This window comes from Chlorocebus sabaeus, chromosome 1 (assembly GCF_047675955.1).
Source record: "Chlorocebus sabaeus isolate Y175 chromosome 1, mChlSab1.0.hap1, whole genome shotgun sequence".
Taxonomy (NCBI): domain Eukaryota; kingdom Metazoa; phylum Chordata; class Mammalia; order Primates; family Cercopithecidae; genus Chlorocebus; species Chlorocebus sabaeus.
Window position 1 is genome coordinate 11604091 of NC_132904.1, and position 70185 is coordinate 11674275.

Genomic DNA, 70185 nt, shown 5'->3' on the forward strand with positions numbered 1-70185 from the left:
AAGTGAAAACTTTTAGCATCTATTTGAGTATGGTTGCTCTGTTTTAGACAAAGTGAAGTGCGAACTCAGCTTTCAGTGTCTATAATGCTCCTTAGAGTTTATCAGAAACACATTTGATAATTATATAAAAATAATGACTACCAGTTGACACTGAGATAGCACCTACTCTGTGCCAAGCACTGTTCTCAGGACCTCACACTTGCTAACTCACTGATGAGTCACAACAATTCTATGACTGCTCCTGTTTTAAAGGGAACACAGAGCATCAAGACTCCTGTCCAATGTGGCACAGTCAGCAAAGGAAGAAGGTGGCATGAAAACACAGAGGGTCCAGCTCAGAGTCCCCACTCACCACCCATCTGCCATTGGACCATGAAAGGAAAAAGCTGCAGAACTTGCAGGGACTGGACCAGCAGCACAGCAGAGAGGTGCTCAGCAGAGCTGCAGCTTCCCAGGTCCTCTGTTCCCAAGTTCTCCCTTCCCACATGCTCTCTCCCCAGGTCCTTCCCAGGTGCCTTGGGAATGTCCTGCTGGGGTAGGACTGCTCATTGGAATAAGGGATTTTATTTCCTCCTGACCTTTCAATCATCTGACTCCTCTGGGCACATCCTCACCTCCCCCGTCTTCTGAATTTATCCACCTTTAACCTACTTGTTTACTACTCACAGCTTCCCCTGATTCTCTGAGCCAGAGGAAGTTTCTCCTACTTAAGGGAAAGCACCCTCTCCCTCCTCTGGCCTTCTAAAGCCCTTCGTCCATCTCTCTCTCTCTGCACCTCTCCTTTCTCATCGGGGCTTACAGTCTCCTGTGTGTGTCTCCTCAGGGCTCTCAGAGGTACAAGGGGGCACAGGTTTCTTCGGTCAATTGAGTATAAAAAATATACCACTATGACACCCATCTTCTTGTGTTTTTGTGTAAGGAGAGGGGGGTTCTTCCTTTGGTTGTTGTAGACTCCCCATGGAGGCTACGGCCTCTCCTTTTCTCAGCTCCATTCCAGAGAGGAGAGGCCACAGTGTGTTGCTGATGTTCGTGGTCTCTTTAGGGGAGTAACACACGGTTCTATTCACTCAATCCCGACCCATGTCACCATGAGCACACACACCCATTCAGGGGAATGTCAGTCTTTGCAGGTTTCTTCAGACACATTTTGGTGTACTGAGCTGAAATATGGCGGTGGTGGTAGGGTGTGGATTAAACACTGAGAGACATGGTCATGGAATCCCAGTCCCAGATTTGGACTAAGACAAGGGAGGCAATGGGTCTGGGGCAGGTGTTGGTGACTTAAACAAATAACATCTCAATGCCAAGCAAGGCAGCCCTGAGACCGCAGGCCTTTCCTAAAGTCTGTGTCCTGGGTGAGCAGCTCCTCACTCAACATCTACATCTCAAAAAGGTAGAGGTTCACCTCAAAAGACCTGTCCCACCAACCTAGTAGGTGAGAGGCTAAACTAGATGCATAGAATGAAGTACAAAAGTAAATATGTGTTATCCTTCCTCAAACACACAGAGGAGGTTCATACCTGCAATGTACAATTTAAAATATAAAAGTTCTTGATCATTTCACCTTCAGAAAAGCATTTTTATGCCATTTGTTCAAATGCATACATCACTAAGCTCTAGATGGCTCTCAAAAAAGTTGCTACTTAATATTAAGGATGGCAACGCCTTTCAAGTGTCAAAAAATATGAATACATCTTTATCTGAGTCTCCTAGAAGCCTGAGGACACATCAAACATCACTATTTCTTACCAAAGACTTTCATTCTTTCCAGAGACACCAGCCCACTCCAGAGAGAGCTCGTAAGTAATTTATCTTTGTAGTGTGCTTGTCACATCAGGTGATGAATAAATATTAGTGAAGCCAAGCACAATGCTGAAGGACACGAGAATTCTCAAGTTTGTGAACTTCATTAAGAGACCCAAGCAAAGACCCTTTGTGAAGAGAAAAAACTGCACCAGCAACAGGGGTATGCTGAACTCTGGGGCTCTCCTAGTTCTTCCTGGGAGGGCTGCTTTGCCAATGAGCCTTTTTAGGCTTGAGTTACTGTTATTTGACTCATGAGAGAATAATCACCTTCAGATGTCCTGATGGAGGTTAAAGAAAACACAGCCTTTTTAGTGTGGGCACCCGCACCTGTCACCTCTGGCCCAAGAGGTGACAGAGCAGGGCCATAGGGACTGTGGCACTAGGCAGAGACCCAATAAGTCTCGGCTAAAAAGGCAGTGCCCCATTTCCTGATCAAAGTCCTTCACCCCCCCCGGGAAGGAAGGATACTAGCCATGGCCAACTGTTTACACAGGTAAGTACACAACCCTTCTACTTTCTGTCCTCCCAAAATTAGGTTTGTTCTTGGCATCTGAGGCTGTGGCTGAATGATGGCAAAAATACGTCACAAGTAATCCAGACAACAAATAATGCATTCACGAGTAATTAAGAAGGGACGCATCATTCTGGCTGTCTCATTTGTTTCTGTTCAACTTGAGCCAGCTTTGTGTTTCTAGTACCTTTTGCCTTTGTGTTATTCCTAAATAAACTAGGGTTGGTTTCTATCAGGTTAAACCATCTTGCCCACAAAGAGTACATGTTCCCTACTTTCCTTGACCTTACCAAGTCCTTTCTGCCCTCAGGTCTCTGTACTTGCTGTTCCCATCCCGGAACACTCTTCCTCAGATGTGTTTCTGTATATCACTGTCCATTCATTCAAGTCTCACTGGAAGAACACCTGCTTCTCCAGGGTGCCTGGGGCTGCTTACAGGACACTGCCCCTCACCCTCCAGGCCACAACCACATTCTGCCATTAAGGATATTCTGCTGTTCTTTGCAGCAATTCTCACTTCCTGATATCTCTGATTCATTTTTAGGGTTATTTTTGGCCTTTCTTCTGGGAAAGAAAAGTACATGAAAGTAAGGACTTGATTGAATTTTTGTCTACAATGAAATTTGTCTGGCTCAGCTCATCGGAGAAGCCCATGGGTTATGTGGTCAACAATAGACATGTACATAGATGAAAATTGCCATTTATTCAGAATTATCTTATACTACACCATGTTATAAAAACTTGGCATAGAGTATCCATCATCACTCCAAATTGTAGCATGGTATCACTTACACCCATTTCACAAAAGAGAGAAAAAAATCCTAGAGAAACCAGCATTGTAACTTGCCCAAAGACATGGCATGACTACATATGGCCTCCAGGATCTAAGCCCACATCTGCATGAGCCTAAATCCCATCACTGCCCACTGCCCAGCACTGCCTGCCCGGGAAGTCAGTTACTCCATTAACTCACAGCATCTTTTCAATCAGTGTGAGGGAAACCTTAAAAAGCTACCAAATAGGCTGGGCGCAGTGGCTCATGCCTATAATCCCAGCACTTTGGGAGGCTGAGGTAGGTGGACCACGAGATGAGGAGTTCAAGACCAGCCTGGCCAGGATGGTGAAACCCCGCCTCTACTAAAAATACAAAACTAGTCGGGCACGGTGGTGGGTGCCTGTAATCCCAGCTACTTGGGAGACTGAGGCAGGAGAATCTCTTGAACCCGGGAGGTGGAGGCTGCAGTGAGCCGAGACCATGCCACTGCACCCTAGCCTGGGTGACAGAGCAAGACTACGTCTCAAAAAAAAAAAAAAAAAAAAATAGCTACCAAAGAGATAAACAAACATTAATTCACAGATTTCTACTACAGTGAATTTGTAAACTTGGGTTAATTTCTTATTTTTAAAACACTGAAACTTTCAGTGGCCAACAAATACATGAAAGGTAGCTCAACATCACTGATCATTAGAGAAATGCAAATAAAAACCACAATGAGTCCGGGCACGGTGGCTCAAGCCTGTAATCCCAGCACTTTGGGAGGCCGAGACAGGCGGATCACGAGGTCAGGAGATCGAGACCATCCTGGCTAACCCGGTGAAACCCCGTCTCTACTAAAAAAAAAAATCCAAAAAAAACTAGCCGGGCGAGGTGGGGAGCGCCTGTAGTCACAGCCACTCGGGAGGCTGAGGCAGGAGAATGGCGTAAACCTGGGAGGCGGAGCTTGCAGTGAGCTGAGATCCAGCCATTGCACTCCAGCCTGGGCGACAGAGCAAGACTCCGTCTCCAAAAAAAAAAAAAAAAACCCACAATGAAACATCATCTCACACCAGAAAGAATGACGATTATTAAAAAGTTAAGAAACAACAGATGCTGGCGAGGGTGCAGAGAAGTAGGAATGCTTTTACACTGTTGGTAGGAATGTAAATTAGTTCAACCATTGGGAAAGACGGTGTGGTGAGTTCTCAGACATATGGAACTGGAGATACCATTTGCCCCAGCAAACTCATTACTAGGTATATACCCAAAGGAATATAAATCATTCTGTTACAAAGATACATGCATGTGTATGTTCATTGCAACACTATTTACAATAGCAAAGACATGGAATCAATTCAAATTCCCAGCAATGATGACTGGATAAAGAAAATGTGGTATGTATACATCATGGAATCCTATGCAGTTATAAAATGGTAGGAGATTATGTCTTTTGCAGGAACATGGATGAAGCTGGAAGACATTATCCTGAGTAACTAACACAGACACAGAAAAGCAAGTATCACATGTTCTCACTTGTAAGTGGAAGCTTAACAATGAGAATACATGGACACATGGAGGGAAACAGCATTTGCTGGGGCCTGCTGTGGGAGGGCAGGAAGGGAGAGTATTAAGGAAAAGAGCTGATGCATGCTTGGGTTAATACCTAGGTGATGGGTTGATAGGTGCAGCAGATGACCATGACACACGTTTATCTATGTAACAAACTGGCACATAGTGCCCATGTGCTCTGGAACTTAAAAAAAAGGCAATAAAAAACCCAGAGATTAGATATTAATATATTTCCCTTTGAACTTGAAATACCTTTAACAAAAAAGGAATTACTATGGGTGAGGAAGGACTACTTCCCAGGGGCAGATACAGGTATTGCACCTACTCCAACTATAATAGTTCCAGGACAGACAGACATACAGGATACAAAGCTGTCTGCACCTTGAAGAATAGGAGGAGAAGAAAAAGAGGTGAAGAGAAGCAGAAGAAGACAGAGTTAAGGTGGCAGGAAGCACAAGGCAGGAAGGAAAAGAGAAGACACAATTATAATTACAACAGTGATGAGAGTACAAGGTCACACTGCTGGGCTTTGCTTTCTATTTTGGAAAACACTGTCATGTCCAATTTACCTGGAGCCATATGTCATTATTGCAGTCCCCAAATTGTCAGGGGTCCAAAAATCACTGCCTTCTTGGTTTCTACAAACAGAGCACAGGCTGGCTGGGTTGGTGTACACTATTGTGCCCTGGTCCCACGCCAGGTTGACACATTGCTTCATTCCTGGAAGGGACTAAGGTGCCTACCTGGGGAATAAATAGAGCAGGGCTGGGTGCTCACCTCCACAGCAGCTTCCTTGATCCCTGCCACGCACGACTGAACACCGACAGCAGCTGCCTCGCCATGAAGCTGTTGATGGTCCTCATGCTGGCGGCCCTCCCACTGCTCTGCTATGCAGGTGAGTTCTGGGCAGAGAGGGCTGCCTCAAAGTTAGGGGTTGTCACCTGGGCCCCTGTGAAAGAACTCCCAGACTCCAGTTCCCAGCATAGGTCAGCTTCAGTACAAAGGGTCTGGGTGTGACAGGCCTTAGGATTTCCTTTAGTTCCTGACAGTCAAGCAGGCAGTGCCTTCGCGAGCTGTCCCCTGCATTGGAGCCGCACGCTGTGTGTCATGGCACTCAGCGTCCCACCGTGACCACAGTGACCATAGAAACCAGGATGAGTCTCAAGATTGAATATTGGAATTAGCTATTTCAGTGTTGCAAGAGACAGACATGAATGAAGGCCCCATGACATATGCGCCCTCAATCAATGGAACAATCATGGGTGTCCTTGAATGTGGAAAAGAACAGCAAACCTCTTAAAACCGAAGTCGCAGGCTGCGGAGTGTAATCCAGCATCTTGCATTCTGTGGGCCTCACTCTGTGTTCTCAGAGTTTATCCGAGTCTTTCTGGGATGCCCTTTCCATCCCAGTTCCTTCAGGCTCAAGGCAGACTGGGGAGGAGAATTCACACCCCCGAAGTCTTCTTCCAGCACTGAAGGTCCAGTGGGAGGAAAAAGCCCAGACAGCTGGAATCAGTACTGATAGGTCCCCTCAGTGGCTTGCCTTGTGCAATTCCCAAAGCTTACCCTGCACACTCTGCCTCATTTGTTGCCAAAGTAGGTGCAAATGGGTTAATAGCTGACAAGCACACAGTCAACTAAATAGAAAACAGCAAGAAGCTCACAAGAATCTGAGTCCTGAGCACTTTCCACTCACCCAAAGTGGTGGCCACCTCAGATTCTATCATGAGCAAGAAGTTCTGTTTCAGGCTCCTTTTTATTGCAGTAGAGTTAACGGAACTAATGGGCAATAGCCTAGACCCATTCATCTGAAATCATTGAACCCCTACTTGATCCTGGGAATGATAAAAGGGAGGCATTGTGTGATTCTGAACCAAAGAAGCTCAAGCAGTGTTTGGTGTGTGTCCCCAGTCAGAGCACCTCATTTCCCAAGGGCCCTCTTCACCAAAGATGCACAGGGTTGGGCTGACCTGAGCTACAGAGGTTGGGAGAATTTGCACAGACCGAGTTTATGCTCCTAGAATTGAGAACCTGGCACCCTGCACCATAATCTTTCTGAAACTTGGGCTCTCCTGGGGGGTAAGAAGATGACCAGCCTCACAGCTCATCCCCAAAATGAGTTCATCCCTCTGGGGATGGCCCATGTTCTGGTGCCTTTTTCTCAGGTTCTGGCTGCCAACTGCTGGAGGATGTGGTTGCAAAGACCCTCGATCCCGAAGTGTCTGTACCAGAATTCCAGGAATATGTGCAAGAGTTCATAGACAGTGATGCTGCTAAAAATGCTGTAGGCGAATTCAAACAGTGTTTCCTCAACCAGTCAAATGAAACTCTGCAGAATTTTGATTTAATGATGGTAATTAATTTCATTTCATTTTTTTTCTCATGTGCCCTTTAAAATCACTGTCCAGAAACAAACAGGCTCTAAATGTGCCATGAGGAGTGTTAAGCACCTGGTGAACAAGCTTTGTTTATACATCATTTAATTTAATTTTTTCCTTAGGGTGCTTTGACACTTCACTTTGAGAGTCTTCAGGGAGTGATAAATGGAAAAGGAAAAAAAAAAAAAAAAAAAAAGCAAGCTCCGGAAAAGGCAGAACAAATCATTAGCTCCCCAGTCCATTCTCTCTCTCTCTCACACACATAGAAACACACACACACACACAGACACACACACATAGAAACACACAGACACACACACATATAGAATCAGAGACACAGATGCACACGTACATAGAATCACACAGATGCATGCACATAGACACACAAAAAGAAACACATAGACTAACAGGGACATACACACACACACACACACACACACACATTTTCCTTCTTTAATTTTTGTGAGACAGGGTCTCACTCTGTCACCTAGGCTGGAGTGCAGTGGTTCCATCTTGGCTCACTGCAACCTCTGCCTCCCAACTTCAAGGGATTCTCCCACCTCAGTCTCCTGAGTAGCTGGAATTACAGGTGCTCGCCACCACACCGGGCAAGTTTTGTATTTTTGGGTAGAGATGGAGTTTCTCCATGTTGGCGAGGCTGGACATTTTCTACGAAAGGGAAGGATCTGATTCTCAAAGAACCACTCATTACTAGGAGCAACCAACAATGCAATTTTTCCCTTTCACAACAATAAATAATAAAAATGATCTCAAAATTATTTTACACAGTCCAGAAAATACCTTTTGTGCAAATTCTACAGATTCTAATATAAAGAATTTAAAACTCATGCCCAGATTTGCTAGCATACATGACTGGGAATCACGCACCATTTAATTAAGCACCTCAGGAAACGGGAAGTGCAGGTCATGGGTGCAAAACAGCATGAGTGCCGGAATTCTTTAAAATAAAACTCAGTTATTATAACAACAAGGATTTCTGCCTATTTAAAAAAACATGCTACCTACAGATTCTATTTTTAACTTTTATGTAATATTTCAAAATTCCATTTGAAACATTTTATGGTAGAAAATTTAAAGATCTACCAAACTTTTGTAGAATAATGTCTTCTTTAAAAATCTGGAGTAGACTAATCACTACCTAGCTCCAATATTTTTAAATCTGTATCAAGGTAGTGGTGGAGAGACTCAGACTGTTACAATATTTCTCACTTATAAGGCCACACAGCAACTCCAAACTATCACATTCCTATATTTGAGCTGAGGTTTTAATAATTCTATGTTAAAAGAGCAGTCTCAGAATCAGTTTAAACTGGCAGGTCTTCATCAAATAGTGCATGTCACATATTTATTGGATAAACTATTTCAAGGAATAGGATTTTTGGAGAAGAATATTAAGGGGATCCTGGCAGGGAAAAGATCCTAAAACCCTGACCCTGTAGGAGTAAGTGTCTCCTGGGCTTTGTGCAGTGCTTCATGCCTGTAATCCCAGCACTCTGGGAGGCTGAGGTGGGTGGATCACCTGAGGTCAGAGTTGAAGACCAGCCTGGCCAATATGGTGAAAACCCATCTCTACTAAAAATACAAAAATTATCTGGGCATGGTGGCAGGCACCTGTAATCTCAGCTACTTGGGAGACTGAGGCAGGAGAATGGCTTGAACCTGGAGGCAGAGGTTGCAGTAAGCCGATCTCGTGCCACTGCACTCCAGCCTTGGAAGCAGAGGAAAACTTTGTCTTAAACAAACAAACAAATAAAAAACCAACAACAAAAAACAAACAAACAAAATATAAAGGTGTCTCTTGGATGACAAAATAAATGAAAAGAGAATTCTTGTTTTGCTTCCAGTGCAAATTTTTTCTGAGTGTTAGATGTTTGCGGACAAATGCAGGAAAACGACATGAAGAAAAGTTTCTGTATTTTAATATTTCACTTTCTAAGAGTGATTTACAAATCTAAGTTGTCTGTTTGCTTTTGTTTCCCAGCATACGGTATACGACAGCTTTTGGTGTAAGCTCTTCTAACTTTATACAAGACCTTTGGCTCAGAAACGACAAGACAGAAGATGGCCAGAAAGCTACTGCCTACCGCTGGAAACTGCAATTTTTCTTATTTTCTTTCTCCTTTGGACCTTTTTTGTGGAAACTGCAAGGAAACTGTTGAAACCTCAAATTCATTCTCATTTCAGTAAACTAACTGCAAATCATAAAGTTCCTTTTATTGTGTCAGGAAAGGGAGGCTTTCCAGGCCTCATAATTAGGCTGCCTGAGGGAGGCAAACACAGACAGGCCATAGACAGACCTTGCAAGTGTCGGGCGAGGGACTGAGGCTTCTGTGAAGCACTTGCTTTCTCAAAGCCTCTTGCCCAAGCATTGGGCCTCTCTCTGAAGACTGTTTCCCACCTCCATCCCACCACCTCCCCACGTGACTCTCTCTGGGGTCCTAGGGCTCTAGGTTCCAAGGTGGGGTCCTGCTCAGAGGCCCTGCTTTCATTCCAGTCCTCTTCTGTGTGCTGAGCCCTGCTGGCCATGCCAGGGTCCTCTGCACTGTCTCTGGGCCTCCCTAAGGTGTGCAGGGTCCAGACAAGAGCCAGCCAGGGAGGGAGACCTACAAAGCAGGGTGGATGGTGTCTGGCTTCTAAATTTTGATTTTTGTTCATTATGGATGTTGGATCTGAGGATTCAATTTCTTTAAATGTTGCATTAAAATATCATTTATAATATTATATTATTTTAGACATATAAAAATATAATTACTGAGTTTCATAGCACCCTCCTTAAATTATTGAGTTTCCCTGAGTCCTGTCTCTGCAGCAGGAATGGGGTCCATCCTCCCCTGTCCCACAGTGAGCTGCAAAGGCCATGAGGGTTGAGGGGAGTGAGTGTGCCTGCAGGGACCCAGAACAGCAGGGGATGTTTAAATAAAACCTGGGGTCTCCTTCATGTCCTTCCCCAGCATTCCTGTCACCAGGGGTAGGCTATTGCCACCTCTTCTGCTCTTGCTTCAGCCTGTCCCTCTTCTTTCTGGGGCCGTCCACTCACCCAAGAAGACCCTGTCTATTTCTCAGGACAACTCAGCTCCACTATGACTGACTCTTTTCTCAGGCAAGGCAGGTGCAGGGATCCAGGCTCACAATATCTGTAAGGGGCCATAAAAATGAAATAATTTTAAAGAATCATTTCCTAAATTGAATATAACTGTATGAATATATATCAATGAATCTAGCCAGGAATATAGATTCTATTTTACCAATGCAGTTGTAAAATACAAAGTTTAATTTTTTTTTTTTTTTGTAGGTAAATGGCCTATGAAGGCAATAAAATACCAGTAACCTGCAAAAGTCACAATGAAGCCTTACGCCCAATAACTTCCAAAAACCACAGGCCACCCTCTTTGGTTTAAGGTCCTAAAAGAGAGGAGAAGGGAAAAGAGATTCAGAGCTAAGAACTAGAAGATGGGCACATGGTAGCAGAAAATATAAATCTGTATAGAGAAGGGCCTGACCCATTTGGTGAGGGGGCTGTATACATTCTTGAGAGGCAACAGGCTGTAAGGGAAGGGGCCACTCCAGGATACTCATGCCACTTGGGGAACATCCTACATCCAAAACCAGGTTTGCACTGGTGGATGAGCCTATGTACGAGCATGCCAGACCCATGCAGTGGAAAGGGGACCCTGTGCATGGTAGGTGACAGACATAAGAGCTTCTGAAATTGCCGAGAAAATGAACATTCTTGACAAGAGGTTTTTATTTCCCCTTTGGTTTTGTGTTTTTAAAGCATAACGAGTTCATTTAATCAGTTTTACCTGACATGGAAAGCTTCAGAAATGAAGTCGCAAAGAACCAAGGGAAAACTGTTTATTTTAAAGCTTAGATTTAATACACAGTAACAGTCGTGTAGAAATGTGATTGGACAAAAAGGGAGTAATCTCATGTGAACAGACAGAGTGGGAAAATCCAGCAAGGCCTGCTGTTCAGATTCTTCTTGGCTTCTCTGTGTGCCATTCCCAGAGAAGGGCCTTAAGCAAACTTGCGGGTGGTGACAAACTCTACCTCAGATCTTTCAGGCATAAGGTAACCCACACTCAGAACTTCCTGAAGAGCCCTGAGAAACCCATCACTGTTGCCCCCAAAATCCTGGTCTACTATAGGCAAGGGACTCCAAGTGGCTAGACTGGGAACCAGATGAGACTCCAGATTGTTTAGAGGAACGATCCTGGGTGACTACGACAACCACTGCTCTTTCGGGAACTGATCCACCGAAGCAGAAAAGCCCTCACACTGCACCTAGCCTTGCTGGGCTGCTGGGTTCTCCAGGCTCTGCTGCCACAATTACTGCAAGAGGCCATGTCAGAAGGAGAGAAACATGACTCCTGCCTCGCCCCAGCTTCCAGTCTCCCAGCAATACCTTCCACTGGAGATTCGCAAGGAGCCAGCTGCCATGACGTTGTGGGATGGGAAATACAGAGGCCTCCATTTTAGCAATGGGGGGATACATAGGAAAAAGTAAATCTGGAGCTAAGGAAAAATAAGCCTTATCTGGCTTCCCATGATGATAATCTAGAGTCTTAGTCTTTTCAGCCAGTTGGAGGCCATTTATCTGACCTATTGAAGAGTTAATAGCTGGAAAATTTGTTGCCTACAATGTAATAAATGAGGCTTAATTAGCTCAATAAATACATCTAAGAAAAACCACAGGAGGCTTAACAGGCAATAACCAGGTATTAAATCATCCTGGAATAGGAAAAATTTCTACAAGTTTATGCCTTAGTACCAAAGGGCGGCTGACCTACAGCCAGAGACTGTTCAGGGAAGATGCTGCGTATGGCTCGGGGAGCATAAAGTATCAGAACTAATGGGATTAATGGGGGCCAATGACAAATAGTACAAAAGGTTTTATTATCCACGTCATTGCAATGCACTTTATAGGAAGAAAGGTCTTTCTACTGAGTAAAGAAAAGTATCAAGTTCAGTAAACTGTCTCTAGAAACCCACAGTGAGGATCAGCCCATCAGTTTCCTGCTCTATCTCATGTATCCTGAGATTATTCATTCTGCTTCTCCACGAAGCTCTTCCAGAATTCATACAACACTGCATTCAACCTATTGTGGATGTCACAGGGTAACTGCTTTCCTCTCCAGAAAAAGATGGAGAGAATCTATTTATTTTATCTCCTAAATGGCAACTGTTTTGGCAAAGGACTCAAATACCCACCTTTTCATTTGGTCCTTCAATGTGGTTGTGGTTTGCTGTTCTCATGTGTGTAGTTTACATGTGGGGCCAACTTACAAAGACATACAGGTACCTCATAGGAGGGTGAGCACATTTTATACACTGTGGGGATGGACAAGAGGAGGTGTGAGGACCTGGCCCCACTGCTAGGGCAATTCTCTCTCTGGGATTTCTTATGTGAAAGCAAGGAGGTAAAAATTGAGAACGAGGGTGTGATGGTGAATACTGTCAACTTGATTGGATTGAAGGATACAAAGTATTGGTCATGGGCGTGTCTGTGAGGGTGTTGCCAAAGGAGATTGACGTTTGAGTCAGTGAACTGGGAAAGGCAGACCCACTCTTAATTGGGACACCATTGAATCAGCTGCCAGCGAATATAAAGCAGGCAGAAAAACTTGAAAAGAAGAGACTGGCCCAGCCTCCCAGCCTACATCTTTCTCCCATGCTGGACGCTTCCTGCTCTCAAACACCAGACTCTAGAGTCTTCAGTTTTGAGACTCGGACTGGCTCTCCTTGCTCCTCAAGCTTGCAGACAGCAGACAGCCTATTGCAGGACCCTGCAATAAGTTAATACTTAATAAACTCATATAAATATATTATAATTGTATTGTATATAATATGTAATAACAAACTCATATATATATATATATGTGTGTGTGTGTGTGTGTATATCCTATTAGGTTTTACTCTCTAGAGAACCCTAATACAGATTTTGGTACCAGGAGTGTTTCTAGAGGAACAGAATATTAAGGATGAAGTTCTTTCGTTGTTTTAGGGGTTTCTGGAGTTAGCTGTTTAATATGATTTGACCCCAAAATACTAAGGACTGTACCTCTAATAGTATGGAGAACACTGATAGTCTTTGGTGTAAACTGTTTAGAGAGTTATACAAAATAAATGCATTTGATACTCCTGATTCACTGCTCGTAAGAGGCAAGGAGTTGAGTGACTCTACACATAATACCTTTGACCATATGTAGAGAACCAAGGAACATAAAGCTGGTTGGTTACTCCTAAATTCAGTGGACAAAGAGATGAAAGAAAATGATGAACTCAGGGATTCTGTCTCCTGGCTTCAGAAGCAGATACTGAGCCTCAAATCTGCTAAGATTGCCCTGAGTGAGAGTCTTATCTCCTGTAGAGAAAGAGCTGAAATTGTGGAAGAACAGACCCAAACTCTTATCACGCAAGTGGCTGACCTGCAATGAAAGGTGCATGCACAGCTTCGCCAGATGTCTACTGTTAATATGAGGGCATTGATTGGAAAAGGATGAGACCCTGTAACTTGGAATAAAAATGTGTGGAGGAGGACCCTGATGAAGCTAAGGACATTGAGTTTGTAAACTCTGAGGAAGCTTTTTTTGCCAGAAGGAACAGCTTCCCCATCCCCAGTAATGACAACCTTCCCTCCCAGACCTGTACTGCCATCGGTCTTTCCACATTTGTCTGAGGAGATACACCCTGTGCTGCCTGAGGCAGCAGTGATGGCCTCCTCTGAGGCAGTTGCCAGGCAAAATAATATTCTCCTCAGGAATCACACTCAACACCCCTGTTTACTTCTGGACCTATAACTAGACTAAAGTCCTGGAGGGCCCCTGGAGTTGAGGTTGAGAGTGTGACCTACGGGGAGGTGCACTACACACAAAAAGAACTGTTTGGGTTCTCTAATTTATGTAAATAGAAATCTTGAGAACAGGCATGGGAATGGATATTAAGGGTATGGGATAATGGTGGAAGGAACACAGAGGTGGATCAGGCTGAATTTATTGATTTGGGCCCACTAAGTAGGGATTCTGCATTTAATGTTGCAGCCTGGGGAATTAAAAAGGGTTCTAATAGTTTACATGCTTGGTCAGCTGAAATATGGATTAAAAGATGGGCCACTGTGAGCAAGCTGGAAATGCCTAATCTCCCTTGGTTTAATGTAGTGGAGGGGATCCAAAGGCTTAGGGAGATTGGCATGGTGGAGTGGATTAGTCACTTTAGACCTACTCATCCCAGCTGGAAGGGTCCAGAAGATATTCCCCTGACCAATGCCTTGAGAAATAGATTTGTGAGGGCAGCACCTGCATTTTTGAAGAGCCCTGTAATAGTTCTTCTCTGTATGTCAGATCTAACAGTGGGAACTCCAGTCACTCAACTACAAAATTTAAATACTATGGGAGCAATTGGATCCAAGGTGGCAGCAGCCAAGTGGTGACACTCAACCGTCAAAGGCAAGGTGGGCATAGCTACCATATTTGACAACAGAGGCAAAGCAGCAATCAGAATAGTGTGACTTGTGTAGAGCTCTGGCATTGACTAATTAATCATGGTGGTCCCAGAAATGAAATAGATAGGAAGCCTACTGCATTCCTACTTAATTTTTTTTTTCATTTTTTTCTGAATATTTTCTTTTTATAAAATTTATTTTATTTTATTTTACTTTAAGTTCTGGGATACATGTGCAGAACCTGCAGGTTTGTTACTTAGGTATACACATGCCATGGTGGTTTGCTGCACCTATCAACCTATTATCTAGGTTTTATTTTGTTTATTTTATTTTTATTTTTTATTACACTTTAAGTTCTGGGATACACGTGCAGTATGTGCAGGTTTGTTACATAGGTATACACGTGTCATGGTGGTTTGCTACACGCATCAAACTGTCATCTACATTAGGTATGTCTCCTAAAGCTATCCCTCCCCTAGACTCCCATTCCCAACAGACCCCGGTGTGTGACATTCCCCTCCTTGTGTCCGTGTTTCCTGGTGATACTGGGAGTCTTGTGAGTATCATGGGGGGCTCCTGTCTCAGCCACTGCCTCCCCAGGTCACTGGATGCCCATGCGTATAGGAGCGGGAGGTGTGAGGTGTGAGGATGGGGACTGCAAGGACTCTACCTGCACAGGGATAGATCCGCATGGGGCCAGGGCATCACTTGCTTTTGACAGCTTCCCAGTGGATTCTAAAACAGAGACACATTTGAGGACCCCAAGGCAGAACATTTGTCATTCTTGTATTCTTTAGTGGGAATAACCTCAGATCTTCCTGGGCACTAGTGAGGTCTAAGTTAGACAGAACTTGGAAGCCTTCCAGCAAAATGCATATCAAGATGCTCAATACATAGAAACTTCTATTCATTGTAAGCATTATAGTAATGGTTGCTCCAGTTTGCAGAGTGCTAAGATTTTCTTGAGTATTAATTAATTTAGTGTGTTCTTACAACAATACTGTGATATGCATCCTATAACACAGAAAGGCACACTAATGATAAAAGGGATGTCTATGCATGTGGGTGCATGTGTGTATGAGGATTTAATGTAAGGCATGGGTATTTGAGAGGGCTTTGCAGAGGAAGAGATAAGCGAAGTGAATTCTATAGATGAGGTTGCCAGATGTCTCAGGCAGGGAAGGCTACAGAGGCAAAGGAAAGCACATTAGCACCGGTGGAAGGATATGAGTTATGTGACACGTAAGAAATGAAATATAAACAACTGTGACTGATTACAGAGTACCTGGGGGGAAAAGGGAGATGAGAAGGCAGGGGCTGGCAAAAACAGGTGTTGGAAGCCCTTGTGTGCAATGCAAGTGTGTGAACTTGCTCCTCCAGCAAGTGTGCCTCTGTGGTTTTCTCCCAGTGTTTCGAGAGCTCCGTGAATCCTGGTTTGCTATGCACAGTGTGTAGACTGAACTGGTAATGGGTTTCACAAACTTAGGTTCTGTTTTTAAGTGCACCTATTTTCTGGTGTGATTTTTAAAATACATATTTTACAAGAAATGTTCAATTAATAATAACTTATCTCCTATTGTTCCAAGTGCATAAACATTATCATATGAAGGTAGGTTTAGGGTAAAAATAAGTGCCCTTACTTAAAACCCTTGAGAACAAAGAGCTCTCTGGTCATGTACACTTGTGGAAAAGAAGACAGAATCACATTTTAATTTTAGGAGGTTCACTTTGGCGTGGATAAGGAGAACGTATTGCAGGAGGGCTTCAGAGGCTAGGAGACAATTTAGGAGATTTCAGTCTAAGTTGTGAAGGACGCAGACCAGACTGTGGTAGTCACTACATGACAGGAAAAAAGAGATTTGCAGAGGTGATGCTGTAGCCATGGAGGGAATAAAACGTAGTGCACGGCTAGAAGGCAGTAGGAAGGGGAGATGTTTTTGGCTGATTCATGTTCCCCCCAAAAAACATCTACATCCTAATCCCTGAAATCTGTTCCATTACATGACAAAAAAGCACTTTGCATATGTGATTAAGTTAAAGATGATGAGATAGGGACATTATTCTAAATAATCTGGTGGTCCCTAAACCCAACCTCTGTACTTTGTAATTAAAAGGCAGAGAAGGATTTGACATGGAAATAACAATAGAAAAAAAATTATCATGGAGAAAGAGGTTGCAGTGATGTGGCCACAGGACCAGGACAGTCAACAGCCCAGAAGCCATTAGCAGCTCTTAGTGATCTCTCCCTGAGAGCCCCCAGAGGGAGCTGAGTCCTGCTGCTCCCTAGCCTCCCAGTAGTGATACTAATGTTGGGCTTCTGATCCCCAGTGGTGTCAGAAAATCAGTTGTTTTAAGCCACCAAGCTTGCAGAGGTTTGTTCCAGCAGCCACAGGACACCGAGACAAGAACCTGTTGGGTCTCCCTGTGTCCTGGTTAGGAGACTTGCCGGGTGGGTGCATTACCCTGGATGGGCTCATGGAAGGGAGAGCAGGCTGTGGGAGGATGCAGTGCTCAGTTTCACATCCTGCTCCTGGAGTGACTGTAGAGTGCACGCTTGGAGCTGTCCAGTTGGCAGGGGGTGCTGGTCTCTGGAGCTCTTGGGAGAGCTGGAGAGAGATAGAATTTGCCTCAGGTGCTGGTGAGGGTGCAGATACTGAGGAGTGCTCTGAGTGTGGGGAGTGAAAAAATGTGAACTCCATGTTGAAACCTGGAGATGCCCTCAAATTGTGATAAATTAGGAAATAAACATGACGGGGCAGAGAAACCATAGTGCAGAGGTGGCACCAAGCAGGCTGACTTTCGGTCCTAAAGGACATCACACTAGGGCCACTGCTGGGTGGGAACTCCAGGTAATTCCTGTGTCCTCGTTAACATGGTTTTCATTTAGGGCCACAGGATAGGGAATGTCTAAGGAATGCAGGACGATTCCTACCAAATATTTCCCTCTGGGATGCCTGGACTCCAGCCCCATTGGTAACAGGACCTAGTTCTCTGGAGCTGATTATCACCCACAGCAAAAGGCCATTCCCCTATAAAAGCCACCCTTGACTCAAGGCCTGAGACTTGAGTAACAAGATCATAACAAGACCAGTGGAGACGTGCAGGGCAAGTGATTTATTAGAGAAAGACGTTGAAACCTTTACATTCTGCAGTGACGATCAGAGTATCATTGAAAGATAGTGGAAACTAGCATTAAAAAGTATTTACATCTCAGCGATCACATTTCTCTGCTATTTTTTCCTGAAATAGAAAAGGAAAGAAAGGAAGGTGAGGTTGGTCATGCGGCTCCTGGAGACAACATCTTAACATCCAAGTGGTCGATGGAATTCTGCTCCCAAAGACGATTGGAAGGGCAGAGGCAGGAACCCAGTGTGTGGGGGAAACCAGAGCCTAGACCTGGGGCTTCACAGCATGCACGCCAGTGAGGGAGCAGCCTTTCCTTGCCAGGCCAATAGCCCTGGGGGCACCCAAGTGTGAGGCCCAGGGTCTTCACAGAGGGGGAAAGAAGGGGTGGACAGAGCAGCCAGAGGTTATTGTCTGGGCTGTCCCAGGACTTGGAGTCTCCTGTTTCCTGCAATGAGGGACCCAGGGCTGAGAGGCTGGTAGGGCTGAGAGGGCTTCTGGAAAGCTTGGCTTCCAGGAAACTCCAGCCTCCCCATGTGGGAATTCTGCCTCAGGATCCGAGCACCCCTCAGTCCTGAGCCTGCACCTTCCATGAGCATTTGCGGCTAAACCTCAGGACAGCAACCCAGAGGCAGCCAGGCTGAGAGTCCCCTGGAAAACCTCTGATTTCTTGAGAAAGACAGAGTGAGAACATCCCGCTTCCATGGCACTGCAGGAGGTGGAGTAGTGAGGGTCTTGGCCCACTGGCCGTGGTCAGGAGAGCATCCTGAGTGAGGAGGGGAGCATGGAGTCTGAGGAGCTGGGAGGAGCTCCTTCCTGGCTCTGCAGAAGCTGCAGAGAAGCCCAGCCCTCCAGCGCTGCCTCTGCAGGAGGCCTGGCTTTGGGTCCCTCCCTGCCTTCCTCTCCCTGTTCAAGGCTCCCACACCCCCCAGTACATTCCACAGTGACAGTGTGAGGGCCGCTTGGCCTCAGGAAAGTCCCCGGGTGGAGAGGTAGTCATGTTTAGCCCTTCACCACCCCTGCCTGGGCCCGGGCTCACTCCCCATGTCCTCAGCACACTCTGGGGACACGGCATCCAGGCAGGTGACCTGAGGAGGGGGAACATGCAGGAGGCTGTGCGCAGCTAAGCTGAGTTCCGCAGGCGAAATGGAAGCACCCACCCTGTGGCCCTGAGTGACTCTCTCAAGCAGTGAACAGCAAGGCAGGTGCCCCACCACCTGTGTCCCCCGCAGAGCAGCAAGCTGACCTCACTTCACACTGTGCCGCTGACCAGAAGCCTCGACATGAAAAAAGAAATAAATTGACCTAGGTGGGTGGATCGCCTGAGGTCAGGAGTTTGAAACCAGCCGGGCCAACATGGTGAAAGCCCGTCTCTACTAAAAATACAAAAATTAGCCAGGCGTGGTGGCAGGTGCCTGTAGTCCCAGCTACTTGGGAGGCTGAGGCACAAGAATCACTTGCACCTGGGAGGTGGAGGTTGCAGTGAGTCAAAAAAAAGAAAAGAAAGAAATTACCTGGACTTTTTCAATTAAAAGATGTTTCTCAAGCGATATCTGATCTGTGCATTTCTTCACTTCCAAAATGGCTGCTACAGCTTTTGGAGGTGCATCATATTTGGCAAGTTTTAACTTGAACACAGGTTCATTAATGAATGAGAAGCCTGAGATCTCAGAAAAAAGAGCTGGGCAGACCACAGCGTTGGCTGCAACACAAGAATAAAAATACTCTTTATGTTAGAAAAAGTCAATTTTTTTTTCATGGCTGCCTAATGGCTACCAGACATCACCCCCTGGGATCCGTGTTTCCACACTGTTATTGTGCAATGACACTGCCAGACTTTCCCGGTGTGATTTCCTCAAGGTCATACTAACAAAGGGAAGAGGTTCATACCTACAGCTAGACTCTCTTTTATTTTTATTTTTTTCTTTTTTTTGAGATAGAGTTTCGGTTTTGTTGCCCAGGCCAGAGTGCAATGGCATGATCTTGGCTCACCGCAACCTCTACCTCCCAGGTTCAAGCAATTCTCTTGCCTCAGCCTCCTGAGTAGCTGGGATTACAGGTGTGAGCCACCATGCCTGGCTAATTTTGTATTTTTAGTAAAGATGGGGTTTCTTCATGTTGGTCAGGCTGGTCTCGAACTCCTGACCTCAGGTGATCCACCTGCCTCGGCCTCCCAAAGCACTGGGATTACAGGTGTGAGCCACCGCACTCAGCCTTTTTTTTTCTGAGACAGAGTATCACTTTCTCAGGCTGGAATGCAGTGGCACAATCTTGGTTCAGTGCAACCTCAGCCTCCTGGGCTCAAGCGATCCTCCCACCTCAGCCCCCCAAGTAGCTACAGGTGAATGCCACCATGCCCAGCTAATTTTTTTGTGTGTAGGCTATTTATTTATTTATCTATTTATTGTAAATACTGGGTATCGCCATGTTGCCTGGTCTTAAACTTCTGAGCTCAAGCGATCCGCCCGCCTCGGCTTCCTGAAGTGTTAAAATTACATGGCTCACACATAGTGTTAAAATCTAGGTGTGAGCCATGATGCCTGGCCCACAGCTAGACTTTTGACAGCCTTAATCTTACTCTATTCCCATAGCCACTCCTGGCAGAAGCTCTAACCACCAGTGACTGGAGGAGGCTGGTCAGGGAGGGTGAGCATTGTGCCAAAGGTCAAATGGCTGGGAAGTGGCAAAGCCCACATTCACCCCAGACCTCACATTACGTCCTCTGACACGGATCCCATCCAGGAGCGAAGCTTGGGCAGAAGAATTCCTAACATTTTCCTGCATTTATATTTTATAAAACTTCCTAGGTGCTGGGGAGAAGAAATAGCCCTGAGCTTTCTGAGAGGCTCATTCAACAAGCACAGAAAAAGGTGTGGTGTTTTGGTTTAGTGAAGACTCCTACTCCAGCCCGAATGATCGGCCTCGGCTCAGAGGAGGGTGTGTCCCAGGGGCTGGTGCTGGACTCATGACTGATGTACTCACCCAGGGAGCAGCAAAGGGCCAGTGCGACCAGCAGGAGACACACCGACAGCCTCATGGTGGCTTATTCTGCTGTGAGCTCAGCTTTCACAAACGATGAGAAATTTGGACTCGACCCCAGAAGCCTGTGAAGCCGTGGAGCCCAGGGCTATTTGTATCTAGGGAGTCTGGCTGGTCCTGCCCACGGGGGCACCTGATAGGTCACCGGGCCTGGCTGTCAGCTCAACCTTCCTAGCCAGGGCTGCTGCCATCCATCAGTGTCATGTCCCCACACCTCCCTCCATCCCGAGTTGGGCGGAGCTCAGGAGAGCAGCCCACGTGTGGGCAGCAGAGCTGAGAACCACCCGAAACTCAGCTCTGTGCTCCAGGTGGGTGTCCCGAGACCTCTGGAAATATTCCCGGGATTCTCAGTTTCCTCCTGAGCTTTTGCTAATTATTATTTTTTATTTGTATCAGTGCAGAAGCCTAGGTGGATTCTGACTTCAGCAGGCACAGGAAGCTGGAAGGCTGTGTTCTGGTTATGGGAGAGCAGGGACATAAGGAGACCCTGCTTTGATCCCCCTGCATGTCTGACAACCAGCCAGGCTTGCTTCAGTTGCACGTTGAGCAAGTCTAAACAAGACCTATTTTTTCCCTGAGCCCCTTCCATCGTCACCATGGTCACTGCATAGGCACCTAAAACTGAGTTGAATACGTCCTACCTTTGGAGGATTTCCTGGGGGAAAAGCAACCACTACACCTGTTCTCTATCCTGCCTTACTCCCAGACTGAGTCTTGTTTATGGGTGCAGTTATAAATATGACCAAGATTCACATTTTCTACCTATTAAGAGCAAGCTTTCTGTGATGTGTAGCCACTTACATCTTATCTTAGGGCTGGTCTGATGAATAAATATCCCAACTTTTTCCAAATTAGCCGGGCATGGTGGTGGGCACTTGTAGTCCCAGCTACTCGGGAGGCTGAGGCAGGAGAATCGCTTGAGAGGCGGAGGTTGCAGTGAGTCAAGATCATGCCACTGCACTCCAGCCTGGGCAACAGAGCGAGACTCTGTCTCAAAAAAAAAATAAAGAGAAAAAGAAAGAAAGAAAGAAAGAAAGAAAGAAAGAAAGAAAGAAAGAAAGAAAGAAAGAAAGAAAGAAAGAAAGAAAGAAAGAAAGAAAGAAAGAAAGAAAGAAAGAAAGAAAGAAAGAAAGAAAGAAAGAAAGAAAGAAAGAAAGAAAGAATTTGTTTAAAAAAAAATGTGTGGAAGGAGCCCAGACAACAGCATGAGAGAAGTCGACACAGTATAAACAAAGTGGCTTGTGAAGATCGTCAGGTAGCCTGGTGAACCTGAAACAGACAGGTGAACATGGTATAATAAAGAAGGGTTTGTGGCTGGAGAACAGGATGGGTCAGATTCAGTGGAGCTTGCTTGCACTTTCCTCTGTGGAAAGTAGAATGGGTGGGAGAGATGAGACACTTTCAGATTTTGTTACCCCACTGCATCTTTTTTTTTTTTTTTTTTTTTTTTTTTTTGGTGATTTTAAATCTCAGGTCAAAATAACAGACTTTCATATCCTTTAGGATAGCTGCTATAAAACAGACACACAAGCTAACTAACAAATTTGAAAATAACACTGTGACAAGGAAGTGCAGAGGTAGCAACCTTAGTGCTCTCTTAGTGGGAATGTAAAATAGTTCAGCCATCATTGAAGAGTATAGGGACCTCTCAAATACAGAAAATATCATAGGATCAAGGAATTTCTCCTCTGATGATATAGCCACAAGTACTGAAATCAGGATATTGTAGATGTATCGCATGGGCATGTCCTTAAGGACACTATTCACATAGGTGAAGAAGGGGAACCAACCCAGTGTGCATCCCCAGATGAATGGATGAAGCAAATCTGGGTATTCATGGAATGGAATCTTATTCAGACTCTAAAGGAAGGAAAATCCAGACACAGGCTGTAGAATTCAATATAGATGGACTACAGTACATTATGCCATATAAAGCAATCCAGTCACAAACACAAATATAGTATGATTCCACTTATGTGTGGTATCTACAGTATCCAAATCCATAGAAACAGAAGTTTGAAGAGTGGTTTTCAGAGGCTTTTGGGGAAAAGATATTGGGAGGTATTGTTTAATGGTAGAGGATTTTGGGTTTCCAAAAAAAGTTTTTGGAGATTGGTTGCACAATAAAGTGAATGTACTGAATGCTGCTGAGGTGCATGCCAAGTTGTAAGATGGTGCATTTGTAATATACCAAATGTAACATGGCACGTTTTACATTTTCGTATCACAATGAAAAAAAATTTAAATCACCTGGGCTTGAAGTAAAAGTCACACCTTCCAAGCACCTGAATTTTGAGCTACCTGCTTCTGTAAAGCCAAGCATTTACAGAAGGCCAAGAGGGCCTTGAGCACATTCTCTTTCCTAAGCCCTTACTTTCTGTTGACTCATTCATTCAACCAACAAACCATTTTTATCCTTGATCACACAAACAATGCCTTGGCTTTATAGAACGGAACGTCCCATGAAAATCCAGTCACCAAACTAGCCGTGAGCTGATTCTTCTTGGAAACATGCAGGCCCAGAGTGTTGCAAAAACTTCTGTAGTTAATGAGAACAGTGGTAATAAAGAGAGTAGTAATAGTTTTCAGTTTGTATATCTGTACCTGCAAAACACAATTGATCATATTCACATTCTTGTTACAAAAGTGCAATATATAAACTATTACATTTCCAATAATATAGTTGAGGCAACTGACTTGCAGAGATAAGAAACCCATCCAGAGTTGCACAGTTTAAAAGCCAGAAGGTCTGACTCAGGCATTGATGGTGTATGAGTTGTGAAGTAGCAAGGTGGTTCTCTCAGTCCAAAATCTGGCACTGTTTACATGTGAGGTGGGCTGGAGGCAGATGCAGATTAATCTCTGTCTAAGCAGCTCCTTGCATTTTACTTTTTCACTCAAGTGAATTCTTCTAATCAATGATGCCTCACATTAGCTTCTTCATCTAGTTCATTTCACTTTTTCTTCTTTTCCTTTTGAAGTAAGATCCTATACTGAGAACATCAAATGCTGGTGAGATGAGGAACAACAGGAACTCTCATTCATTGACTGGTGGGAATGCAAAATGGTACAACCATTTGGAAGACAGTGTGGCAGTTTCTTACTAAACTGAACACATTCTCACCACAAATTCCAGTAAGTGTGCTCCTTGATATTAACCTAAATTAGTTGAAGTTTAGTTTCCATACAAAAATGTGGACACGGATATTCAAAGAAGTTTGATTGAAAATCATCAAAACAGGGAGCAACTGAGAAGTCCTTTAATACATGACGAGTTTATTAACCTTTGGTACCTACAGGCAGAAGAATATGATTCACCACCAAGAAGTAATGAGCTATTATGCCATGAAAAGAAAAAAAGGAATCTCAAATGCTTATAACTAAGTGAAAGAAGCCACTCTGAAAGGGTTACCTACTGTAGGATTCCAACCATATGACATTCTGAAAAGCACATATGGAAACAAAGGTCTGTTACTGACAAACGTTAATGGGGAGGGAATCATGAAAAGGGAGAGCACAGGGGATTTTTAGGGCAGAGAAACAATTCTGAATTTTTGAAAATTTTTTATGTCCATAGATTTTTGGGAAACAGGTAGTATTTAGTTATACGAGTAAGTTCTTTAGCAGTGATTTCTGAGATTTGGGTGCACCCATCATCCAAGTAGCATACACTGAACCCAATTTGTAGTCTTTTATCGCTCACCCACCTCCCACCATTTCCCCCAAGTCCCCAAAGTTCTTTGTATTATTCTTATGCTTCTGCATCCTAATAGTTGAGCTCCCACTTATGAGTGAGTACATGTCATGTTTGGTTTTTCATTCCTAAGTTACTTCTCTTAGAATAGTGGTTTCCAGTTCTATCCAGGTTGCTGCTAATGCCATTCTTTCCTTTTTATGGCTGCGTAGTATCCCATTGTATATGCATACTACAATTTCTTGAATCACTTGTTGATTGATGGGCATTTTGGCTGGTTCTACGTTTTTGCAGTCCTGAATTGTGCTGCTATAAAAATGCCTGTGCAAGGATCTTTTTCATATAATGACTTCTTTTCCTCTGGGTAGATACCCAGTAGTAGGATTGCAGGATCAAATGGTAGTTCTACTTCTGGTTATTTAAGGAATATCTACACTGTTTTCCATAGTGGTTGTATTTGTTCACATTCCCATCAGCAGTGTAGAAGTGATCCCTTTTCACTGCATCTCTGAACAACATCTTTTGTTTTTTTGATTTTTTGAATCATTATGGTCTTAATATATTATGGCCCTTCTTGCAGTAGTAAGGTGGTATTGCATTGTGGTTTTGATGTGCATTTCCCTGATCATTAGTGACGTTGAGCATTTTTTCACGTTTGTTGGCCCTTTGTATATGTTCTTTCTAGAATTGTCTATTCCTGTCCTTAGCCCCTTTTTTGATGGGATTGTCTGTTTTTTCCTTGCTAATTTGTTTGAGTTCCTTATAGATTCTGGATATTAGTTTTTTGTTGGATATATAGATTGTGAAGATTTTCTCCTCTGTGGGTTGTCTGTTTACTCTGCTGACTGTTTCCTTTGCTATGCGGAAGCTCTTTAGTTCAATTAAATCCCACCTATTTATCTTTGTTTTTATTGCATTTGCCTTTAGGTTCTCGGTCCTGAAATCTTTGCCTAAGCAAATGTCTGGAAGGGTTTTTCCGATGTTATCTTATAGAATGTTTACAGTTTCAGGTCCTAGATTTGAGTCCTTGATCCATCTTGAGTTGCTTTTCATATAAGATGAGAGATGACGATCCAGTTTCAGTCTCCTACATGTGGCTTGCCAATTATCCCAGCACCATTTGTTGAATAGAGTGCCCTGTGATGGTATATACAGGTCATTACACATTTCTCAGAAATTATAGAATGTAGGACAGCAAGAGTGAACTTTAACATAAGCTATGCACTTTGGATGAAAATAATTTGTCCAGGTGAGTTCATCAATTATGTATGTCACTCTGGGTTAGGCTTTGAATAATGAGGGAGGCTGTACCTGTGCAGGGGCAGGAGTTATATGTGAACTCTGTATTTTCTACTCAATCTTTTCTATAAACTTGAATGTACTCTAAAGGAATAGTGTGTTAAAAAAAAAAAAAGAATAATGCAAATTGCAAAAAAAGTGATTTTCACACGAGAAGAAAAATCCTTATTGAAAAAAGCCAAATCAATGAATTGTACAATAATATAGATAGCTGATCAATTTTGGTGAAAATCTAACACAACCAACTAAAAACTATTAAAAGAAATAAGAATACATGAAGTTAGCTAAATACAAGTTAAGAAAATGAAAAAGGGAATTGCTTTCCTGCAAGCTAGCTACGCCACTACATACCGTAATGAAGAAACGGTACCATTGACAATAATATAAACAGCAGCCACAAAAATATATTAATAGCTGCCTGAGTGGAGATAACAAGCCTCCAGAAACAGATTCATGAAACTTTGGTCACGATATCAAAAGGAAATCTAGATAAATGGATGCCCACACCTGGTTTCTAGAGGAAACAGTAGAAAATTTAAAGATGTCAACTATGCTCTGTTCTATAAATTCGAAGTTGCTTCTAACAGAATTTTGTTTTAACTTTTATTCTAGGTTTGGGGTTCATGTCAGTTGGTCAAGTGGTATTATGGAGGTTTGTTGTGCATATTATTTTATCACTCTGGTATTAAGCCTAGTACCCAATATTATTTTTTCTGATCCTATCCCTCCATCCACCCTCCATGCTCAAGTCAGCCCCACTGTCTATTGTTGCCCTCTATGTGTCTATGTGCTCACATCATTTAGCTCCCACTTATAAGTAAGAGCATGTAGTGTTTGTTTTCTTTCCCTTCATTAGTTTGCTAAGGATAATGGCCTCCAGCTCCATCCATGTTCCTGGAAAAGACATGACCTCATTCTTTTTAATGGCTTCATAGTATTTCATGGTGTACATGTACCACATTTTCTTTGTCCAGTCTGCCATTGATAGACATTTAGGTTGGTTCCATGTCTTCGCTATTGTGAATAGTGCTGCAATGAACATAAGCATGCTTTATATTCCTTTAGGTTTATACCCAGTGATGGGATTGCTAGGTCAAGTGGTAGTTCTGTTTTTAGCTCTTTGAGGAATTGCCACACTGATTTCTATAATGGCTAAACTCATTTACACTCCTACCAACAGTGCATAAGCATTGCCTTTTCTCTACAGCCTTGCTAGCCTCTGTCTAACAGAATCTTACTAGGGCAGTTTGATGTTTTGTTTAATTCTGGAGTGCTGTTTGAATCTTTCAGAATTAGAATATATCCATTGATTGAGGAATGAGGAGAGGCCCAGTTTTGGGACCAGACTTGCTGGGCTTAAGCTAAGCTCTGGTATTTTCTACTTGTGAGCTTTGCAGCAAGTGGCTTAGCTTTGCAGAAATAGTTTCCTTAATTTTAAACTCAGGTGGTAAAGCAGTGTCTACCTCACAGGACTTACATGAGGAATAAATGAATTAATGGAGGAAAACACACATCACAACATCTGAGCACTAAATGTCAATTCCCACAGTTATGTAACCAAAGGGGAAAATATAGATGATTAAGGAGAAAATAATTACCTCTTTCTCAACACAAAATATCAAACAGAATCTAACCCCTTCTGCTAACAAGGAATGTTTATGCACCCTAAGGGTTAACAAAGAGTGCTACAGAACCTGATTCTGGCTCTGTTGGGATCTTCCACAGTTAAGATCATTACTTTTCAAATTTATTGTTTTATGATTACATCAGAGTGACTATTATTATGACATTGTTAATATTCTTGATGATGTGTCTTGGACCTAAGTCTCCATGTGGGTGTGGGTGTGGGTGGAGTAAATATTGGACTACTGTCCTCACCAGGATGTGTTGGTCCCAGTGTGCTTCTGCCTGAGGTTACTACCCAGCAGTTCTCTAGGGATTGGTCTTCAAACTGGTGATCAGCTTCCTAGAAGATGAAAAAATTTAGAGGATCAGTCAAGATCCTAGTGTCCAAGTACTTTGGCCATACATTTATCAGGTGATCACCATAGTTCTCAATTTGTACTTCCTCTTCCACATAAAGGAATCCCAGATGGAGAACTGGGTGGCAGAGAACTGGACCAGGTCCTCACACCTCTTCTTGACCATCCCCACAGTCCATAAGATGTGCTGGTCCACCCTTGAGGTACCTGTGTGTCTTTGTTATTCAGCCCTTCATGTGAATAAAACACACGAGGACAGCAAACCAGAATCACGTCTGAGGTACCATGTCAAAAGAGGATGTTTGAGTCCCCTGCAAAAACAGGTGCCACTTCGGATGAAGAAATTAAGTAGATTTTCTTGATCTTGTTCTAGAGAGAAAAGCAGTTGCCCTGTGGTGTCTGCAACAGGTGTAATGAAGTGTTTTATAAATTTTGGAAGGACTGCATAGAGAAGCAGAACAAATAACCTCAGGATATGTGAGGTAAACCAGGAAACTGATGGCCTGATCTTCACTGTGGGTTTCTGGGGACAGTTTGCTTTGGTGAACTTGACAGTTTGCTCACTAGACAGACCTTTCTTCGCCAACAGTCCATTGCACTGAAACAGACAACAAAAATTTTTTGTAGCATGTATTGTTGATCCCCTTAATGTCATTAGCTCTGTTACTTTGTGCACACCTAGCTTTAGCTTTCTTGAAATCTCTCTGACTGTAGGTCAGCCATTCTTTGGCTCTAACACATAAATTTGCAGAAATTTTTCCTACCCCAGGATGACCTAGTACTGGCTATTGCCCAATAAATCTTGTGTGGTCGTTATTCTACATATTTATTGAACTAATTAAGTCTTGTTTATTATAATCTAGGGAACAAACTTACCAGCTATTAACACTTTGATAAGTCAGACAAATGGCCTCCAAATGGCTGAAAAATGAAGACCGAGATGCTAGATTACAATCATGGGATGCCACATAGGGCACACGATTTCTTAATTCTGGATTTACTTTTTATTTGTATCCCTCATTGGTAAAATAAAAGCCGTTGTGTTTCACATCTCAGAACCTCAGGGAAGCTGGCTCCTTGTTCTCCAGTGGAAGGCGTTGCTGGGTCACTGAAAGGTGAGAGGAGGCAGAAGTCATGTTTCTTTGTTTCTCACATTGCTCCTTGTACTGATTGTGGCGGCAGAGCGTGCAGCACCCAGCAGCCCAGAAAAGCAGAGTGCAGTGCGATGGCTGTTATTCCTGCCGAGGTGGCTCAGTTTCAGCAGCAGCCTCGCCTTCACCTGCAGTCATGAGATCTGGGCAATAGCATTTTATCTTTTTCTCTTCCAGCTTCAGGGTTGGTGTGGTTTTCCTGCAATTCGCAATCAGAGGGCATCTTTCATAACCCCTTTTTGGTTCTGGAGTCTGTCAAAATTCCTAACACCAATTTCTACATGGAATGTCATTCTGATTAATTTACATATAGTGTTTATTTTCTTGACTGTACACTTTCTGATAACTGGAAATATGTATATATTATATATCTCTCTCACCTGATATACACACACACACACACACACACACACACACACACACACATCCCTCTCTCAAATGAGTACGTACATGAAAATGTGTGGTTTGTAGACTATCAAAGGGAAGAGAGAAGTCCCATGACGGGCAGAACTAAGTTTCACACTGACTACCAGTTAGAGAAAAGTTAATGAATCACAGAACTATAAGACCTTAAGGTTTTACATTCTCTGGATAAATACACTGACAGCTTCAAAAGCATGAGGTCAGCACTATTTACCAATACATCAGGTATTTTGCTAACATATGTTTCCTTTCATAGTTGACACTACATAATTACTGAGGTTACTACCCAGTAATTCTCTAGGGATTGGTCTTCAAACTGATGATCAGCTTCCTAGAAGATGAAAAAATTTAGAGGATCAATCAAGATCCTAGTGTCCAAGTACTTTGGCCATACATTTATCAGGTGGTCACCGTGGTCCTCAATTTGTACCTCCTCTTCCACATAAAGGAATCCCAGATGGAGAACTTGGTGGCAGAGACCTGGACCAGGTCCTCACACCTCTTCTTGACCATCCCCACAGTCTATGTTTCACACTGACTATTTTTCACACTGAATGCCAGTTAGAGAAAAGTTAATGAATCACAGAACTGTAAGACCTTAAGGTTTTACATTCTCTGGATAAATACCCTGACAGCTTCAAAAGCATGCGGTCAGCACTATTTACCAATACATCAGGTATTTTGCTAACATGTTTCCTTTCGTAGTTGACACTACATAATAGATTGTGATGCTGTCTCATTCAGCCTGATCACCTGACCTTCTGACTTCATGCACCTAAAGAAATCCAGTGATCCAATTTTACCCATCCTTTGTGGTGAAAAATCCCAAGTTGAGGAAGGACAGAAGAAACTGGAATGAGGTCGCTGTCTTTATCTGAGATTTCTGCTCTCATCCTTTCCTGTGGTAAGTCTCAATAATTATCCATGTTCTATCCTAAACCTCATTTTCTCTTTACCAGAAATAGCTCCTCTATCTAAGGTTTTATCCTCCAGCGCATGTCCGTACTTCAGTTTCCCCTAGTCTTATTTCTATGTAGATTTCATATAGAAATTCTATATAGATTTCATATAATGGAGGTGTCTAAAATAAGACAATAATGACAGAAGAGATCATAACTTGTAGAGCAGTATTAAAATAATCAGTACTTGTTGTCAAGATTTTCTAAAAGAGAAAATAAAAATGTTACATCAAAATGTGGGCAGCAAGTCACCCAGGTGTGGAGGCAAGAGATCGAGGGCATGCGTTGTTCCAGTATAATAAAATATATCAAATAAGAAGACTTATACTAGATCTAGATAATAGATATGATTATATATGAATATCATTAATCATTAGTTTGTAGCAATTACTCTTTATTCCAACATTATTATAATCCTCGCTCTATAATCATAACCTAGGAAAAGTCAGGCCATACAGAGATGGGAATTGAAGGGACATAGGAGTGACCAGAAGACAAGAGGGCGAGTCCTCTGTCACGCCCCGACAGGGCCACTAGAGGGCTCCTTGGTCTAGCAGTAACACAAACGTCTGGGAAGACGCCTGTTGCCAAGTGGACCGTGGTCTAGCGGAGCAGTAGCGTCAGTGTCAAGGGAAAACTCTCGCTACTTAGCAGACCAGGAAAGGGAGTCTCCCTCTCCCTGGGAGAGTTTAGAGAAGACTCTACTCCTCCACCTCTTGTGGAAGGCCTGACATCAGTAAGGCCCACCGGCAGTTATCCGGAGGCCTAACCATCTCTCTGTGAGGCTGTGCTTCAGTGGTCACTCTCCTAGTCCGCCTTCATGTTCCCTCCTGTACACCTGGCTCAGCCTTTTAGATAGCGGTAGCAAATTAGTGAAAGTACTAAAAGTCTCTGATATGCAGAAACAATGGCTTAGGCTGTTTCTCTCTTTCTCCTCCCTTTCTCTCTGCCTCGGCTGCCAGGCAGGGAAGAACTCCCTGTCCAGTGGACACGTGACCCACGTGATTGACACATGTGACCTTACCTATCATTGGAGATGGCTCATACTCCTTACCCTGCCCCTTTGTCTTGTATCCAATAAATATCAGCGCAGCCTGGCATTCGGGGCCACTACCTGTCTCTGCGTCTTGGTGATAGTGGTCCCCCCGGGCCCAGCTGTCTTTTCTTTTATCTCTTTGTCTTGTGTCTTTATTTCTACAATCTCTCATCTCCGCACACAGGAAGAAAAACCCACCAACCCTGTGGGGCTGGACCCTACATCAAAATATCAAGAGCATGTGTAACTTTCAGACTGGCAAAGGGAAATGAAATTAAATACAACTCAGTCAGTGCAAAAGAAGAAAGTAAGGCAGACAGAAAACACAGAAAAAGCATCATCAATGCCACATTGGGCCCCTGTTAGTTGCAGGCTGGAAAATTTGACAAGCATCTGGCTGAAGGTAAGAGATATCTGGAGAAAATATGGGGGAGCTGCCAAGAGCATAAAAAATATCTTGGCCTAGATCTAGCCAGGACACAGGCATAGGGAGAGGACCACACATTTTGGGCTTGCTGTCCTCAGATAGCAGTTGCAATCCTGCAGATAGGATTGACAGCCAACATGTTTATGTTTTAGGGCAACTGAGGTTGCAGTCCAAGTCTGCCTATGAATCCTTCAATTCTAAACCCTTCACTTTGTAAGGAGACAAACCTAGGATAAAAATGAAATAGCAGACAGACCCTTGTAAGGAACTATAGCCGAGTGCAAATGGGATGGAGGTGGTCACAGAGTGCAGTGATCCCAGGCATCCTGATGCGTCCCTAGTTGTCTGTAAGAAAAAAATGTAAATAGAGGAAGATGATGTCATCCCAGACGTCCTCCTAATCTAAGAGATTAATGCTGTGCTACACAGACCCTAATGCTCTCAACAAATCAGAGGCCATCTAGGAAGTGAAAGAGCATTGTGCCCCAACTGTCCCAGCAAGAGGCCAGAGTAGAGAAGGGTTCATCCATTGTCCCTGCCTAAACCTCGCAGCCCAGGGCTGGACACACACTTTCACAAAATTTTCGAAAAGTATTTAATCACCCATTGATCATTTAGTAGTAGAGTGTTGAATTTCCAAGTGATTGGAGAATTTCTTGTAATTCTGTTTTTTATTTTAATTGGACTCAATTATGGTCGCAGAACATAGTTTCTATGACCTCAGTTATTATAAACCTCTAAAGGCTGGTGGTGCAACCCCAGCCAGTTGCAGTCCTGGGCCCCCGTAGTGTCATTCAGTGATCAATAGACCACCACATCCAGGCCCCGAAGCTGTGGTCAGGCCCTGGCTGGTCACCACGTCTGTGTCCCTGCTTCCCCTGGAACTCTCCACACAGTCAGCGCTGGGGCTGGAGCCGTTACAGTCAGTGTCTCTTTCGATGGGCACAGCAGTAGTCCTCAGTCTTCATACCTCTTTATCCACTTCCACCTCGAGGCCACAGCATCCATCCCTGCCTGAAGCAGGTAAATTCCATCCCGCTGAGGAATTCTTCAGTGGGCTCTGTGCTCCCCTGAACTGATATACAGAGATGATCTTCTCCATCAGGCATGACCGTGAGCATTACTCTGAATGTGTGTTTTTTCATTGTTTGAGTCTTGACCAAAATGAGCTTTCCTGTCATTGTCATAAGACACCCTGGATGCTTGATCTAAGCTATCTGTAGACGTCTTTTTCCCCAGTGTAGCCACCTTGGAGACCTATATCCCCCACTGAGCTAGGACACTGGGGCAAAAAGTAACGAGCTTCACAGGGGTCTTCAGGAAGTGCTGGGTGTGAGCACCCTATGCCTCAAGGACCCGACTCATACTTTCTCATCACTCTTATGCTACCTCAAGGTGTTTCTTATAAACATTCTCTTCCTGGGCCATTTCAGAAGCTTTTAGTTCTACGTCCTTCCCTAGGGTAGTTTCCTCTGTCAGTTATATGGGTCTGAGACGCTGAGTCACAGGCTTGGCCACCAGAGCAAACCTGTTTTTCATTGTGCGATGCTCCCCATGTGGCATGGGCATTCTGGAGTGGTCCCTTCCATTGGAGCTTGTTTCCTTTCTAGAATGTATTTCACCACTTCATCAAATGGGCCAGGGCCTTCACTGAACAGATTTGCAGTTTCTAAGTGAGTGCCCATGTGCACATCTTCCAGTTCCTAGCTCTGAATCTCTTTTCCCTTTTCCGGACTTTTAGGGTGTGAAGCAAAACAAGTTGGGCTGTGGTTTGGGAACAGTCCTGGGTGCAAGGCCTCACTATGACTTTTGTAGGTCACAGGTGTTATTGCCTTCATAGGCCACTTCTGCATAGAAACATATTAGACTTTGTACTTTACAACTGCATTGCTAAGATGGTGAATATATCCTTGGCTAGATTCATTGATATGTACTCACTTTAAGAAATGTTTTTTTTTTTTTTTTTTAATTATAACATTATTATGGACCCCTGTTGTGGGCCTGGATCCCTGCACCTGCCTTGCTGAAGGGAAGAGTCATCCCTGGTGGAACTGAGTTGTCCTGAGAAACAGACAGGGTCTTCCTGGGTGAGGGGATGGCCCCACTAAGAAGAGGGACAGGCTGAAGTGACAGCAGAAGAGGTAGTAATAACCTAACCCTGATGACAGGAATACAGGGGACAGAACATGAACGAGACCCTAGTTTCCATTTAAAAACCCTCTGCTGTGCTGGGTCCCTGCACATCACACTCACTCCCCTCAACCCTCATGGCCTTTGCAGCTCACTGTGGGGCAGGGGAGGATGAACCCACTGGCAGAGACTGGACGGGGGAACATTGCATTATTTAAGGTGTTGTTATGCTAGAAAACTCAGTCATGAGGGTAAGTAATATTTTCATGCAATACTTTAAAAGTTGAACATTAACGCCAACATCCATGCATGACAAATCAAAATCAAAATTTAAAATTCAGACAGGATCCACCTTGCTTTGCACTCCTCCCCCCCCGACTGGCTCTGGTCTGGGCCCTGCACACCTGGGGGAGGCCCAGAGACAACCCAGAGGAGCCTGGCATAACCAGCAGGGCTCAGCATGGATGGGACTGGGGTAAAATCAGGGCTTCTGAGCACGACCCCAAGAGTGTGAGGTTTCCCGAGAAAGTGGCTGAGGGAGGTAGTGGGATGTGGAGCGTGAAACACTCTTCAGAGAAAAATTAGGCAACAAGAGCTAATGCTTTTTTTCTTCGGAGAGAGAGAAGTCCAACTCTTGGGCTGGAGATGATGAGAACTCAAGCATTTCCCAGAAACCTCGGACCCTCACCCAGCTCCTTCGAGGCTTGTTTCTGTCTGCAACCTACAGCCTGCCTGTGCAGCCTGGAAAGCCTCTTTTTTTTTTTTTTTTTAATAGAAGAACAAGAAATAATTTTAGTGATTTGCAGTTAGTTTATTGAAATGGAAATGAATTTGAGGTTTCAACAATTGTCCAGCAGTTTCCACATATAAAAAGACAACACAAGAAAGAAAAGTGGCTTCTAGCAATCAACAGATGAGTTCTGGCCATAGTCTGTAGTCCTCTGAGCCAAACGCCTTGTGTAAAGTTAATTACTCTTAATTACACCAAATACTGTCGTACATTGTATGCTGGAAAACAAAAACAGATCACTTAGGTTTGCAAATTTCACTTACTAAGTCAAATATGATAACTTGCCTTTTTGTTTTCTTGCGTTTGTCCACAAACAGCTAACTCCCAGGAAAATTTGCAGTGGAAGAAAAGCCAGCATCCCCTCTCCATTTATTCTGTCCTCTAGGAGACATTTCATAACACCAAACAGGGGCCGGGGTTGTAGGACCTCTTCCCTACCAGGGATCCATGTAATACTCTTTTTCTCCAAAAATTATATTCCTTGAAATAACTTTTCCAATAAATATGCTGCACATACTATTTGTTGAAGACCTGATCATTTGGACTGTTTCTGATACCACTTTTACCACATAGAATTGTTAAAAAAAAATCTCAGCTCAAATACAAGAATGTGATGGTTTTGAGTTACTGTACAGGCATAAAAGGTGGAAATGTTGTAACAGTCTGAGACTCTTCACCACTACCTTTGAGGTCTATGAAATATTGGAGCTGGGCTGGGTGCGATGGCTCATGCCTGTAATCCCAGCACTTTGGGAAGCCAAGGTGGGCAGATTGCTTGACCCCAGGAGTTTAAACCAGCCTGAGCAATATGACAAAATCCCATCCCTCCAAAATACATATATATATATATGCATGCCAGGTGTGCTAGTGTGCACCTGTAGTTGCAGCTACTCAAGAGGCTGATGTGGGAGGATCACTTGAGCCCAGGAGATGGAGGCTGCAGTGAGCTGTAATTGTACCATTGCACTCCAGCCTGGGCAAAAGAGCAAGACTCTGTCTCAATAAACAAAACAAAACAAAACAAAAAAATGGAAACAAGAAACATTGGAGTTTTACAATATAAATGATTAATCTGAGGGGTTTTTTGGTTTGTTTGGGTTTTTTGTTTGTTTGTTTGTTTGTTTGTTTTTTGAGATGGAGTCTCTCTCTGCTGCCCAGGCTGGAGTGCAGTGGCACTATCTTTGCCCACAGCAACCTCTGCCTCCCAGGTTCAAGCAATTCTCCTGCCTCAGCCACCCAAGTAGCTGGAATTACAGGTGTGCGCAACCACGCCTGGCTAATTTTTGTATTTGTAGTAGAGACAGGGTTTCAACATGTTGGCCAGGCTGGTCTTGAACTCCTGACCTCAAGTGATCCGCCCACCTTGGCCTCCCAAAGTGCTGGGATTACAGGTATGAGGGACCGCACCTGGCTAATCTGAGTTTTTAAAGAAAAAAATGATTCAACCATCCCAAATTGCAGTTAATATTTACTTTTATCCTTGAGCATTTGATATATCTCTAAATTTTCTATTATGGAATGTTTAATAAAATTTTGGGGTATTAAATAAATTCTTTAAAGAAAAAAAAAAAAAAAAACCTAATCCCAGCACTTTGGGAGGCTGAAGCGGGCAGATCACCTGAGGTCAGGAGTTTGAGACCAGCCTAGCCAACATGGTGAAACTCCATCTCTACTTAAAATCAGCTGGGTGTGGTGGCGTGTGCCAGTAATCCCGGCTACTCTGAAGGCTGAGGCTGGAGAATCACTTGAACCCAGGAGGCGGAGGTTGCAGTGAGCCGAGATTGTGCCATTACACTCTAGCCTGAGCAACAAGAGCTAAACTCTGTCTCAAAAAAAAAAAAAAAACCTCATAGCCAACACATCTTTATAAACAGAAACACTCAATGTTATAACCATTGACTTTGTTGTAAAGAATTCTAGCATTCGTGCTGTTTCACACCCGTGATCTGCACTTCCCACTTCATGAGGCACTTAATTAAGTGGTGCATGATTTCCAGTCACGTATGCTAACAAATCTTGGTTGCTTGGACTTGCATTTTAAATTCTTTATTTTAGGCCAGGAGGGATGGCTCACACCTGTAATCCCAGCACTTTGGGAGGCCGACGCGGGCAGATCACCTGAGGCCAGGAGTTCAAGACCAGCCTGGTCAACATGGTGAAACCCCATCTCTACTAAAAATACAAAAATTAGCTGGGCATGGGGATGGTACGTGCCTGTAGTCCCAGCTACTCAAGAGTCTGAGGTACAAGAATTGCTTGATCCCAGGAGGCAGAGTTTGCAGTGAACGAAGATCATGCCACTACACTCCAGCCTGGGCAACGGAGTGAAACTCCATCTCAAAAAAATTCTTTTTCTTTATTTTAGAAAACGCAGAATTTGCACAAATTGTATTTTCTGAGCTAGATAAAAAATAATAAGAATGTTTTTAATATTTGTTTTGTGAAACTAGGAAATGTCTTAGTAGGTTGCTCCTACAAGTGTGTGACTCCTTGAGAACCAAATTTTTTCTCTTAATAAAAATGTGCATGTGTCTGGCTGGGCGCGGTGGCTCACACCTGTAATTCCAGAATTTTGGAAGGCCAAGGGAGGTAGATCACTTGAAGTCAGGAGTTTGAGACCAGCCTTGCCAACATGGCAAAACTCCGTCTCTAGTAAAAATACAAAAATTAGCCGGGCATGGTGGTGTACACCTGTAATCCCAAATACTTGGGAGGCGGAGGCAGGCAACTCACTTGAATCCGGGAGGTGGAGGTTGCAGTGAGCTGAGATTCGTGCCACTACACTCCACCCTGGGTGACAGAGCGAAACTCCGTCTCAAAAAAAAAAAAAAAAAAAAAATGCAGATGCCTGTCGCTGTGTGTCTGTGTGTCTATACTTGTGTGCTTATGTGCGTCTGTGTCTGTGTGAGAATGGACTGGTGAGGTCAGAGGTAGATGGGTGATCTCTAGGTCTTGCTTTTCTCCCTTTTGCCTTTTCCATTTATCACTCCCTAAAGATTCTCAGTGTGAAGTGGCAAAGCAGCCTGGAGACACAGTTTAATGAATTGATATATAAAGTTTAGAGCCCGCTGGTTCTGATCGGTGATTTTCAAAGGGTACCTAAGAAGAAGCCAAAATTACCATCATCAGTCCGAAGTTTTTCAGAGTTCTGTGTGACTGGCTGAGGAAGCACTGCTTGAACTTCCCCATAGCCTCTGCGGCAGCCTCGCTGTCTGTGAATTCTTGAAGAAGCTCTTTGTACTCAGGTATAGATATGTCGGAATTGATGGTCTTTTCAACCACATCCTCCAGGAGTTTGCAGCCAGAATCTGAAAAAAAAAAAAAAAAAAAATACCCAAGAACATGGGCCATTACCAGAGGTGTGAGCTCATTTTACGGATGAATTGGGAAAGCCGGCTGTCTTCGTACCTCCAGGGACAGACCGAGGTTCAGAAAGATTTTGGTGCAGGATGTAGAGTTCTCAATTCTGAGAGCATAAACTCAGGCTCTGCAAATTCTCTCCAACCTCCCAAACCCAGAGAAGCCCAACCCCGTGTGTCCTTGGTGAAGAGGACCTTTGAGAAATGAGGTGCTCTGACTGGGGGCACACAGCAAACATCACTTGGGCTTTCTTGGTTCAAAGTCATGCAATGCTTCCCTGTTATCATGCCCAGCATCAGCGAGGGTTTCCAAGGATTTCAGATTAATGGGTCTAGGACATTGTCCATTCGTTCTATTGACTCTACTGCAATAAAAGGGAATGTGTGACCAGGCACAGTGGCTCACGCCTGTAATCTCAGCACTTAGGGAGGCCAAGGTAGGCAAATTGCTTGAGCTCAGGAGTTCAAGACCAGCCTGGACAACATAGGGAGACCTCATCTCTACAAAAACATTAAAAATTAGCCAGGCATTGTGGTGCCCACCTGTAGTCCCAGCTACTTGGGAGGCTGACAGGAGCATTACTTGTGCCTGGGAAGAAGAGGTTGCAGTGAGCTGAGACCGTGCCATTGCACACCAGTCCCAGTCCCAGCCTGGGTGACACAGCAAGACCCTGTCTCAAACACACACACACACATGAATGGGAAATAGAACTTGTCTATGAAGGGATCTGAGGTCACCCCCCACTGTAAGGGAGAGGAAAGAGCTCAGGACTTGGCTTCATGTGAGCTGGTTGTGCTCTGGACTTTGTGATTTTCTAGTTTGTTGACTGTGAGCTTGTCACCCTTCTACGCGTCTGCATCTACCTTGGACACCAATACGGTAGGGTTTGGAATCCGCCTTTGTGAATTGCACAAGGCAGGCTACCTATGGAACTACTAGTGCTGATTCCAGCCGCCGGGGCTTTTGCCTCCCACTGGATCTTCAGTGCTGGAAGGAGACTCCATGGGGGGTGAGTTCTCCTCACCGGTCTGCCTTGAGCCTGAAGCAACTGGGAGGGAAAGGGCATCCCAGAAGGACCCAGATCAACTCTGAGAACATAGAGTGAGCCACACAGGGTGAGAGAAACTGGGTCACACTCTGCAGCCTGGCCCTTCTGTCCTGGGAGGTTTCCTATTTCGTTCCACATTCAAGGAGACCCACGATTATTTCGTGGTTTCTAAGTGCAGACGCCATCTCTCCCTTGCCCCACTGAAATTGTTAATTTCAATATTCAATCCTGAGACTCATCCTGGTTTCTATGGTCGCCGTGATCATGGTGAGACCCCGAGTGCCATGATACGCCACGTGCAGCTCCAATGCAGGGGACAGCCCACGAGGGCACTGCCCGCTTGATAATCAGGAACTCACAGGGATCCTAAGGCCTACCACACCCAGGCCCTTCACACTGGGGTTCATCTGTGCTGGGGATTAAGGGCTGCGAGTTCTTCTACAGGGGCCCAGAATGACAACTCCTAGCCCAGAAGCAGCCGTCTCTGCCCAGAACTCACCTGCATAGCAGTGCAGAGCGAGAGTCGCCAGCATGAGGATCATTAGCAGCTTCATGGCGAGGCGGCTGCTGTCTGTGTTCAGTCGTGCGTGGCAGGGATCAAGGAAGCTGCTGTGGAGGTGAGCGCCCAGCCCTGCTCTATTTATTCCCCAGGGAGACACCTTAGTCCCTCCCAGGAATGAAGCAAAGTGTCAGCCTGGCGTAGGACCAGGACACAATAGTGTGCCCCAAGGGGAGCCCAGCCAGCCTGTGCCCTGTTTGTAGAAACCAAGAAGGCGGTAATATTTGGATCCCTGACAATTTGGGGACTACAATAATGACACACGGCTTTTAGTAAAATGGATGCAACAGTGTTCTCCACAATATAAAGCAAAACCCAATGGTGTGATCTTGTGCTCTCAACACTGTTGTTTTTATTGTAGTTTTCTTCTAGTCCTCTTTCCCTTCTTCCTCCTCCTCCTTCTATTCTTTTTCTCCTACTCCTCTTTGTCTTTTCCTCTTCTTCTCCTTATTCTTCAAGGTACAAACAGTTTCATAACTTGTATATCTGCCCGTCCTGGAATCATCAAATATTTGGGCTACCTGCATCTTCCTCTGGGAGGCAGACCTTCCTAATCCATAGACATTTCTTTTTCAGAAAAGTGGGGGTTTTTTTGTTTTGTTTTTTGGAGTGTTGTTGTTGTTTTGAGACAGAGTCTTGTTCTGTTGTCCAGGCTGGAGTGCAGTGACGCGATCTCAGCTCACTGAAGCTTCCGCCTCCCGGGTTCCAGCGATTCTCCTGCCTCAGCCTCCTGGGTAGCTGGGATTACAGGCGTGTGCCAGGACACCCGGATAATCTTTGTGTTTTTAGTAGAGATGGGGTTTCACCATTTTAGCCAGGCTGGTCTTGAATTCCTGACCTCAGGTGATCTGCCCCCCACAGCCTCCCAAAGTGCTGGGATTACAGGCGTGAGCCACCGTGCCCAGCCCAGAAAAGTGCTTTAAGTTTTGGGAAAAACATTAATATATAACCTCAACTGAAAGCTTCTTGTTATTCTTGTTAAGAATTACAACACTATTTATTTTACAATATATTTATAATTTAATTCGTGCTTAGTTCTTTGTTAGTCTTTTATGGTTTTCCTTCCCCTGGTTGAGAGGATGCTGGGAGTGAGTGGAGTAGCTGACTGCTTGGGTAGGCAGTGCTGGGCAGTGGGTGGCAATGGGGTTGGTCTATGATGGGATTTAGGTGATGAGATTTGGGCAGGTGTGAGTGTGGATCCCGGAGGCCACATGTAGTCATGCTATGTCTTTAGGCAAGTTACAACGCTGGTCCCTCTGGGCTTCCTTTCTCTCTTTACTAAATGGGTATAAGTGATGCTGAATTTTTTTTTTTTTTTTTTTTTTTTTTTTTTTGTGATGGAGTCTTGCCCCAGGCTGGAGTTCAATGGCACGATCTTGGCGCACTGCAACCTCTGTCTCCCAAGTTCAAGCGATTCTCCTACCTCAGCCTTCTGAGTAGCTGGGATTACAGGCATGTGGTGCGACGCCTGGATAATTTTCATATTTTTAGTAGAGATGGGGTTTCTCCATGTTGGCCAGGCTGGTCTCGAACTCCTGACCTCAGGTGATCCACCCACCCAAATCCCACCCTCCCAAAGTGCTAGGATTACAGGTGTGAGCCACCATGCCCAGCCATGATGCTGAATTTTTGTAATGATGATAGACGCTCTGTAAATTTTTTTTTTTTGAGATGGAGTCTTACTCTTATTGCCCAGGCTGGAGTGCAGTGGCGTGATCTCAGCTTACTGCAACCTTAGACTTCCCAGGTAAGTGATTCTCCTGCCTCAGCCTCCTGAGTAGCTGGGATTACAGGTGTGCACCACCACACCCAGCTAATTTTTATTTATTTATTTTTTTCTATTTTTAGTAGAGACGAGGTTTCACCATGTTCGCTAGGCTGGTCTCAAACTCCTGACCTTGTGATCCACCCGCCTTGGCCTCCCAAAGTACTGGGTTACAGTTGTGAGCCACCTCTCCCGGCCAACAGTCTGTAAATTTTTAATCACATGGCCAAGCACAAGATAATTCTGAATAAACGGCAGTTGCATTCATGCATAGATCCCTTGTTATCCACATCACTGTTGCTTCATCACAGCTTCTCCTGTGAGCTGGGCCCTGCGCTAGATTCAGTTCTAGAAACAGGTTAGACCAGGTGCTTGCTCCTGTGGGCCTTATTTTCTAATGAAGGACACAAAGAACAAGACTAAAGATAAGACACGTTAGAGCTATGAGAAAGTGGTCACTGCTGCAAAGAACAGCAAAATATTCACAACAGCTGAACGCTGTCATAGATGGCCTGCCCAGGGTCAGTGGCCTGTAAGTCCCCCAAGGCAGCCTGTAGAGCAGGTGCTGTTTCAGCTGAGACTTGGATGAGTGGATGGTGATGTCCGGGGACACATCTGGGGAAGAGCATTTCAGGGAGAGGGAACTGCAAGTACAGAAGCTTGAGGACAGATAGCATCTGGCAAGGTAAGGGAGGGAAGGAATATGGCCACATAGAATCAGGAGAAGGACGGGACAGCCTCACATGATAGAAACCCCACCCCTGTTTAATTAGGGTCACAGTGAAGGTCATAGGAACAGGAAAAACATAGTTGGCTCAGGTAAAAAAAAAAAAAAAAAAAAAAAAAAAAAAAAAAGAAGTAGATGAAACAGCCAGAAGGATGAATCCATTCTTAATTCCCTGTGAATGCATTGTTTACTCTCTGGATTACTTGTGACATGTTTCTTTCCACCATTCAGGTGGAGCCTCAGTGGTCAAGAACAAACCTAATTTGGGGGAGGACAGAAAGGAGAAGTGTTGTTTACTTACCACTGTACACAGCTAACCCTGGTTGGTGGCCTTATTTCCCAAGGGGAGTGAAGGACCTTGATCATGAAATGTGAGACTGTCTCCTCGGCCAGTACTTACGGGGGCTTTGCCTTGTGCCCCAGTCCTTATGGCCCTGCCCTGTCAGTCACCTGCTTACCCAGAACAGAACTTCAGGAAAGGCCTCTTGGAGCCATCTTGGTTGGCGGCAATACGCCTGTTGTTCAAGTCACCAAGACCTCGTCTAGACCCGGCGCCTCCCTCGCGTTGGCCCGAGCCTCATGCTGGGATTCCAAGTCTGAGTTGCTCAGTGTTCAGTCCACCCCAGCACTCCCATATTCCAGCTCAGTGTCCCAAAATGTGTCAGAAGCTTGCAAAGACTGACCTTCCCCTGTGTGGGGGTGAATACATCTGGTGACACGGGGTTGGGATTGAGTGAAGGGAACAATGTGAATCCTCTAAAGGGGCCACACACATCAGAAACGCTTTCTGGCCTCTTCTTTCTGAAATGGGGCTGAGGAAAGGAGAGGCTGTAGCTTCCATGGGGAGTCTACGGCAACCAAGGAAGAACCCCCTTCCCCTTACATACATGCCCAAGATGCACGCGACAGTGGCGCATTTTTCACACTCCCTCAATTGTCAGAGGAGAACTGTGACCCTTTGTACCTCTGAGAGGCCTGGGGAGACACACACAGGAGACTATAAGCCCAGATGGGAAAGGAGAGGTGCAGAGAGAGATGGACGAAGGGCTCTGGAAGGCCAGAGGAGGGAGACAGTGCCTTCCCTGAAGTGGGAGAAATGTCCTCTGGCTCAGAGAGTGAGGGGAGGCTGTGGGTAGGGAGCAGGTAGGTTAAAGGTGGATAAATTCAGAAGATGGGGGAGGTGACTCCCAGAGGAGTCAGATGACTAAAAGGTCAGGAAAGGATAAAATCCCTTATCCCATGGGGCAGTCCCATCCCAGCTGACCATTCCCAAGACTCCCGGAAGTGAGTGCCTGGGAAGCTGCAGCTCTGCTGAGCGCTGCTGTGCCGCACTGCTGGGTCCCGTCTCTGCAGGTTCTGCAGCCCTTTCTCGTAAGGGTTGGATGGCAGATGGGTGGTGAGTGAGGACTCAGAGCCTGACCGCCACTTGTGTTCACATCCCAGCTCCTCCGTTTGCTGACTGCACCATTGGACAGGAGACTTAATGCTCTGTGTTCCCTTTAAAATGGGAACAGTCATAGAATTGCTGTGAGTCACAAGTGAAGTAAAACGTGGAAAGTCCTGAGAACAGTGCTTGGCACAAACCAGGTTATCCAAATGTCAGCTGGTAGCCATTATTTTTGGTAATAAAAAAACGTATTTATGGTAAACTCCAAGGACCGCTAGGACTGTTCGACACCACTGAAACCTCGGCGTCCACATGACGTTCTCTAAAATATTTGAGTAACTATTCAGATGTAAGCTAAATTTTTTTTTTTTTTTTTTTTGAGACAGAGTCTTGCTCTGTCGCCCAGGCTGGAGTGCAATGGCGCAATCTCAGCTCGCTGCAAGCCCCTCCTCCTGGGTTCACACCATTCTCCTGCCTCAGCCTTTCGAGTAGCTGGGACTACAAGCGCCCGCCACCACACCCGGCTAATTTTTTGTATTTTTAGTAGAGATGGGGTTTCACGGTGTTAGCCAGGATGGTCTCGATCTCCTGACCTCATGATCCGCCCGCCTCGGCCTCCGAAAATGCTGGGATTACAGGCGTGAGCCACTGCTCCCGGCTAAAATTTTTAAGTTTTAAGTTTGAAAACAAAGTTCTGTGTTTTGATCTATATGTGTGTTTTTTTTTTTTTTTTTTTCTGTGTTCCCCTTTCCTCAGAGTTTTTTTGGTTTTTTGATTTTTTTTTTTTTTTTTTGAAACAGGGTCTTTTTCTGTCGCCCAGGCTGGAGTACAGTGGTGCCGTCTTGGCTCACTGCACTGTCTGCCTCCTGAGTTCAAACGATCCTCCTGCCTCAGCCTTTCCAGTAGCTGGGATTACAGGCGCACACCACCACGCCCAGCTAAGTTTTGTATTTTTGGTAGAGACAGAGTTTCGCCATGTTGCTCAGGCTGGTCTCGAACTCCTGGGCTCAAGTGATCTGCCCACCTTGGCCTCCCAAAGTGCTGGGATTACAGGCATGAACTACCACACCTGGCCTCAGAGTTTTATTGAAATAATTTACAAATAGCTTCTCACCCAAGCATATTCTACTTAGTATTACCATATTAATCTTCCCAGAAACCAGTTCCAATGTATTTAACATGTTTAGATACATTTTTAAATTTTTTACCCAGCTTTACTAAGGCAAATTGACAAATTAAAAATTATTTATATTTATGGTTTATAATATATGTTTTGATATATATGCACATTCTGAAATGATTAATTCAAGCTAATTTGCATACCATCACCTCACATACTTTTTTTTTTTGTGATAAGAACACTTAAGATCTAATTGTTTAGCAACTTTCAGGAAATGTTCAATAAAATATGAATGAAAAACAATTCTGCACCAGTTCCTAAATGACAGGCTCTGTTGTAAGCCCCTTTGAATCTCACCGTTGTCATCCTATGAGCAGAGTGACCATACTATTGATTGCAAATGAGGGGCACTTTGGAAATGAAAGGGAACCCGAAATGGGTGGGATGCCATGATAACAATGTAAACCAGGACCGTCCTGAGCAAACTGGATGTGTGATCACCACTCTGTGAAGTGGGCAGATCATTTCACCCCCGCTACAGGAGACGGGACACAGAGATTCCATAGAACTTTTCGAGACACAGCTAGGAAGTGGCAGAAACAGGATATGAAGCCAGGTGTTCTGGCTCCACAAGCTGCTCTCAACACTTTCCCTCCTTGGCTGGATCCTGAAAAACCCACACACCACGGCTCAGGTGGGTCCTGGTGATCTTGACTCCCACTGCTGCCCTGTGGGAACTTTGTGTGGATTTCTGCACAAGACTCACAGTTTTCTGCTTGAGAAATTATTGAAATAATTTACATTTACTTTGCAATTTTACCTTACAGTAATTTAACTCTTTTACCTTGCTCCCTGTGGTCTCCACTGCCCTTGCCTTAGTCACTCTGGGTTGAAACACTTCATTCATTCTGGAAACTACATCAAAGCATCTCACACCTTGTGTTCTTTGCTGGCGCTTCCAACTCCCTGGATCTCCCCCTTCCCAGGGACCTGTGGCTCTCCATGGGCAGCTCCGAACTGACATCCTCTGACGCTGACCTGTCCTCTCTGTTCATGCTCCTGGAGAACACGGCCTCTGCATGTCCCGCCTCTGTATGACAACATCATATAATAAGTGCTTAATCAATAATTTTGTAATTTATTTTCTGGGTCAAAATGTGGTGCTTTACAAGAGTTCACTGACGATATCACTCATGTTTTAGTACCGGGTCTATTTAGAAAGAGGCACTCATCGACGTTTGAATCTTTAGTAAAGGCAGGGATTACACACAACACTAACCACACATCTGGGTGACATCCTGGGCACTAACACTAATGTTGTACTTTCCTGGATGATGGCTTTGGGGTCAGGGTGGGAGGAGACAGGTAAGGGGAGGGGGAGGTAGTTGGAGGCAGTGCCACCTTGGGGCAGGACCACCTCAGTGTTCCTTTTTTTTTTTTTTTTTTGAGACAGAGTCTCACTCTGTCGCCCAGGCTGGAGTTCAGTGGTTCAATCTCCATCTCAGCTCACTGCAACCTCTGCCTCCTGGATTCAAGCGATTCTCGCGCCTCAGTCGAGTAGCTGGGACTACAGGCGCGCACCACCATGGCCAGCTAATTTTTGTATTTTTAGTAGAGATGGGTTTTCACCATGTTGGCCAGGCTAGTCTCAAACTCCTGACCTCAAGTGATCCACCCACATCGGCCTCCCAAAGTGCTGGAATTACAGGCGTGAGCCACCACGCCAGCCCAGTGTTCCTTTTCTCAAAAAATGACCATTACCGCGATATGATCTGACCTTGGTTCATCCAATGAGTTGGGAGATAGAGCGGGATTAGGAAGCAGAGCCGAGGTCAGGTGTCAGCCCCTGGCTAATTCTCCTTGGCTCCTTAACCAAAACTCTGAACTTTACTTAACTTGACATTTCCCTGTAATGTGTGGTGAAAAGCTTAATCCTGTACCCATGTAACAACTGATTTGGTTCATTAGATATTCACACTAACATCTCCTCCATTAAGTTCGCAATTTTTTTTTCTTTTCAATGCCCCATTCATTTTGCTGGTAACTGTAGTGACCCCAAAGTTGTGAACACCTACCTTAGGGCCACTGCAAGAGTCACATAGGAGAACCGACATAAAGTTTTCCACTGTAGGGTGGTGATTGTCAACTAGGGCACATCTACTCCCATCTCCTCCCTATTCCCAAAGACATCAGTCTGGACAGTTTTGGTTATCACAGCTGGGTGGTGGTGGGGGTGCTATCAGCACCCAGGGGGCAGAGGCCGGGGTGCTGCTGAACCTCCTACAGTGCAAAGGGCAGATCCCACAGAAAAAGGATTACTTACCTTTGATGTCAGTACTGCCAAGTGCTAGAGAAATAACTGCACACATTTGCTCTTTCGACAAATGACCAGTAGCACTCGTGAGCCTCAGACTCAGCAAACAGGGAGTATAGCCCCAGCCTGGCAAGGTGCCAGCAGGAATGTGGGCACTTTTGTCCTCCAGGTGGCAGAGTCAGCATCATGTCTATGCCTTCGCCCAGGCCCTGCTTCCCCTGACTGTCATCCTCATCTTCTAGGTGCTTCATGGTCCAACTCAGCCATCACCTCTTCCACAAGCTTTCGTTTGTATATCCTTGGATTTCTATAGGCTTTTAATTTGCATAATAAGATCTCATCTCAGTGATACACATTGTATCTTTCTTCAGTTCTATAAGATGTCTTCCCATTGAACTTGCTAATTAATTCCTTAAGGAAATTTATTGATCCTTTCAACAAAATGGATCACCCTCCCCCATTCTGCATTGACCTGAGACCTTCTTTCTCTGCAGAAGGATTTCCATGTTTCAAATAATCTTTTATTACTGTTCTGTTGATTTATCCACTAACTCCTATTTTCATCGCTGTTTACCGAGTCCCATGTCTTTCCCTTTCTTGTTCTAATTCTTTCTGCTGGGGTCTGTCCTCCAGTACCTTTTGGAGAAAAAGTTTATTGGTGATAAAATGTTTGAGGGCCTTTATTTTGTCTTTATGTTTGAATGAGTAGGCTGATTACAGATTCATATTTGTATAAAATTAGAAGTTGATGATCCTCTGATTTTTTAGTAGTTCTCCACCATCCACCAGTTCTTGTGTTGGTTCCATTATTATTCCCCATCACTGTATGTGTCTCGCTGTTTTTTTTCTGGGAAAAAAAAAGACCTTTTCTTAAAGACAATGTTCCAGAACGTTAGCAAAATATTTTTTGGTATGGAAAACAGATGGATGTCTACGGATTTTTCAATACCATACTTTTTTCTGGGAAATTTTTTGTTATTATTTCCTTGTTGACTTTTTTTTTTTTCTGAGGCAGTCTTGCTCTGTCACCCTGACTAGAGTGTAGTGGTATGATCTCGGTTCACTGCAACTTCTGCATCCCGGGCTCAAGTGATCCTCCCACTTCAGCCTCCCCAATAGCTGGTACTATAGATATGTGCCATCATACCTGGCTAATTTTTGTAGAAATGGGCTTTCACTATGTTGCCCAGGCTGGTCTCATAGGTCTCTTGACCTCGTGATCTGCCCGCCTCAGCCTCCCAAAGTGCTGGGATTACAAGTGTGAGCCACTGTGCCCAGCCTTCGCACTCATTTAACAGCAGCTCAGGAAGGAAACTTTACCATATGTGACCCTCATGTGATTAGAGTGAGCACCTTGAAACCCCCAGGCTTTAAAGGCTATGGAAGTAGCTAAGGGAAAGGCCTCAAGGTAACAGCCGGGTGATGTCCGGAGTCCTGTGAGTATCACGGGGAACTCCTGTCCCAGCTACTGCCTCCTCAGGTCACTGCATACCTGCACCTATAGGAATGGGAGGTCCAAGGCCAGAGACTGCATGGACTCTATTTGCACACAAATAGACACATGCGCCCCAGGTGGAGCCTGGACATTGCTTCTGACAGCTTCCCAGTGAATTCTAAAACAGAGCCAGGGTTGACAGGCACTGGGTAGAGCATTTTTCATTCTCAGGTTCATTAGTGGGAACAATCTCAGACCTTGGGAACTAGTGAGGACTAAGTCACACAGAACTTGGAAGCCTTTTGGCAAAATGCATATTAGGGTGCTCAATAAATAGAAACATATTAATTGTAAGCATTATAGTAAAGATTGCTAAGATTTGTTGAATGCTTTCTAGTATTTATATAATGTGTTCTTATCACAATGCTATGATATATATCCTGTATCATAGGAAGGAAAAGCAATGATAAAACAGGGATATCCACCAGAGTGAACAGGCAAATTTTTGCAATCTATCTATCTGACAAAGGGCTAATATCCAGAATCTACAAGGAACTTAAACAAATTTACAAGAAAAAAAAAACATCAAACAGTGGGCAAAGGATATGAACAGACACTTCTCAAAAGAAGATATTTATGCAGCCAACAAACAAGAAAAAAATTCGTCATCACTGGTCATTAGAGAAATGCAAATCAAAATCACAATGAGATACCATCTCACGCCAGTTAGAATGGTGACCATTAAAAAGTCAGGAAACAACAGATGCTGGAGAGGATATGGAAAAATAGGAATGCTTTTACACTGGTGGTGGGAGTGTAAATTAGTTCAAACATTATGGAAGACAGTGTGGTGATTTCTCAAGGATCTAGAACTAGAAATACCATTTGACCCAGCAATTCCATTACTGGGTATATACCCACAGGATTATAAATCATTCTGCTATAAAGACACATGCACATGTATGTTTACTGTGGCACTATTCACAATAGCAAAGACTTGGAACCAGCCCAAATGTATCATTGATGGAACAAACCCATCAATGATAGACTGGATAAAGAAAATGTGGCACACATACACCATGGAATACTATGCATCCATAAAAAAGGATGAGTTCATGTCCTTTGCAGGGCCATGGATGCAGCTGGAAACCATCTTTCTCAGCAAACTAACACAAGAACAGAAAACCAAACACAGCACTTTCTCACTCATAATTGGGAGTTGAACAATGAGAACACATGGACACAGGGAGGGGAACATCACACACCGGGGCCTGTCAGGGGTTGGGGGGCTAGTGGAGAGATAACATTAGGAGAAATACCTAATGTAGATGACGGGTTGATGGATGCAACAAACCACCATGGCACATGTATACCTATGTAACAAACCTGCACATTCTTCCATGTATCCCAGAACTTAAAGTATAATTAAGAAAAAACCAGATATCTATGCATGTGAGTGCACGTGTGTGTAAAGATTTGATGTAATGTGTGAGTATCCAAGAAAGCTTTACAGAGGAGGAGAAGTGGATTCCAGAGATGGGGTTGTCAGATGTCATAGGCAGAAAAGGCTATAGAGGGAAAGGGAAACTCATATACACTGGTACAAGGGTGTGACTCAACTGAGGCCTAAGAAATGAGATATAAACAACTATGGCTGAGCATGGACCTCCCGGGAGAAAGGAGAGGAAGGGACAGGGGCTGGCAGGAGCAGGGCCTTGAAAGTCCTTGTGTGCAACACAAGGGTGTGGACTTGCTCTCCCGGCAGTGGTTCCTTCTAGGTGTCTCTGAGTGCTGGAAGAATCCATGAATCCTTGTTTCCCGCACACATAGTGTGTAGTAGGGCTGAACTGGTCATGAGTTTCACACATTAGGTTCTTTTTCTAAGTGTACATATTTCCTGATGTGATTAAAAATACGAATTTCCCTTAAGATCAATGCTTACCTAATAATAACTATTATTGGCAGGGCACAGTGGCTCATGCCTGTAATCCCAGCAGTTTGGGAGGCCGAGGTGGGCGGATCACCTAAGGTTGGGAGTTTGAGACCAGCGTGACCAACATGGAGAAACCCCGTCTCTACTAAAAAGAAAAAAAAAAAAAATTAGGGCGTGGTGGTGCATGGCTGTAATCCCAGCTACTTGGGAGGCTGAGGCAGGAGAATTGTTTGAACCCGGGAGGCGGCAGTTGCAGTGAGCTGAAATCGTGCCATTGCACTCCAGCCTGGGCGACAAGAGTGAAACTCTGTCTCAAATAATAATAATAATAGTAGTGATAGCAATAACTGTCATCTACTATTTTCTCCACTGTATAAAAATAACCACTATTTTATGAAGGTGGGTTTTCAGTATTGTGTCCCTTACTCAAAACCCTTGAGAACAAGTGCCTTCTGGTCATGTAGGGTTGTTGAACAGAGGATAGGATCACATTTCAGTTTTAGGGGGCTCACTTTGGTGTGAATGAGGAGGGTGTATTACAGGAAGGGTTTTCAGAGGCTGCAAGACATTTTAGGGACTTAGTCTGAGCTGGGAAGGATGTGGACCGGGCTGTGATGTGACTGTGTGGTGGGAATGGAGCGATTCCCAGAGGTGACGCTGTGACCGTGGAGGGAGTGGAACGTAGAGCACTGTTAGGGGGCAGGAGGGAGGGGAGTTGTGGTTGGCTGATTCTTGCCCCCATTCCCCCAAAGATACCCTAATCCCTGGAATCTGTGAATGTTCCATTACATGAGCCAAAAACAGCACTTTGCAGATGTGATAAAGTTAAGGGTCATAAGATGGGAGGATTATTTTGAATATTCTGGTGGTACCTAAACCCAACCCTATATTTTGTAATTAAAAGTCGGGGGCGGGGGTTAACCTGGTAGAAAAAGGAGATGAGAATGTATCATGGAGGCAGAGGTTGGAGTGATGTGGCCACAGGACCAGGACAGTCAGCAGCTCAGAAGCCAGAAGCAGCCCTTAGTGCACGCTCCCTGAGAGCCCCCAGCGCAAGTGGAGCCCTCCTGCCTCCAACCTCCTGAACATGACACTAATGTTGGACTTCTCACCCCCAGATGTGCGAGAGAATCAGTTGGTGTTTTGTTTTTGTTTTGTTTTGTTTTCTTGAGATAGAGTCTCACTCTGTCGCCAGGCTGGAGTGCCGTAGCATGATCTCAGCTCACTGCAACCTCCGCCTCCCGGGTTCAAGTAATTCTCCTGCCTCAGCCTCCTGAGGAGCTGGGACTATGGGCTTGTGTCACCATGCCCAGCTAATTTTTGTATTTTTAGTAGAGACATGGTTTCACCATGTTGGCCAGGATGGCCTCAATCTCTTGACCTTGTGATCTGCCCGCCTCAGATTCCCAAAGTGCTGGGATTACAGGTGTGAGCCACCGCACCCAGCCGAATCAGTTGTTTTAAGTCACCAAGTTTGCGGAGGTTTATTCCAGCAGCCACAGGACACCAAACCAGGAACCTGTGGCATCTCCTTGTGTCCTGGTCAGTGGACTTGCTGGGTAGGTGCATTAGCCTGGATGGGCTCATGGAAGGGAGAGCAGGTTGGGGGCGGACCCTGTGCTCAGTTTTACGTCCTGCTCCTGAAAGGACTGTGGAGTGTGCGCTTGGAGCTGTCCAGTTGGCAGGGGTGCTGGTCTCTGGAGCTCTTGGGGTGGCTTGAGGCAGGAAGGAAACATTCGCCTCAGGTGCTGGTGAGTGATGCAGACACTGAGGAGTCCTCTGAGTGTGGGGAGTGAACAAATGTGAAATCCAGGTTGAAACCTGGAGATGTCCTCAAATTGTGGTAAATGGAAAAGAAAGTATACTGGACATGACAGAGGAGAGAAACCACAGTGCAGAGGTGGCACCAAGCAGGCTGACTGTGGGTCTGAGGGGACATCCACTGGGGTCCCTGCTAGGTGGGAGCCCTGGGCCTGGACACTCAGGCAGGCTGGGGGTTCCCTCAGTACAAGACCAGCAGGAACACTGTAATTCCTGTGTCCTCATTACCATGGTTTTCATTCACGGCTGCAGGATGGAAAATCTGTAAGGAATGCAGGATGATTCCGACCAAAGAGTTCCTTCTGGGATGCCTGGACTCAGGCCCCACTGACAACAGGATGCTGGTTCTCTGGAGTTGATTGTTAGCCATGCCCAAAAGCCACTCCCCTATGGAAACCACTCCGGGCTCAAGGCCTGAGACTGCAGGATCATAACAAGACCAATGGAGAAGTTCAGGGCAAGTGATTTATTAGAGAAAGACGTTGAAACCTTTACATTCTGCAGTGACGATCAGGGTATCATTGAAAGATGGTGGAAACTAGCATTAAAAAGTTTTTACATCTCAGCGATCACATTTCTCTGCTATTTTTCCCTGAAATAGAAAAGGAAAGAAAAGAAGGTGAGGTTGGTCATGTGGCTCCTGGAGACAACAGGTTAACATCCAAGTGGTCGATGGAATTCTGCTCCCAAAGACAATTGGAAGGGCAGAGGCAGGAACCCAGTGTGTGGGGGAAACCAGGGCCTAGGCCTGGGGGCTTCACAGCACCCTTGCTGGTGAGGGAGCAGCCTTTCCTTGCCAGGCCAATAGCCCTGGGGGACCCAAGTGTGAGGCCCAGGGTCTTCACAGAGGGGGAAAGAAGGGGTGGACAGAGCAGCCAGAGGTTATTGTCTGGGCTGTCCCAGGACTTGAAGTCTCCTGTTTCCTGCAATGAGGGACCCAGGGCTGAGAGGCTGGTAGGGCTGAGAGGGCTTCTGGAAAGGTTGGCTTCCAGGAGACTCCAGCCTCCCCATGTGGGAATTCGGCCTCGGGATCCGAGCACCCCTCAGTCCTGAGCCTGCACCTTCCATGAGCATTTGCGGCTAAACCTCAGGACAGCAGCCCAGAGGCAGCCAGGCTGAGAGGCCCCTGGAAAACCTCTGATTTCTTGAGAAAGACAGAGTGACAACATCCCGCTTCCATGGCACTGCAGGAGGTGGAGTAGTGAGGGTCTTGGCCCACCGGCCGTGGTCAGGAGAGCATCGTGGATGAGGAGGAGAGCGTGGAGTCTGAGGAGCTGGGAGGAGCTCCTTCCTGGCTCTGCAGAAGCTGCAGAGAAGCCCAGCCCTCCAGCGCTGCCTCTGCAGGAGGCCTGGCTTTGGGTCCCTCCCTGCCTTCCTCTCCCTGTTCAAGGCTCCCACACCCCCCAGTACATTCCACAGTGACAGTGTGAGGGCCGCTTGGCCTCAGGAAAGTCCCCGGGTGGAGAGGTAGTCATGTTTAGCCCTTCACCACCCCTGCCTGGGCCCGGGCTCACTCCCCATGTCCTCAGCACACTCTGGGGACACGGCATCCAGGCAGGTGACCTGAGGAGGGGGAACATGCAGGAGGCTGTGCGCAGCTAAGCTGAGTTCTGCAGGTGAAATGGAAGCACCCACCCTGTGGCCCCAGGAGACCTTCTCAAATGGCGACCAGCAAGGCAGGTGCCCCACCACCTGTGTCCCTCACAGAGCAGCAAGCTGACCTCACTTCACACTGTGCCGCTGACCTGGCCACATGAAAGAGACAGAAATTACCAGTGTTTTTGTAATTAGCACTCTCTTCTCATAGGCCATCAGATCCACGCATTTCTTCACTTCCATCTTGGCTGCAACAGCTTCCAGAGGTGCCTTAAATTTGGCAAGTTGGAATTTGAACACAGGTTTTCCAGCTAATAAGAAGCCTGCGATTTCAGAACCAACAGCTTGGCAGACCACTGCATTTGCTGGAGCAAAAGAATAAAAATATAATTTATGTAAGGAAATCAGTGTTTCTCCCATGCCTCCCTGATGTTAGACCAGACAGGAACCCCAGGCTTTCAGGCTTCTGGTTAATAACTATGCCAATGACGTCAGACATGGTTGGCTGTGACTTCCTTGAGGTCACACAGCAAAGGGAAGAGCTAGAACTGGAAAACGAACTTCCTGATCACTCATTCAGTCTTTGTTGGTTTTTTCTTAAGCACACCCATGACTTTCCAAAGCTTCTCTGGATGGATGGCCAACGTTCTGTTTTCTAGATTTGAAAATAATCACTTTTCTCTGCCAGTTAAGTGACACTTTATTAGTCTTGGACATTGGTGAAGAGGAGGTTTTGGGTAATCAAATTTTGAAGTGAATGGTAGAGTCAGAATCCTATCGGAAATTAGAGAAATGAGTAAATCTGGAAAAGAAGAAGTTAAAATTATTAAAATGATGAAGGTGATGTTTTGAGAATAAGTTGTGGGATTTAGGCTTATGTGATCCAATACAGACAGAGCTAAAAGGTAAACAAATTAAAACAAAATCAAATAATGTGAATATAAAATAAAATAATGTGAATCGGTTTTAACACGCATTAGAAGCTTATACAGGAAATTGTAGTTGGCCCATATTCTGCAGCAACATCTAGAATATTTAGAGAGGATGATAGGAGGGAACTGAGGCTCATTCCTGCTCCCACTGGGAATTTTGGAAAGACCTGGAGTAATCATTTTGCTTGGTCTGGAATCTCCATTCCCCTAAGTCTTTTGCAAACATCGTGCATCCAGAAAGTGCCCCACCAGGCTCAACATGACCCCTGACTACGCGACTTCCAACTGTGGGAAGAATTTGGAGAGGGTAGGATCAGAGGTGTCACAGGGAAACAGGGGGAGGTTCAGAAAGGAAGAGGAAAGAGAAAAATCAGAGTCTGGATCGGTCCTGACAGGGGAAAGGAAAGTACCCAAATGAACTGTGGAAAAAAACAGCCAGAATTCATTTTAGAAAAATAGAAGTTCTGATGCTAACCATTGTAGTATTTCTACCACCATTACTGGTAGGACCCTGGAAGATATATTGAGTACTGCTTCTTCTAAGAGTTCATTTGCAGTGTTCCTATTGAGAGAACTAGAGAGCACCGTCTCTTCTTGGACTGAGAGTTCTCCAAGGATCCTTCCAGATGTAACATTTTATGAGTCTGAATTTACAGTGTAAGAAGCTGTGAGCTCAATTGGAACCTAAAGGTCTGGGGAGGAGAATCTCTGATGGTACAGTGATCGGCTTCACATCCACAGCCAGACCCTTGGCACAATAATCCCACTCCATTCCCGTTGCCACTCCCGGCAGAAGCTCTAAGCACCCGTGATAGGAGGAGGCGCGGGGAGGGTGAGCATCTTGCCCACAGTGAAAGGGCTGAGAAGTGGCTGAGCCCAGAGTCACCCCAGACCTCATATTACATCATCTGACACAGATCCCATCCAGGAGTGAAGCTCAGGCAGGATTCCTAACATTTGCCTGCACTGATTTTCTGCAAAACTTCCTAGGTGCTGGGGATTTGATGAAATGAGGTCTGAGCTTTACGAGCAGTTCCTTCAACAAGCACAGGATAAGGTTTGGAATTTTGGTTTGTTCCAGACCCCAACGTTAACCCGAATAGGTGACCTCGTGCTCAGAGAAGGCTGTGTTCCAGGGGCTGGTGCTGGACTCATGACTGATGTACTCACCCCGGTAGCAGCAAAGGGCCAGCGTGAGCAGCACGAGACACACCAACAGCCTCATGGTGGCTTATTCTGCTGTGAGCTCAGCTTTAACCAATGAAGAGTGATTTAGACTCAACCCCAGGAACCTGTGGAGCCGTGGAGCCCAGGGCTATTTGTACCTAAGGAGCCTGGATGGTCCTGCCCACGTGGGCATCTGGCAGGTGATGAGGCCTGGCTTCCAGCCCTCCCTTCCTAGCCAGGGCTGCTGCCATCCATCAGTGTCACGTCCCCATGCCTCCCTGCATCCCGAGTGGGGCGGAGCACAGGAGGGCAGCCCTGCAGGAACTCGGCTCTGTGCTCCAGGTGAGTGTCCAGGTGCCTCTGGCTATGTTCCCTGGAACCTCAGTTTGCTTTTGGGCTTTTGAGGATTATCTCTCTGTTCTTTATGTCAGTGCGAGGGTAAAGGTGAGTTCTCACTTCAGGAGGACAGAAACCGGGGTACAGGAAGCTAGGGGCTGCGGTTTGGTTGTAGGACAGCAGGCATGGGAGAGACCCCACGTTGACCTCCACTGCATGTCTGACAATCAGCCACACGTGTTTCAGCTGCACACAGATCAGGTCTGAACCAGACCTGTCCTCCCACTCGGCCCCTTCCATCACCACCATCTTTACCACATAGGTACCTAAAACGTAGCTGAATACACTCCACCTCTGGAGGATTTCCATGGGGAAAACAACCGCTCCCCCGTCCTCTACCCTGTCTCACTCCAAGATCTGTGTCTTTGTTTATGGGTGGCGTCGTCAACATAGCCCAGGTTCAAATTTTCTGTCTACTGAAAGCAAGCCTCCCGTGACCTCTAGCCACCCATATCTCCTCACAGGGCTGATGTGATGATTAAATTGCCCAATTCTTTTTATCCAAGGAGCTTCTGGGGTGTCTGGAGGCAAACAGGCATCAGAGATACTGGTCTTCACTTCTAGGCAGGGACGATAATGGAAAGGAAGAGACGGATGAACGGGGTGGGTGGTCACTTCCCTCTAACCCCTGGGCTCAAGTGTTCCACTTCTAACCTAGCTCTGCTGCCTGGGCCATCTCATTGTTGGAAAGCGAAGGCCACCCCCAGCAAAGGCAATAGACACCCTTCTGGCTTCCAGCCCTCCCTTCCTAGCCAGGGCTGCTGCCATCCATCAGTGTCACGTCCCCATGCCTCCCTGCATCCCGAGTGGGGCGGAGCACAGGAGGGCAGCCCTGCAGGAACTCGGCTCTGTGCTCCAGGTGAGTGTCCAGGTGCCAGAGTACTCACTGGGGTGAGTACATGTCATGAGTCCAGCACCAGCCCCTGGCACTGCCCTTCCACTGCAGTGCCACCATTTGGTGAGTAGGAAATCACCAGAAATGTGTCTCTTAAGTGAACACACATTTGAGAAGAGTCACAGCCCAGGACAGAGTTTTCCATTCTTAGCTGTGCAATCAAATCACTTGGGGCTCTTAAAATATACTGACCCGCCCCCTCCAGTTTTCCCTTTCTGAGGATTCTGATTCAGTAGTTCTAGGGCGAGGTCCCATTCCTCTTCTGTTTAAACTGCTCTGGTGGGTCTGATGGGCAGCAGGGCTGAGAACCACCCAGAAAGACCTTTATAAAGGAAGGGGACCTTATGGTCTGTGTCATCAGAGACACCTTGGCAGGTCTGGCTGAGTCCCAGCTGAGGCGACAATGGCTCTCACTTCCATCACCCAAAATGGTGGGGAAGCCCTGATGCCACCTCTGCCTCCAACGCTAAGGAGTGGGAAGGTCCAGCGGCGAAGCCCATGGCTAGGAGGGTTCAGATCCATGTCTATGGGCTATTGAACTGTACGAAAATTACTCAGTTTATGTAAACTCAGTTTTATCATTTGTAAAAGTAGCTTTACAATGGTGCCTACATCATTGGGTTGATAGATGTTCAAATGAGTGTGTGTGTGTATATGTGTGTGTGTATAAAATTTACCAAGGTCTGGCCAGGCACAGTGGCTCACACCTATGATTCCAGCACTTTGGGAGGCTGAGGCGGGTGGGTCACCTGAGGTCAGGAGTTTGAGACCAGCCTGGCTAACATGACGAAACCCTGTCTCTACTAAAAATACAAAAAATTAGCTGGGTGTGGTGGCGTGTGCCTATAGTCCCAGCTACTTAGGAGGCTGAGGCAGGAGAATCACTTGAACCTGGGAGGCGGAGTTGTGGTGCACTGAGATGGCACCATTGCACTCCAGCCTGGGCAACAAGAGCAAAACTCTGTCTCAAAAAAAAAAAAAAATTAACAAGGTCTGACATGTAGTAAACTCTCAATAAATGTTGACTACTATTATCTTGTCCCACCTGTCATACATGTCATGGATTGTTACCAGTTCCTAGTTTAAAGCACAACCAACCCTCAAAAAAAATCACTGATTTTCAGAACTACAAGTCATGGGCCACATAAGGACATATTAGTTAACATCAGACCCCACATACGACAGGGGTCCCCTAAAATTATAATACTGTATTTTTACTGCACCTTTTCTGTTTTGATATGCTTAGATACACAAATACTTGTCTTGGTATTACAACTGCCTACAGTGTTCAGAACAGTAACATGCTGTACAGGTTTGTGGCCCAGAAGCAATAGGCTTACCTCTTAATAGCTGAGATGTGTAGTAGGCTATGCCATCTAGGTTTGTATAACTGCACTCTATGATGTTCACACAATGACAATTGCCTACGCATTTCTCAGAATGTGTCCCCGTCACTAAGTGACACACAGCTGTCTAAGGAAACCTAGATACACCCCCACTATCTAAAATAAATTGAGGAAACCCAGCTCATGGTCTCTGAGACCACAGAACCAGGGACAGGAATTTAGGTTCTCACAGATGACAAATGGGTGAGGAATTTTCCACATCTGTTGAACAGAACTTGTCCTGACGTGGGCTTGGCCTTCATCTGTATATTCCATTAGGAGGGATGTGTATATCTGAAAGAGGATTGCTGCCCACATACTTTTATCATTCATGTAGCTCTTAACACCTGCTCAGGGTTTTTTTTAGTTTTCACAGGTGGTACTTTTTATGACTGCTCTACTCCTTCCCTGGTTGGCTTAAAATCTTCCCATCTTGGCTGGGTGCGGTGGCTTATACCTGTAATCCCAGCACTTTGGGAGGTCAAGGCAGGTGGATCATTTGAGGCCAGGAGTTTGAGACCAGCCTGGGCAACACACAAGACCTTGTCTCTACAAACAATTTTAAAAATTAGCCAGGCATGGTGGTGGGTGCCTGTATTCACAGTACTCAAGAGGCTGAGGTGGGAGGATTGCATGACCCCAGGAGTTTCAGGCTACAGTGAGCCCTGATTATGCCACTGCACTCTAGCCCAGGCAACAGAGCAAGAACTTGTCTCTAAAAATGTGAAATAAAATAAAATAAACGTTTTTAATGCAAAAATAAGTATGTGAAGCGAGGGATGTGTTAATTTGATTGTATTTGATATATGCATTGTAAACATACATCAAAACATCATATTGTGTGCCATAAAAATACACAATTTTAGGTCAGGTGCAGTGGCTCATGCCTACAATCCCAGCACTTTGGGAGACTGAGCTGGGCAGATTACCTGAGGTCAGGAGTTTGAGACCAGCCTGACCAACATGGCAAAAACTTGTCTCTACTAAAAATACAAAAATCAACCAGGTTTGGTGCTGAGTGTCTGTAATCCCAGCTGTTTGGGAGGCTGAGGCGAGAGAATGGCTTGGACCTGGGAGGCGGAGATTGCAGTGAGCCAAGATCATGCCACTGCACTCCAGCCTGGATGACAGAGTGAGACTCTGTCTCAAAAAAAAAATTATGTATCTAAAAAATATATATATTATATATATTATATTAGCACTGTAATATAGTGCTATATAAATGCAAATATTTATATATTTATATATATCTAAATATTTATCTATCTATATATCTAACGTAGTGCTAAATAAACGCTATATATGCAAATATTTTATATATAATATATATACACACACAATTATTTGTCAATTTAAAATAAAAAATTGTATGGAGAGAAACATGATGTCAACAATATTCTCTTCAAACAGAGGGCAAAATCCATATTAAAAGATAAATCCATGAACATAAATTGGTCATTATTTATAGATAGTTATTCAACTATCAGGGAAATCTAAGACAATCCACTAGAAAAACTCTCAATATTGATTTGCCACCACAGCTGCCAGCATGCATGCACATGAGCACAGACCCTGCTGCCACTGCCCTGATGAAGTGCTTTGGCAGAGTGTTGTTGCCAGCAGCCTGGGAACACCTCCACCTGACCAGCACAGCAGGTGCTTAACCTCAAGGGGCCAGAGAACAAAGCCATGGGCCTGGAACCAGGCCTCCAGGGTTAGAGCAAGCAGCCCAGGAGTGCTGAACTGAACTGAACCTTGGCCTTCTGAAGTCTTCCAGAAACAAAGCCAGTCAATGAACCCACCTGATACCACAGTCAAACCCTCAAGGGCATCAAAGAATATAAAAGAAAAAAAACGGGCCGGGTGTGGTGGCTCACACCTGTAATCCCAGCACTTTGGGAGGCCGAGGCAGACAGATCACAAGGTCAAGAGATTGAGACCATCCTGGCCAACATGATGAAACTTCATCTCTAATAAAAATACAAAAATTAGCTGGGCATGGTGGTGCGTGCCTGTAGTCCCAGTTACTCGGGAGGCTGAGGCCCATCTAAGGGACAGCAACTTCAAAGATTAAAAGAGCATCACTACACACAGATGAGAAAGAATCAGCACAAAACTCTGGCAACTCAAAAAGCCGAGTGTCATCTTACTTCCAAATGACCACACTAGTTCCCCAGCAATGGTTCTTAATCAGCTCAAATGGCTGAAATGACAGACATAGAATTCAGAATCTGGATGGGAACAAAGATCAATGACATTCAGGAGAATGCCAAAACCCAATTCAAGGAATCTAAGGAATCCAATAAAATGATACAAGAGCTGAAAGACAAAATAGTCATTTTTAAGAAAGAACCAAACTGATCTGATAGAGCTGAAAAACTCACTACAAAAATTGTGTATTACAATTGGAAGTATTAACAACAGAATACACCAAACTGAGGAAAGAATCTCAGATCTCAAAGAATGATTCTTCAACTCAGACAAAAATAAAGTCAGACAAAAATAAAGAAAAAGGAATAAAAAAGAATGAGCAAAACCTCTAAGAAATACGGGATTATGTAAAAAGACCGAATGCACAACTCGTTGGCATCTCCTGAAAGAAAGGGGGAGAGAGCAAGCAACTTGGAAAACTTTTTTTTTTGAGACAGAGTCTCACTCTGTTGTCCAGGCTGGAGTGTGACAGCATGATCTCAGCTCACTGCAACCTCCGCCTCCCCAGGGTCAAGCGATTCTCCTGCCTTAGCCTCCTGAGTAGCTGGGATTACAGGCACCTTGCCACCACTCCTGGCTAATTTTTTTTTTGTATTTTTAATAGAGACAGATTTTACCATGTTGGCCAGGCTGGTCTTGAACTCCTGACCTCAGGTGATCCACCCACCTCATCCTCCCAATGTGCTGGGATTATGGGCATGAGCCACCATGCCTGGCCAGAAAACATATTTGAGGATATTCTCCACAAAAATTTCCCCAACTTTGCTGAAGAGGTCAACATTGAAATTCAGGAAATGCAGGGAACTCCTGTTAGATGATAGTATACAAGGTGACCATCCCCAAGACACATAATCATCAGATTAACCAAGGTTAACATGGAAGAATAAAAAGGCAGCTAGAGAGAAGGGGCAGGTCATTAACAAAGGGAACCTCATCAAGCTAACAGTGTACCTTTCAGCAAAAACTCTATAAGCCAGAAAAGCTAGGGACTTATGTTCAGAATTCTTAAAGAAAATAAATCCCAACCAAGAATTTCATACCCAGCCAAACTAAGTTTCATAAGCAAAGGAGAAATAAGATCCTTTCCAGACAAGTGTCTGCTAAGGAAATTTAGTACCATGAGACCTGCCTTAACGGAACGCCAAACATGGAAATGAAAAACCACTGCTGGCCACCACAAAAACACACTTAAGTATATGACCATTGACACTATAAAACAATGACACAATCAAATCTATATAAAAACCAGCTAACAACACAATGACAATCAAATATGCACATATCTATATTAACTTTGAACATAAACAGGCTAAATACTCCAATTAAAAGGCACAGGTGGCAAGTCGGATAAAGAAGAAAGAACCAACTGTATGCTGTCTTCAAGAGACTCATCTCACAGGAATGACACCCATAGGCTCAAAGGCATGGAAAAAATCTACAAAGCAAACAGAAAACATAAAAGAGCAGGCACTGCAATTCTAATTTTAGACAAAAAAGACTTTAAACAGTGATCAAAAAAAGACAAAGAAGTCCAGCCACGGTGACTCACACCTGTAATCCCAGCACTTTGGGAGGCCAAGGCAGACAGGTCATTTGAAGCTAGGAGCTCGAGACCAGCCAGGCCAACATAGCAAAACCCCATCTCTACTGAAAAAAAAAAAATACAAAATTAGGCCAGGCGCAGTGGCTCATACCTGTGATCTCAGCACTTTGGGAGGCTGAGGCGGGCAGATCACCTGAGGTCAGGAGTTTGAGACCAGCCTGGCCAACATGGTGAAACCCATCTCTACTGAAAATACAAAAAATTAGCCATGTGTGGTGGTACACACCTGTAATCCCAGCTACTCAGGAGGCTGAAGCATGAGAATCACTTGAACCCTGGAGGTGGCAGTTGCAGTGAGCCAAGATTGTGCCACTGTACCCTAGCCTGAGTGACAGAGTGAGACTCTGCCTAAAAAAAATACAAAAATTAGCTGAATGTGGTGGCACATGCCTGTAATCCCAGCTACTTGGTAGGCTGAGGCAGGAGAATCACTTGAGGCAGAGGTTGCAGTGAGCCAAGATTGCACCACTGCACTCCAGCCTGGGTGACAGAGTGGGACAAAAAAAAAAAAAAAAAAAGACAAAGAAGGGCATTACATAATAAAGGGTTCAATTCAACAAGGAGACTTAAGACTTAACTATCCTAAATATATATGCACCCAACACTGGAGCACCTAGATTTATACAACAAGTTTTCAGAGATCCACAAAGAGACTTAGATAACCACACAGTAATAGTGGGAGACTTCAGCACCCCACTCACAGTATTAGACAGGTCATCGAAGCAGAAAACTAACACGGACATTCAGGACCAGAACTCAACAGTTGACCAAATAGACCTAACAGACATCTACAGAACACTCCACCAAAAAGCAACAGAATCTACATTCTTCTCATGTGCACATGACACATACTCTAAAATTGACCACATGATTGGCCAAAAACAATTCCCAGCAAATTCAAACCAATTGAAATCATATTAGCCACACTCTTGGATGATAGTGCGATAAAAATAGAAATCAACACTAAGATCTCTCAACACCATACAATTACATGGAAAGTAAACAACATGCTCCTGAATAACTTTTGGGTAAACAATTAAATTAAGGCAGAAATCAAGAAATACTTTGAAACTAGTGGAAACAGATAAAACATACTAGAATCTCTGGGACAGAAGTGTTAAGTAAAGAAGTGTTAAAAGGAAAGTTTACAGTGCTAAATGCCCACGTCGAAAAGTTAGAAAGATCTTGAATAAAACCTAACGTGATCCCCAGAAGAACTATAAAAGCAACACCAAACCAACCCCAAAGCTGGCAGAAGTCATGAAATAACCAAATTCAGAGCTGAACTGCATGAAACTGAGATGTGAAAAACCATACAAAAGCTCAATGAAACCAAAATTTAGTTATTTGGAAGAATAAATAAGCTTGATAGACTGCTAGCTAGACTAACAAAGAAAAAAGAGAGAAGATCCAAATAAATACAACTGGAAACGACAAAGTGGATATTACCACTGACGCCCTCCCCCCATCAAAAAAATACAAAAACCCTCAGAGAGTATTACACACCTCTATGCACAAAAACTAGAAAACCAAGAAGAAGTGGACAAATTCCTGGAAGCATACAACCTGTCAAGATTGAATCAGGAAGAAATTGAAACCCTGAATAGACCAATAACAAGTTCTAAAAGAACTTGTAATAAAAAAGCCTACCAACCAGAAGCAGCCCTGGAAAAGATGGATTCACAGCCTAATTCTATCATACATATAAAGAAGAGTTGCACCAATCCTACAGAAACTATTCCGAAAAATTGAGGGGAGGGACTCCTCCCCAACTCATTCTGTGAGGCCAGAATCATTCTGATACCAAAACCTCACAGAGACACACACACACACAAAAGAAAACTTCAGGTCAATATTCCTGATGAACATAGATGCAAACTCCTCAGCAAAATACTAGCAAACCCAATCCAGCAGCACATCAAAAAACTAACCCACTAAGATCAAGTCGGTATTTCCAGGATGCAGGTTTGGTGAACATATGTAAATCAATACGTGTGATTCATCACATAAACAGAACTAAAAACAAAAACCACATAATGACTTCAAAAGAGTCAGAAAAGGCTTTTGATAAAAACCCTCAACAAACTAGGCATTAAAGGAACATACCTCAAAACAATAACAGCCATCTGTGACAAACCCACAGACAACACACTGAATGGGTAAACACCGTAAGCATTCCCCTTGAGAACAAGAACAAGACAAGGATGCCCACTCTCACCACTCCTATTTAACGTAGTACCGGAAGTCCTAGCCAGAGCAATCAGGCAAGAGGAAGAAATTGCATCCAAATAGGAAAAGAGGAAGTCAAACCACCCCTGTTTGCAGATGATTTGATTCTGTACCTATAAAACCCCATAGTCTCTGCCCAAAAACTCCAATTGCTATTAAACAACTTCAGGAAAGTTTCAGGATACAAAATCAGTGTACAAAAATCAGTAGCATATCTATACACCAATATCATTCAAGATGAGAGCTAACTCAAAAGCACAATCTTGTTCACAACAGCCATCCACAAAAATAAAATACCTGGAAATACAGTTAACCAGGGAGGTGAAATATCTCTTATAAAACACCACTGAAGGAAATCAGAGACAACACAAACATGTGGAAAAACATCTCATATTCCATATTCATGGACGGAGAGACTCAATATTGTTAAAATGGCCATAGGCCCAAAGCAATTTACAGATTCAATGCTATTCCTAGCAAACTACCAATAACATCTTTCACAGAATTGGAAAAAGTTATTCTAAAATTCATATGGAACCAAAAAAGAGCCTGACTAGCCAAAGTAATCCTAAGCAAAAAGAACAAAGCTGGAGACGTAACATTACCTACTTCAAATAAGGCCGTAGTAACCAAAACAGTCTGGTACTGGTACCAAAACAGACATATAGACCAATGGAACAGAATGGAGAACCCAGAAATAAAGTCACACACCTACAACCATCTAATCTTAGACAAGGTTGACAAAAACAAGCAGTGAAGAAAGGACTCCCTATTCAATTAATCATGCTGGGATAACTGATCAGCTATAGGCAAAAGATTGAAACGAGACCCCTTCTTTCGCCATATGCAAAAATCAACTCAAGGTATATTAAAGACTTAACTGTAAAACCTAAAACTATAAAAACCCTAAACGAAAACCTAGGAAATACCATTCTAGACATAGGCCCTACCGAAGGTTCATGATGAAGATGGCAAAAGTAATTGCAAAAAAAAAATTGACAAATGGGACCTAGTTAAACTAAAGAGCTTCTGCACAACAAAAGAAACTATCAACAGAGTAAACAGACAATCTACAAAAACGAAGAAAATATTTGCACACTACACATCCAACAAAAGTCTATCCAGAATCTAAAAGGAACTTAAACAAATTAACAAGCAAAAAACAAACAATCCCATTAAAAAGTTGGCAAAGGCCAGGCACAGTGGCTCATGCCTATAATCCCAGCACTTTGAGAGGCCGAGGTGGGAGGATTGCTTGAGCCTGGGAGGCTGAGGTTGCAGTGAGCCATGACTGTGCCACTGCACTCCAGCCTGAGCAACAGGGCGAGACCCTGCCTAAAAAAAAAAAGTTGGCAAAAGACATCAACAGACACTTCTCAAAAGAAGACATACTCATGGCCAACAAGCATATGAAAAATGCCCAACATCACTAATCATGAGAGAAATACAAATCAAAGCCACAATGTGATACCATCTTACACCAGTCAGAATGGCTATTACTAACAGGTGCTGACAAGTTTGCAGAGAAATAGGAATGCTTGTACACTGCTGGTGGGCATGTAAATTAGTTCAGCCTTTGTGGAAAGCAGTTTGGAAATTTCTCAAAGAAGTTAAAACAGAACTACCATTTGACCCAGCAATTCCATTACTGGATATATACCCAAAGCAATATAAATTATTCTGCCCTAAAGACACACGCATGCATATGTTCATTGCCACACTATTCATAATAGCAAAGGCCTGGAATTAACCTAGACGCCCATCAGCGGTGGACTGGGTAAAGAAAATGTGGTACATACAGACCGTGGAATACTATGCGTCCATTAAAAAAGCATGAGATCATGTTTTTTGCAGCAATGACATTAGAGGCCATTATCCTAAGCAAATTAACATTGAAACAGAAAATGAAATATTGCATGTTCCCTCTTACAAGTGGGGGCTAAACATTGAGTACACATGGACACAAAGAAGGGAACAAGAGATACCAGGGTCTACCTGAGCAGGGAGAGTGGGAGGAGGGTGAAGATTGAAAAACTACCTATTGGGTACTATGCTTATTATTACCTGATCATGAAATAATCTGTACACCAAACCCCCACACCATGCAATTTACCCATATAGCAAACCTGAACATGTACCCTCTGAACCTGAAAAAAACAAAGTTGGAAAGAAAAAAAAAGCCGTCTATCATGGCTTTTAAATATTTCAGCTGGAAACTTAGGGAGTACAGTAAGAGATGCTGAATGAATTCCATCATCTGTTGTTCTGGTGTCTGATAATTTTGTATTTTATTTTCCTTAAGAAAAAAATTACATAATATTAATTAGAAAATAAATAGATAAATAATGAAACTGATGAGTTTATCAAATTAGCCGAATAAAGATCACCATTTGGAAATGAATCCCTTTCCTGTAACCAGCTATTCCATTATATAACAGGAAAAAAATTATACCATTGACAATAGTAACAAGGGCAGCAACAAAAATATACTGAAATGTATGTATTGGAAATATACAAACTTTTAATGATAAAATAATGAAACTTTACATGACATTTACACAAAGATAAAAGGGAATCTAAATAAATGGAGACACACACCTTATTCTGAAGCAAATTTCGGAAAATTTTAAGATGTCAACTATTCTCAAATTGTTCTACAAATTCAGGCAGCCCCCATCAGAATCCGAACAGGGTAGCTGTATGCTTTGTTTTGAATTCTGAAGTGATGTTTGGATCTTTCAAAATTAGGTATATATATTGATTGAGGAGTAAGGAGAAGCCTAATATTGGGGCTAGAGTACCTGGCCTCAAACTCAGCTCTGGCTTGAGTACCCAAAGGAATATGAATCATTCTCTGGACATACACCCAACTTGTAAGTTTTTCAGCTAGCTGCTTAGCCTTGCAGCCACAGTTTCCTCATCTGTAAAATGAAGTGATAAAAAAAGTGTCTACCTCATAGGATTTGTATAAAGAATAAATGAATTAATAAAGGAAAAGTACTCAGTACAATGCCTAGCAGTAAATGCCAATGATTACAATTACGTAACAACAAGGGGAGGGAAAGTCAAATAAAATGAATCACATCAATCCCAAAGTAAAATATCAAACTAAATCTGAGTCTATTAATAAGGAATGTTTGTTTATCCTGTGCTACCAAAGTGTGCTTCAGAATCTGGCTTTGGTTTCATTGACATTTCTCACAGTTAAGATAATTGCTCACATATGGTCAAGCCCAGGTGAATGTCATTGTGCTGTTAATATCCTTAATAATGAATCTTGGACCTGAGGATATAGAAGGGTGGGAAGTTGGGTAAATATTACCGATCCCCAAGACACACAGTCTCTGGACTCCTGTCCTCAGCAGGATGTACTGGTCACAAGTGTCCTTTTGGCTGAGGTTATCATCTAAGGATTTTCTAGGGACTCCGTGTTCGAAGTAGTGAACACATACTTGGGGGATGGAGACTTTTAAGGGATCACTTTGAGATCCTGACATCACATAGGCTTTTACTATTTATGGATCATGCGGTCACATTGGTTCTCCTTCCCACCTCCCTTCTGTAATCACTCGTGTTCCATTTTACCAAAGATAGTAGGCATATGCATGCTTCATCAGAATCTTAACATAGAGCATGGACTCTGCAGGTGGAAATCTCTAGACTTCAAAGAAACTATTTAAAGTATTGTTTTGTGATAACAACGTTTTTTCCATATTAAATAGTATCTAATTTATTGTTTTTAATAAACTCAAAGGAGGTCTTAATTTAGCAGTGGCTGATAAATCATTAAAAATAATGTTTAAGATAGGCAAAAGACCTTAATAGACCTAAGACTTAATAGACCTTAATAGACTGATCGTCAGAGAAGTGCAAACCACAACCACAATTAGGTCACACCTGTGAGAATGGCTACTACATGTATTCTCAAGAATGTGGAGAAAAGAAAACCTTTTACCCACTATTGGTGGGAATATAAATTAGTACGGTCATGAAAAACAGTAGGGAGGTTCCTCAAAAAATTAAACATCAAATAACCGTATGATCCAGCAATCCCACCACTGAGTATACAATCGTTCCTATCTATACTCAGGGGATTGGTTCCAGGCACTCGCCCCTTACATATATCAAAAACCGCACAAACTCACATCCTGCACTCGGCCCTGTGCAACTCCTATATTCAAAACGTCAGCCCTCCGTATACACAAGTTTCACATGCCTCAAACACTGCGTTTTCAACTCACGTTTGGTTGGAAAAATCAGTGTGTAAGTGCACCTGCACAGTTCACACCCATGTTGTTCAAGGGTCAGCCTCATATGCAAAGGAAACAAAATCAGCATGTTCAAGAGACATCTACAGTCCCATGCTTATTGCAGGACCATTTGCAATAGCTAAGATATGGAATCAACCTACGTGTCAAAAAGCAAATAAATGGATTGTTTTTAAATGTGGTGTATGTACACAATGAAATACTATTGGGTCATTAACAGAAAGAATGAAATACTGTCATTTGTGGCAATATGGATGACCCTGGAGAACATGATGTAAAGTGAAACAAGCCAGACGCAGTAGATGAGTAACACATGGAATCTAAAGTTGTTGATCTGGCCAGGCGCGGTGTCTCACGCCTGTAATCCCAGCACTTTGGGAGGCCAAGGTGGGCGGATCACTTGAGGTCAGGAGTTCGAGACCAGCCTGGCCAACATAGTGAAACGCTATTTCTACTAAAAACACAAAAATTAGCCGGGCGTGGTGACATGTGCCTGTAATCCCAGCTACTAAGGAGGCTGAGGCAGGAGAATCACTTGAACCCGGGAGGCAGAGGTTGCAGTGAGCCCAGATTGCCCCACTGCACTCCAGCCTGGGCAACAGAGCAAGACTTCATTTCAAAAACTTAAAAAATAAATAAATAAATAAATAAAATAAAAATGCTGATCTCATAGAAGTAGAGAGTAAAACAGTGGTTACCAGATACTGGAGAGGGTATGGAATGGAAGAGAGAGAATGGAGAGAGGTTGGTCAACAGGTACAAAGTTACAGTTAGGAAAAATGAGTTCTGAGGTCCTATCACTCAGTGGGCGACTGTAGTTAATAATAACATATTGTATATCTTAAAATAGCTAGAAGAGAAGATTTTGAATGTTCTCAACACAAAGAAATGATAAATGTTTGAGATGATGGATATGTTAATTACCCTGATTGATCATTACACAATGTATACATTTATTAAAACATCACATTTTTGTATTAGGTGTCGATTAAAAATTAAAAATAATAATTTTGAGTAATAGATCACTATGTTATCTTTAGCCTATACCTCAGAGGAACTCAGAGAACCGAGTGGCATCACTACCATGATAGTCATTCTTTTGCCATCTGCCCATTTATGTAACAAGTATTTACAGAGTTTACATCTATGCAGATGAAAAACATGAATAAAATTGTCTCATTTTAGCAATAAAATATAATTCATGAATATATAAAATCAAAAAGGGCTTCATTAAGCCCTCAGCTCATTAAGAGATATATTAACATGTTGTTTCATTTATTTAATGATTATCAGAAATTGAAATACATATGTCAGGTCATTAGTCAAAGCTTCAAGAATCTCTGCTGGTACCCAAGTCACCAGTGTATCATATGTCACAGACTCCTTGCAGACCTCATACGTACTCAGAATTCTTGCTGCAAGTTCTAAGTTGTAAGTCCCACAATATGAAAAAGGACCTCTGAGGTCATTTCCTTCACTTTATTCACCAAATCTTGCC

The 70185-nt window shown here is 44.2% G+C and overlaps 3 protein-coding genes across 3 annotated transcripts; 1 reads left to right on the top strand and 2 right to left on the bottom strand.

The window, feature by feature from the left end:
• The first annotated feature begins 5421 nt into the window (after positions 1-5421).
• LOC103234108 (mammaglobin-B-like) lies at positions 5422-9062 on the top strand. The gene is made up of 3 exons (XM_007995657.3): positions 5422-5538; positions 6809-6996; positions 9024-9062. The coding sequence occupies exons 1-3, from the start codon at positions 5484-5486 to the stop codon at positions 9060-9062; spliced, it is 282 nt and encodes a 93-aa protein (XP_007993848.3). The 5' UTR covers positions 5422-5483.
• A 25474-nt stretch (positions 9063-34536) lies between these two features.
• On the bottom strand, positions 34537-39646 carry LOC103234127 (mammaglobin-B). Its single transcript, XM_037997591.2, has 3 exons — positions 39444-39646; positions 37657-37844; positions 34537-34754 (listed from the first exon to the last, which is right to left on the bottom strand). Exons 1-3 carry the CDS (start codon positions 39496-39498, stop codon positions 34722-34724), a joined length of 276 nt encoding a protein of 91 aa, XP_037853519.1. The 5' UTR covers positions 39499-39646; the 3' UTR covers positions 34537-34721.
• A 12810-nt stretch (positions 39647-52456) lies between these two features.
• On the bottom strand, positions 52457-55827 carry LOC103234130 (secretoglobin family 1D member 1). The gene is made up of 3 exons (XM_007995713.2): positions 55704-55827; positions 53779-53966; positions 52457-52597 (listed from the first exon to the last, which is right to left on the bottom strand). Exons 1-3 carry the CDS (start codon positions 55756-55758, stop codon positions 52568-52570), a joined length of 273 nt encoding a protein of 90 aa, XP_007993904.1. The 5' UTR covers positions 55759-55827; the 3' UTR covers positions 52457-52567.
• Between the last annotated feature and the right edge of the window lie 14358 nt (positions 55828-70185).

Bases quoted from the DNA above. Each gene is read 5' to 3' on its own strand.
- LOC103234108 (XM_007995657.3), top strand. From the start codon at position 5,484: ATGAAGCTGTTGATGGTCCTCATGCTGGCGGCCCTCCCACTGCTCTGC. The intron at 5,539-6,808 runs GTGAGTTCTGGG...CCTTTTTCTCAG, and splicing joins CCCACTGCTCTGCTATGCAG to GTTCTGGCTGCCAACTGCTG. The intron at 6,997-9,023 runs GTAATTAATTTC...TTTGTTTCCCAG, and splicing joins AGAATTTTGATTTAATGATG to CATACGGTATACGACAGCTT.
- LOC103234127 (XM_037997591.2), bottom strand. From the start codon at position 39,498: ATGAAGCTGCTAATGATCCTCATGCTGGCGACTCTCGCTCTGCACTGC. The intron at 37,845-39,443 runs GTGAGTTCTGGG...TTTTTTTTTCAG, and splicing joins CGCTCTGCACTGCTATGCAG to ATTCTGGCTGCAAACTCCTG. The intron at 34,755-37,656 runs GTAATTTTGGCT...TTTGTTTTCCAG, and splicing joins AAAACTTCGGACTGATGATG to CATACAATGTACGACAGTAT.
- LOC103234130 (XM_007995713.2), bottom strand. From the start codon at position 55,758: ATGAGGCTGTTGGTGTGTCTCGTGCTGCTCACGCTGGCCCTTTGCTGC. The intron at 53,967-55,703 runs GTGAGTACATCA...CTTTTGCTCCAG, and splicing joins GGCCCTTTGCTGCTACCGGG to CAAATGCAGTGGTCTGCCAA. The intron at 52,598-53,778 runs GTAATTTCTGTC...TTTCTATTTCAG, and splicing joins TGCTAATTACAAAAACACTG to GGAAAAATAGCAGAGAAATG.